Below are 58,541 nucleotides of genomic sequence, written 5' to 3' on the forward strand. Positions count from 1 at the left end.
TCAGTCTTCAACATTTCTAATGGACCAATCTGTGTCCTTACCAGCAAACTCCTAACTCAAAGTACTATGTGGGAAATATGGCTGAATAGCCTCCCTAAATCTCCTAGTTGAGGAGTTACTGAGATCTTTCCAAATATATAATACTTAGCATCTGCCCTGAAGATCTTAGGCAAGAACTAATCTCAGCACTGGCAATATGAAAGTGGTAACAAAATCTGCACTAATAACAATATCCATCAAGTAGTCAGAGAGAAATCAATTCAGTGCCAAAGGTCAGCATATAATCAGTCAAGTATATCCTCTTTAAGCTCCAATTTGTAAGATATTGTGTGACCTTCTGACCAGTACTATTTTATCCTTCTAACCTTTTCTCTTCAATTGATTCAATGCCTAGCATTCAACAACAGATTTATTTTTTCTTTTTCCTAAAACAAAAGCCGAGTTACAGAAGAAAACCAGTTGCTTTGGGAGTAGCTCTAACTTAAGCAATATTAGGTTTCTAGTGCTTCCTTCTATTTTCTTTCCTCTCTCTCTTTCATTGCCTCTTCTGTTCTGTTTCTGGAAACATCAGATTAAGGTAAAATTTGTAAGTGTGTTAAATAGTTAATATTTCCTGTAATGTAAAGTGGGAAATATGAGGAGATGGCCTACAGAATAGCTTTGTCTGGAAAGTTACAAAGATGCAAATCAAAAACTATCACAGGCCAGCTTAGCTTCTTCTTCCTGCCATGTGGACAATTTCATGTGTGGACCTGTAACACAAATAATTTTTAACACCTACTTTCTTAGAACTGAGGTAAAAAGGATAGCCTAAATTTCCTTTAGGATAATTCTTTTAATCTAGTCATGGCAATCTGGAGATATTTCCCAATAAATAGTGAACAGAATATTCAATTTACTAAGGTGTTCAGGGTGCATGTTGAGAGTCTACAGAAAGAGAGTGATGCCAGCACACCTGGCATGGCTTACCAGGATGATGGGTTTTATCTCCCTGCATTTGTGCAATCTGAAAGTTAAGTAAGATGAATCCTATTGAAGGAAGGACATCCAGGTGAGGACTGAACCCTATCTTCAGATGACAGGCATTACCTGGAGAACTCAGGCAGTAAAGCATTTGGGTTGTTCAGCAAGGTATGTTTCATTTGCCAGAAGATGCTGTTTCCCCACTTCTCAAGTGTTCGAGTAATGCTGTTCACGCCCTCGATGTTGACCTTGTCAGCTATTTCAGCAGAATTCCCATGGAAAAGAGGACAGGAGATTCGTCAGAACAAGAAAATATGAGCCTGTGGTCTGAATTTGATTCCACTCCCCTTCACCTCAACTGAGCTGCAATGAAGTACTAAATATCAAACATAAAGAGGATTTAAATTATAAAGCAAATAACTTCCCCTCACAGCTTAATTCTCTGTCTCCTGTAGCCAGACTCCAGCTGATTATTTGTTAAAATGCTCATGGATGGGCCCGTGGCTCTTACTCCAAGGACAAAATAATGCAGATGTTCAGCGCTGCGAGAGCAAGCCCCTCCCTCAGGCTGACCCACCACCACCACATCTTACCGCCTTCCCTGTAGTTCCATTTCTGATGTCGATCCACAAAGTCTTTTTGGCATTTACTGCTGGGCAAGAGGACAATGAGGAGGAAAAGCGGAAGAGTCACCATGATGGGGGAAAGTAGGGCTTTGCCCTTCCCTTACTCTGTGGAGAGACAGAAAACTTTGTTAATTGCTCTATTTCTCTCTTTCCTTTTTTTTTATCTGTCTACCACCTGTCTCCCAAACACTTTCATTCTCTCTGATGATGTATTTCTTTAAAATGTTGTTCAAGGAACTCAGTTTAGCTTTTACAGAAGTATAAGGACTTTTCTTTTTCACAAGTATGATCTTTCCTACTTTTTTCAGGCCATCGAGTGGTACAGAGATGCTTCATCAACAGGTGCAGCTAGGAAGGTAGCTTTGCTTCATATGTTGCCATGTTGGGATAGCACCTTTTAGCAATAAATGTTTCATGAATGTCATTGAGGAGGTACTAGGAACAACAGAAATAACTGCATCCCAACATTGCAATCAAGGAAATCAAGGTACAAAATAATGAAGGAATTTTTCAAGAATTTAATAGAATCAAGAACAGGAATTTGATCTCTTTTATCTGATTCAGTACCCATTGATGTACCTGAAATGTTGCCCAGTGATGAAGCCTCAAAAGAAAAAAAGAAACTTTCTGTCCACCTTGCCCTGGTGCTGGGAAGTCCCTCCTGAGCAAATCTGCAGAGTAGGGAGTTGGTACATGGGTGGTGGTCAAATAGGTAGATAAACTGACATAAGCTTTATCCTACACTCCTCGTCTTCTGTCAAACTTACCATCACTCCCAAGCCAAAGTCAACCCTAACCCAGGCCTTCCTGGACAAGTGCTATCTCTAAACACAAGGGAATAGATCAGTCTCTCTGTCTTACTCATACTAAGTTGTAGTTATGTCTTAATTAAGTAATCTCTCAGCTGGTATTTTTTTCTCTTGTCATGGACAGCTATTCTGGTAGTAATTGACTGGAAATAGCAATTATGCACATATTGCACATACAAAACAGAAATACTCCATTGCAAAGTTCATGGTTTTTAGTGATGATTTCAGTTGTCTGTAGTCTAATTCTTAAGCACAGTGATGGAGGGGCTCATGTGCGAAGTAGGTACACTCACAAAACCCGACTCGTTCCTTCATTCAAGTCATAAATCAGAAATCTAAGATTTTACTGAAAAGTATGAGGACATTAAGTTGCTTTTTCAATATCATATTACCTTCATCTCCTAACCATCTGGGAAGACTTTAGCCACATCAAAACCTACTAGCAGCTGTACCAGATAAGGGAGAACATAAATACATCTCCTTATTTTGTGCTTTTCTTTATATTTAATGATTGATGTGTTTTTAATTGAATTGTGCTCCTTTTTTATGTATTTCTAAAATAGCAGTATGAATACAGCCATACTGATGGAAAATGTCATGCTACTTTAAAAATATTACTTTCTACCTGTTGGGATGTATTTTGTACTCAATATTCTTCTAATTACAGTACTTTTTAAAGGAAAAAAATAAATTACTTTCCTCCTATCTCATACATACACATACTTCTTCGTCCCAACACACTAAAAGCTGCCAAAATTCACATCTAAAGAAAGTTCGATGATATCACTGAGGTACATAATGAAAATGTCTCCACAGACCATCTTGAAGCTATATGCATTGACAGCACAGCTCCTCTGTCTCTCCACATTTCCAGATAAAATACTCCAGCCTTTAGAGCTTTTTTTTTTCTTTTGATAACTGTGCACTGCACATGCTTTTTTAATCTTCCGTGATGAAAAAGGACTTATCAGATGCCAGCATCTCTAATTGCAAATGGTTTTAAAATGCTGCCAACATCAAGGAGGTAGTGCGGCTTTCCAGCTCATTTTAAAACATCCTGAAGAAATTGACCATTCCTTATCCTTTCCACATCCCACCTGCTTCAGTACTGCAGGGCTGGAATACTTTGATCTTTGTAAGAAGAATGGTGCTAAATTCCACCTACATCTGGTACTGAAAATCCACCCTACTTTATCTCAAATTTTTTAAAACCCGAAGTGTCCAGATGAATCACAAGACCAACATGCTCTATTTGCAGGGTCCCTGACAGACCAGTTTCTTTGTAGCTTTGCTCACTGAATTCTCCAGCACCCATCATTATTTCTTATCATGGTAAATATGCTGTTATAATCATCCTGAAAATAGGTGCCTGTAACTCAAACACTTGCAATAAATTAAGCAATCTTCTCCCTCTTAAGTGAAACCATAGAAGACAACTGGACCATTCACTAACAAGGTTTTTATTAGAGTGTGGGTTAGATGAGTGGACAGTGAGGTGGATTGAGAACTGGCTGAAAGGCAAAGCTCAGAGGGTCGTCATCAGTGGCATGGAGTCTAGTTGGAGGCCTGTGGCTAGTGGAGTTCTCAGGGCTCTGTACTAGATCTCATTCTGTTCAACTTGTTCATCAATGACCTGATGAGGGGACAGAGTGCCTCCTCAGCAGCTTTGCTGACGATACCAAACCTGGAGGGAGGAGTGGCTGACATGCCTGAGGGCTGTGCTGCCATTCAGAGAGACCTGGACAGGCTTGAGGTTCAACAAGGGCAAGTGCAGGGTGCTGCTCCTAGGGAGGAATAATCCCATGCACCAGTAGAGGCTGGGGGCTGACCTGCTGGAAAGAAGCTCTGCAGAGAAGGATCTGAGAGTGCTGGTAGATGACAAACTGACCACGAGCCAGAAATGTGCCCTTGTGTTCAAGAAGGCCAATGGTCTCCTGGGGTGCATTGGGAAGAGTGTTGCCAGCAGGTCGAGGGAGGTGATCTTGCCCCTTTGCTCAGCCCTGGTGAGGCCTCATCTCTAGTACTGTGTCCAGTTCTGGGCTCCCCAGGACAAGAGTGACATGGAGCTGCTGGAGAGAGTCCAGCATAGGGCTACAAAGACGATCAGAGGGCTGGAGCATCTGCCCTATGAGGAACGGCTGCGAGAGCTGGGCCCGTTTAGCCTGGAGAAGAGAAAGGGGGATCTTATTAATGTGTATAAGTACCTGAAGGGAGGGTGTCAAGGGGACGGAGACAAACTCTTTTCAGTTGTCTCATGTGACAGGACAAGAGGCAATGGGCACAAACTGAACCACAGGAAGTTCCGCCTGAATATGAGGAGGAATTTCTTTACTGTGAGAGTGATGGAGCACTGGCACAGGTTGCCCAGAGAGGTTGTGGAGTCTCCTTCTCTGGAGATATTCAAAGCCCGCCTAGATGCAATCCTGTCTAACATGCTCTAGGTGATCCTGCTTGAGCAGGGGAGATTGGGCTAGACGATCTCCAGAGGTCCCTTCCAACCTTACCGATTCTATGATTCTATGATTAGGAAGAGTCTGCAGGTTCATCTGTAATAGGAATCAGATCCCAAGCCCATTGCAAACATGTCTTTGCATCTGTCACAGTGTTGCACTGGAAAATACTGCTACAGTAGAATGCAGATTCATGAACAGAGGAAATGCTCTCAGATCTTCAGAGCAAAGCTCTTTTCAAAACACAGTAATAATATAGTTCCTTTATTATTACTGTTATTCATTACAATCTTACAGCATGTTCTCTCTCAGAAAATTATATCCTATTCTGCCCTTAGAGCAGGGTAGGCTCGGTGATTCATTGGTCAGTCTCTTCATCTGAAACAGACATTTTCATCTCATCATTACACAATTTTTTTCATCTTTTGGCCCCTGAATTTCTTGGTCTGACAGGAAAAAAAAGAGCTCTTTGAGCTCAATACCCCAAGTATAGCCCTGCCAAGACTGGCAGTTCTGCTATCCAATCCTGAATCCCTGCCCCAAAGTAAATGCATGCTGCCAAAATTTTAATTCTCATCTCTATGTCCCTCTCCAGTTCGCTCTTCTTGTTTCTCCTGCTGCAGTATACTCCATTTCCAATGTTTATCCCTCCATGTGCAGACCAGAGAAAAACCACACAGTACAGGGATTTCTTTGGTACCTTTCTGAGGGTCTGACATGCAGAAGAAAACTAGGTGATGACTGAGTTTGCTGCTGCACATAACTCGTGCTGTCTGCTAGTGGCTCTGGGAATTGCTTAGGTTATCCCATCCCCATGCCGAGCACAGCTTCATTCCACAGAGCCCGCTGCCAAGGAGTACATGCTGCTCCTGCTACAGACGTGTAAGGCACCCTGCATCGAGATTCAGAGCTCGCCTGCCCCTTGTATATCAAGAGGGCTTGAAACCTTTGCCTGTGCTTCTAACTGCTTTAACACATATATTCTCCTGAGACCATGTCTGACTATCCCAAGTGTGTTAGCTCATGCCCGGGTTTGCTCTGAGGTCAGATTTTGCTGATTAGAGGTAGCAATTGCTGTAGCGAAGCCGAAAACAAAGGACCTAATTTTTTGCTGCAGTATTGGACTGTAAGTGATTTAGCTTTGTGGTTTTCACTTAAAACTCATTCTCCTTTCATAATTTTTCCAAGTTCCTTTTGAGCTCAAATGGGCTCTACTTTCAATCTAAAATTGAAGAGTGGTATTGGGTTTTCAGTTATTTGCAGAGAAATAAAATATACTCTTAAATGAATCAGGAAATTTGATCGCAGGTAGATCATAAATACCTAAAATGTAGCTCTCACTCCAATGGTAATGGATGTTTAAACATCAAAGTAAGTTTAAGATTCTCAGTTTTGTAAGGGATCTCAATATATAATAAAGATATTTTTAAAGACTGCTGGTATTTTTCTATCTTTATTTTCACGTGCAATATTTAAAGAACATTTTAAGGTTATGTTACTTATATATACCCAACTAAAATGCTGTCTTTTATGCATAAAGTCTAAGAAGATTTAGATGCTACAAAGCAAATAACTTCACATTAAGGAATGTAGAGTAGCTGTATAGAATTTCCCAGTTAATGTCAGTTCTGCCAGAACTCCCCAGACTGAGATGCTGAAAAGTCTCTAAGCTTTGTAGGAGAGAAAATTGCCAAAACTCATAGTCCAGAGCAATCAAAGAATTTGCAAGCTCTACTTGCAAAGCAGATGGCATCTGTTAGCTCTCCAAGCAAACAAAACAAACCCCCCCCCAAAAAAAAAAAAAAAAAAAAAAAAAAAACAGGGAAAAATAAACATAAGCATATGGTTGCAGTATTATGTAATGGCAGAAAAATCAAGAAAATGCCAAAAGTAATTTTAAAAGATGGATCCTACTATATTAGCCCAGCCACGCTGGTATACCTGGAACATCATCTCCTTTGAAAATCTTTGTTAAAAATCCATTGTAATGTATTATCTTTTGTTTTATATGTATGTATAAATAACACTGTATGTTGACAGACACATGCACACACCTTCGAGTTCTGTAGGAATAACAGTATCTTGACATTTTCAAGTTTGACAACATATCTGATTTAACACTAGAGTCACAATAGTGTGTTTGCGTATAATTAAGAGTTACATCATTGTTCATTTTGTATCTGGATGCTCTGTGAAAGCAAAGAACAACTGGATCACTCAAATAGTCTGACCATCCTATTAAGCAAATGGATCTAATTGGCAGCCTTGATGACTGACAGCTAGGGTGATGCTGCTGTCAGCAGGCAGGCTGATGCAAAAAAAAAATAAAATAAATAAAATAAGAGAGAGAGAGAGAAAGAAAACTAGATAAAATAGAAGTTATCAAAAGCTATCCAGGCATAATGCACAGCTCTACTGCAAATTGTAACACTGCTAAATTATTGCTGGTCTGGAGGAGGTATGTACACCTTCCGCCTCTTCTCCAAGTGTACTTGCTCTTTCAGGGTATGTTTTATCTTTATCTGTCTCTCTTAGAGCTCAGTGCTCTAAGTGATACCCTTTCTAAGAAATACCCTTTCTCTGCTTGGATAGGTGCATACAGACTCTTTCAGATCTTACACTCATCATCTCTGCCTGTCTGTCTGTCTATAAGGATTTGTTTGCTCTTCCTTCTTGCCTCTTTCCCTCACTCTGCGTATTTCTGTTCTCTGGAAATTTAGGTAACATCCCTCCACCTTCAAGTCTATGCCAGTCTGCACATGAAACACATGCCTCCTCTTCTGGCTCTTCCCATTGGTGCCTTCAGAGTCCCTCAGCCTAACAAGTTTTTCTTTAGATGCACAGATGTGTCTCTTCCAGAGGAAGAAACAAAACACTCTTGGGAAAGAAGGCAGAGAATTGCACATGAATTTATTACCTGCACTCTTGAGGACAGTCCTTCTGTGACAAGGCTTCCAAATCTCGTCCTCCCTGTTCCTCTTCTCCTTATCACCCCCTCTGGATTTCAGTTGGTGATGAGTGACGTGTCCCTCTTCATTCCCCCGCTCTCTGCGTTTCCACAGTCTTTCCTCGGAGCCTCCTCCGGCTGTACCTCTCTTACCCCTCCCTCCCACTCAGGCAAGCTAAGCATCTCCCCACACACATGGGAGCCGTATGGGAAGGAAAGCATCAGTGATGGAGACCCTTCTGAAAGCAGGTCTGCCTGCAAGGACACTCGTATATCTTTGCCACTTGCTCCTTTTGGGCGGCACACAAATGTTGGCTCTCCTGCACTGCTGTACAACTTCTCTTAATAGTCACAGTTTCCACTATGCAGCACTCCTCTCTGGCTGCTTGAACCCTAGAACCATCCAGCCATGGATTTGCTCACCGAGTTGTTCCTGCCTTTTAACAAACATGCCAATTAATTCCCTGCTGATTAATTCATTCCTGATGTGCCCTGCCAAAGCTATTTCTGGTGGAATAAACAAGCAGAGATGAATGCAGCAGTGTTATTATTTTTTCTCCAATCCTCTTCCTGCTCCCTCCCTCCCCTCCCCAGGTCTGTGCTTGCCAAACCAAACAGGCTCAGGTTTGATCAGTACTTGATAAAGAGATTTCCAAAGAGACGCAAAGTATTAAAGGGATACCTTTTGTGAGAAAGGAGGTCGGGCCCTGGCCCCCTGTCCTGTGTCCCTGTCAAATTGACATTTTGATCTGAGGATGTGCAGCCACTACAACTGCTGCCCTAAGCTTGCTGGCCACCCGGGCTCATGACTAGATCCACGGCACCGTTTGCTAGCGCCTTGGCCAAAGCTGCATTCTTCCTGATATTATTTCTCCAGTATCAGCCGGCAACAACACCCTCTCTGCTTCCTGATTACCCTAGCCTTATTTAACTCAATTTTTCATAGCCAAAACGTCTGCACTCAGCTGTGAGAAGAAGGCGGCTCCTTTTCACACAGGGTGCAGGACTGCCCAGCCTCTCAGAGTAAAAGCCAGCATCTGGAAGGGAGGGAGCAAGAAGGCTTGTGCAAGTATGTACAGAGAGAGCCAGACCCCCAGCCTGAGCATACCCCGTATCTCTGCTGTAACGGAGTGATGCCAGTTCACTCGCTAAACTAGGGGAGCAGCTGAGCAGGAGGAAAGTTGAGTGGCATCCTTCTGAACATAGCCCTTAAACATCTACCTATATTAACATTTAGTCAGTCACTTAAACTCACTCAAAAGAGAGAGGTCCAGCCAGGACAACTATTAGGGATATCTGCTTCTCTGACAACAGAAACATATGGTTCTGGCTGCTCCTAGCCCCTCAGCACTGCTGGCTCTGTAGCAGGAAAATTTCTGAAGAGACTGGTTTGTTTATAAAGCATTGCCACTGAAACAGTGGGACACTCATTTACAAAGTTATAAAACACCAGTTTTATAAAGCAGCCCACAATATACAGGCTTAATACAGACCAGCAGTGCCTCTGAAGAAATTGGAAACATATTTTGTCAGGGCTCAAACAAGCAAACAAAATGTCTAGGCAACAGGCAAATAACCCAGACAATCGTCTGTCTCCAGCTGTTCCCCATTCAGTACAGGGCAAACACAGTCCAGTTATGTTGTCACTGAAACTATCTGAGAGGAGGAAATGAATTGCTGCTTACAAGCTTGGGATGGGAGCACAGGATGGAGCAATGTTTTTCTCAAGACTGCCTTTAGGGCATGGTACAGAGACACCAGGGCCCAGCTGAGCTCTGAGTGAACCTGATGGAAAATCTCACACAGGTACAGACACGTACTCGCTAAACTCTCTAAATCCAGCCTGCACTGATAAAGAGGCAGAGTCTGTGGTCTTTCACTGGCAGCATGTTATCTCAGTGAAGCTCTCAGCAAGCAGAAACCTGTATTTCAGAAATTCTCCATATCCTCTGTCTTCTCAGGAATTACAGGGAGGCAGGGAGGACGCCAAAGGGCCCTTCTTTGTTATCACAGTCTGCTACCAGTCACATTTCCAGGAACATAAAACAGTGGCACTGCACAACCCACCGCCATGATTGCACTCAGATGCAGACACCCAGCACCAACGTGCTGTACAGTACTAAGCTAAATAGAGACTAGGATCTTTGTTGAACAACCATCAATGAGAAACTCCTTTTGCTACATCTTTACGATGAAGCAACTACAGGATGTTTAATTTGCTCTCCTGTGTAATGGCTGCCACCTTCAATTGGTTTTCTAAATGTTAGTAGCCTCTGTATGGAGCTTGTCTGTGGTGCACAAATGGGCTGTTGTATGTGTCTGTCTATGGGGCTCTCAGGACTCAGAAGAGCTCTGAGACAATAAAATCCCCCCCCCCGGCAAGAACAACATCTACAAAAAGCTTTGTCCCCACTTCCCCCAGCCCCTCATACATATCCATAGCCACCTTGCTCATCCTGTAGCCTTTGGACAGGCACAGACTGAATAAGCTGAGGACAAAGAGGGTCGCAACTCCACACACACTCACAGTGCCAGCTCCAGTAATCCCCTCAACACTCTGATGAGCCTATCTGAAAGAGTTAATCTCTCCTCACCTTAGCCTACAGATTGACTACTTCCACTGCTCCAGTCTCCCTCCTCCCTCTGCTCAAACATTCCCAGGTCTAAGGTCTCACTCACTCAGTGAGTTCTTTCTTTCAGCAGAACAAGGCAAGTGCTGAGCATGTGTGAAATGTTGCTCTCATCCTCTGATACCATTTTACACCTGCTTTGGACTGCTGCAAACCAATGAGGGAAATGTCTCCTATGTGTGTGATGGCTCCTTTCTTGTCCAGTCAGGAGGAAAGCAATGGCTGCTTGCATTTTTACTGCTCCGGGGATGTGCACCAGCAGAAGGATTTGCACCTTCCACGGCATGACCACAGCCTTGTTGAGGGAGGCTGGGGTGTCAGAGGGTGCCACAAAGAACAAGGAGTGGCACTGGCATTGCACTGAGAGTCTGCAAAGCACTTTGCAGTATGCATAGACTAGACATCATCAGTCCATACTGTGTCAAGAGGTGGATTTGGTGCTGCTCGATAGAGCCTGGGCAGGTTGCAGGATTTTGAAGTAGACACTGTCTCATCTTGTACGTAACATTTCTCCTTAGTATCTACTCTCTCCTCTTCATTTATTGCATGTCCAGTTCAGGTATTACTAAGCGCTTCCCTCCAGGCTCACAGCCACACAAATCCCAGCACTGGCAGAACGGCACTGGGATTGGAAGAGTCTCTAGAGATGGACCTATCAAGAGTTTGGCTGGGGCAGGCTCCCAGAGTAGCTCACTCCTCTGACACGCACCATTCGTGCCCTTGTGACTGCACATGGACACACCACACAGCCTTGAGGCTGCAGAGCTGAAAGCTTTGCAGAGCTCTGACTATCTTTTGGCATTTTGTTAGTGCTGGGGTAGACTCAGGACTAGCACTGCTTTTACTGTCTGGGCGGGCTTTTTAGAAACTGGAGGATCATCTGCACTACTTGAACTTGCCTGTAATGTACTTGCTGTAAGTACCAGAAGGCTTTGACCATTTGGCACCTGCTAGAAGTGCTAGAGTTGCTTTTCCTGTTTTCACATGTTTTTATTATTTCTTTCCATTAGCTTTCACTGCTTGATTGTGTTTAATTGTTTGAAAAAGCATTTCCTGTTTATTGTGATATCTGCTCTCATGTGAATCCTCTTTTGCGGAGGGTCTCAGCCGGCCACGGGAGCAAAGAGGTTGTTTCAGCTGCACAGAGCCCTTGGCCAAGCATACGTAGCCAAAGCTAGCCCTTGCAAAGCGGAGAGATAGGAAAGCAGAAGAGCAGGTAAAAGCATTAGCTTACAGAAAATAAGTTTGCAAAAATATGGGTTATTACTCTCTTCCAGACAGCTGGAAGAAAGGACAGCTGAGAACAGCTTCTCCAGCAACAGCAGCTCCCAGCAGGTTCTCCATAAAACAGTCAGCCATGCCTCCTTCACAGGTTTCCTGGCTCTCACAGGCAACTGAAGCAGAGGTAAGTGTCCTTTCTAAAGCAGAATTACTCCTGCCACCATTTTCTACACACTTTCTCATAAGTTCTGAAAAAAAAATACCACAAGCAAGGAGGGTACTGTCATGAAGCAGAAGCCAGCCTTCAGTCTGACCCCAACGGCTCTTTCCTCTTCAAGTTAAACTTACATTTGTTTGCTGTGTGATGGCTGCACAGAGAACAGAGACTTCCCTAGTGACAGGCCATGCTGGCAGCAAGTGGCTCCATGCCTCAGGGCAGAGAGGGCTTGGCAGGCTCACTGAGTGAGAGCATGACAAGTCTATCAGTGTCAGACAGATGCAGTGCACACCAGTAGGCTGGAATTGTGAGACAGCTGGGCACCTTGTACCTCTCAGAGATTTTGACACAAAAGGCCAAAAAGTGACAAGTAGAGCTCGAAGCACAGCAAGGCAGAAGCTCTTCCCATGATGAAAGGCACTGCAGGGAGGGCAGCAGGTGGGACATGTGTACTGTCCATTACTTCTGTACAGTCAGAAAAGCCCACAGATGCAAAAACAGATAGGTTCTGCTATATCTCTATGAGATGGGGGTTCAGCACCGAGCTACCTTTATGGCTGCTGTAGTATTACAGGCAATGACCAAACCTACCACCCAAATGATTTGCTAAAGACCATTAAGTGCCTGTGGTTGCCTACAACCAAATTTCTTCACATTTGGGGACCTGTATACTTGTTCGGTGGAGGCATCAGATCAGGGGCGAGGTAAATACAGACCTCCTTGAATGTCATCTTCCCTGCTCTGAAGTTCAACACTCTCTCATGATCCTCCTGCAACTGCTGCACAACTCACTGCTGCTAGCCCCAGTTCCCTGTGGGAACTCTTCCTGTGGGAAGGGGACAAGCACAACAAAGCAGGCAGGAAGGTCACTGTTATTGCAAGGACTCTGTGAAGACTGCATACAGCTTTACTACTTTTTGGTGGGTATGATCAGAAAAGTCCACCATGAGCTGCAAAGGAGGAAGAAAAACTGTCACCAGTGAGTATCCCTGCTAAAGGCACCTGATCTTGGAAGCAGAAGGCAGGATCAGCAGGGAGTCACCAGGGCTGGCATCTGGCAGCACCCACAGGAGGCAGCTTGGCAGAGAGGAATGTTAACTGTCCCAGAGGCTATCTGACAAACCCAGGGCTGTGCTAGCAGAGTCACTGTGAATACAGTCTGATCATGTAAATGTGCCAGAACCTACATGAACTCCCAGAAGGACTTGGCACAGCAATTAACTCTAGCTTGAGCTCTTTTCATAACAGTTTTAGTGCAGGTTCTTTCTGAATCAAAGAGCAACCAGAGGTGTGCTTGTGCAAGCAAGCTAGAGAAGTCTGTAATTTCTGGCAGCAGGAAGCAAAGCAGTGGCATACAAAGCGATTACTCTGCCTCACTGCAGCCCAATCAGTACTCCTACCCAAGCCTCATTCTCCATTTGCATTAGCAGAGAACTGAACACTATGACTGCAAGGGAGGAGGGGGACTTTGTATGGCCAGTCCCAGCAAGAAGGAGAGGGTAAAGAAACAATAGCTGCAATCTGAAAGCTTGGCTAGAACACGTTTTCAGGGATTTCTGCACAAGGTAGTTACCTCCACACATGGTGTTCCTGCTGCCACTCAAGGGCACCACCCCTCTCCTTGCAGGTAGAGTGACAACAAAAGTTACTAAGAGGTTATACTGAAAAGATATCCTTATGCTGTGTCATGCCAGCCATTCTTGAGCCAAGTGCAATATATTGTGCACTGGCCCTATTAGCTGAACCCTAGATATCACTACAAATTGGGTAGGTCAGGTGATTATTACACGTCATCCAACACACAGGCATTTCAAAAGGCATGGGTCAGGTCAGGAACCAAGCATCCTGCAGGGAAGAACAGATTTATCTCAAGCAGGGTCTTTGTCCTAGACAGGACAAAAAGGAGCCAACCTGGGGAAAGAAGGCTTGCACAAGCTTAATACTAGTGAGGAGTCTGTGGCTATGCTTTTTGTCATGTAATTTTTTTCTAAACAACGACATTATCAACCAAAAGGGCTCAAATTTCCAAACTTAGCTCCAAGTATCTCATTTTTCACTATCTGGCTTTTCCAAATTGTTTTGAAAAAATAAATAAAATGAACAGCAACACTTCACTACATTCACGTAAATTAATGATTTATTTTCAACATCAATTTTATTTTCACAGCTTTTTGATCAGTATTAATACACTTGACAGGTCCAATTTATATGCAAATCAGCTTATATTCACAATACAAAATAGGAAAACTTAATTTTTCGTGCTTTTTTATCATTAAACTCTCACTAAAAACTTTGCTCATTCATCTGTCCCTCAAAAGCATCAATATTCACTACAGATCCCTTGCCCTCACTATCCATTAGCCTCATAGAGATGTCAGGAAGTGGGGAAAGAGACATTTTTGTGGAGATGCATGAACTCAAGTGTAGTTATACTGTCCCACAAACATATGAACATTATAAACACGGGATCTTGCAGTGTGTCTGTGTGCCAGATGTCAAGAGATCACAAATGAGGACACCAGATTTTCCAGTTCCTGCTTCTGGCTGTTTTTTCCTGTATCCTTGCTCCCAGCTGTAATTGGTGCCAGAAGTGTTTTCTTAGAAAGAGCTTCTCTGCTGGACAGCTCTTGTCACAGTATATCACATGATTTGCTAACTGAGACTTGCAAAGCAGCCAAGATTGCTCCCGTAAATATTGACATAGATACCGAATCATCACTGCTCTTAAATCAAAAAGTGAAGGAAGGGAATGGCATATAGAACAGGACTCCATATTCAGAAAGACTTAGAGAGAAAAGGAAAAAGAACAACTCCCTTGACCTCTCCAGATTTTGCCATCTGGGAAATGCCCCCTTGTTCCCTTGAAGGTCCTAATCTGAACCCTGATGAAAACACTGAAAAAAAAAACTCCCACTGGTACCAACAGGTTTTGGATCAGGAGCTAATTCTTCATCTCTTTTCATTTCATATCTGGAAAAAATCTCTCTCCACCATCTAGACCACTTGGTGTCTCTCTTCTGCTCCTTCCTTATTATTTAAAGAGTTTCAGATCCAAGCAGCAAAGGGTAAGCACTTCATTTGCAGGAACAGCGCCTGAACTGGAGGAAAGCAGCAGCAGCAGCAGATGCTAAAAAAACATGAAGTGTACTTTAGCCAGTCTGACTCTCTTTTGTTATATTTAGCCAACAAAAACAGTTTCTTCTGTGAGAAAGGAGTCATCGCTGAAGAGCTCTCACACAAATCATGTCTTGAAGAAGTGGTGTTGTCAGATGGCGGGTATAAGAAAACTGGGAATCGGGAAGTTGGGGCCTTGCAACTTTGTGAAAGCCACAAAACCTTCCTGGCTGAACTTACTCATTGTGAAAAAGGGAGAGTGAAACTTGTTCACTTACCGCAGAAGGCTGTGGCAAAGCTCAGGGAGGTCTTTGGCAGATTTCCAAAGACCTTTCATACTGTAACTAAGGAAAAAAAATCAACAAATATGATTTCTTCTGACCAAAAAATTTCCCACGAATAAAGGCATATATTTATAATCAAGAACAGTTCTAAAGACTGGCACTTTCTGTGCTAACCACCTAGCACAACAAGCGTATTTCTGTACTTGTGCGCACCTAGCACCTTGTGCAAGCTCTACAAAACCTGCGCTGCTTTGGCCCTGCCTCACTGCAGCAGGTTGGATCAGAGTGACTCCCCGGGGACCCCCGACAGCCCCGCAGGGCTCTGCCTCTCTGGAACAGCGCGGAGGAGACGACAGCCAGTGGATCCCGCGAAGGACCTTGCTTTGGGCGGGAATCCCGAATTCGGACAGGGCGCGCGGCCACCTTGGCGGGAGAGGGCACAACGGCTGGAAAGCAAGCGCCAGCCCTGCTCGCCCACACCATCTCAACCCCACGCCGGGGACGGGGAGCGGCCAGGGCTCGTCCCGCCACCCCTGCCTAAGCCGTTAGCGAGGCCCGGCGGTGAGGAGCGGCGCGGCCCCCGTCGCCCCGTGCGGCAGCCGCTCGCCCCTGCGGCGCCTCACGCCGCGGAACTACATTTCCCAGCAGGCCGCGGGAAAGCGCGAAGGGGAGGAGGGAAAGGAGGCAGTGCGCATGCGCAGTGCCCCTCTCCATCATGGCCACGGTGCTGTCCCGGGCGCTGAAGCTGCCAGGTACGAGGGTCTTCGTCCCCCGCGTGAGGGGAGGGGGCGCGGGAGCAGCCACATCCGGGTCTTCCCCGCTGCGGCGTCGCGGGGCCCCCATTTGGGGGGGGGGGGGCGTTGCCATGGCGATGCGGCCGTTGGGGGGCGGAGGCGGTGGGGCGGCCTGCGGGGGGCGGCCGGGCCGGGGCGCACCGGGCGCTGCTTTGCGGCGGGGGAGCGACTGCGAGGGCTCAAACCACCACCCTCAGCGCGGAAGACAAGTGGCTCCGTGTCTGATCCACCCCTGTGCGCTCTTTTCACTCTTTACCCTGCAAAAGCAGGCCAAATGTCGCTGCAGTTATCCAGGTTAATGTTTAAAGTCTGCCTAATACGTGGGGATAATTTCATCTTGAGCAAGATGAAAGGGTATTCAAGCATAAAGGGACTATTGTTTGGGAAAATCAAATCTTTCAAAGATAAGGCAGTCAGCACCAGAACAGCAGCCGTTCTCTTCAGCGAGCAGGGTGAAAGGGAACAGAAATACCCAGGGAAACCAGATCTTGTGAGTTTATTGTTGCCTGCGGGATGGACTGGCAGGATCCTGCTGGAGATGGTGCCAGTGCACATGGCTGCGCTGTGCCAGTCGGAGGAGGTGCTTCATCATCTCTCCTCACCAGTTCTTGCCTTGAGGACAGCCCTGGGACAAAAGCAGCACCCGGGTGCTGGGGTGCGGGCTCATCCCTGTCATCAGCACTGTCGTCTTTCTGCAGCTCCCATGGGGGCTTTGGAGCAGAAACCGCTGGGCAGGGGGTGCTTTCCTCCTCCATCGGTCCGTGAAGGTTGCAGTAATATCTGCAAGGTCCTGCCCAACAGCATTTAGCAATCCATATAGGTGGTCTTCGACTGTCATTATTTTTTAATTAATGTAGTGTTTTATGCTCTAAGAAGTTTTGCTTGCTATTCAGTTTCTTCCTGGTTATGAAAGACTTGTTTGGCTAATTGGAAAGGAATGTGTCCTGCAAGAAGTTTATTAGGAAAAGTGCAGACTAGTGGATAAAAGTGTACATGTTTGCATGTGAGCAATGAGGAACTCTACAATGACAAGTACAAATCTCCTCCTGGATCTCTAGAGCTGGGATGATCTATTTGGTATCTGTGTTTTGGGAGACACTAATTTGGGAACAAGCGCAGGCCTCATAGCTGCAGTTAAGAAGACAGTTCTTCTGTCAATCCTTTGGTTAAACTGTGTATCTGATATCTTACTTTTATGATTACCTTCTCTAAAAATACAGCTTTCAACAGCAATGAGAAGGCAGAAAGCCTATTCCTACAGCTGTTTTTTTCTTCTGCATCTCATTAAATTAATTACATCAGTATGTGTACATGGCAACTTATCTCCCCGTGGGCTTGGAAACATGTCTGCTGTACCCAGTGACTGCTGCCTGCCAACTCCTTACTAAAAAAAAAAAAAAAAAAAAAAAAAAAAACAGAAGCCTGAAACAAGTACAAGTACAAAGGATGCTAGAACTAGATAGCAGTAGGTCATCATTGGGATAATGCACTGAAAGTTGCAAAAGAAAAGCCTTTCCAGTAAGTAAAGGAACTGATGACAGTTTAATATCTTTCAAGTTGTCAGCACTAGAAAAGAACATTTCATTATGAGTTGGACCTGATTCCAACACAGATCACCTCACAGATGCCTCCTTTCCAGTTCATGATCACATGATTCATCTTTTCTTCTACAAAAGGTCACATTGTACTGCTACAATAGCCAAAGAGCTGCCTGTGCAAGAAGTATGGTTAGGCAAATGCATAGGGGATTTTCAAAGGCATAAAGCTTGATTTGGATTCAACTACCCTTAAAAGTCAACAAGTTTGGGTTATTTTCTCTCCTTTCTGGCCTTGAAAAATCTCCCTCTTCAGTATTTACTTTTTTTTCCAGTTGCTGACAAAAAAAAATCCAGGGCCATATAACCAGTAACTTGGCCACAGACCACAAGCAAGTGTTCCTCAGGTTGCTTGTAACCTACAGGCCTTTGGCTGGAAACCACTGTTTTATCACTGGAAAACTGAAAATTTCACAGGATTTTCTGAAAGCCGTTCACTTACAACAAAAGCAGTTTCAGCTATCTCTTGATGGACAAACAGTCTGAGTCATGGAGCTGACCTGAAAGGAACAGATTTTAATTCTAGAGTGTTTCTTAAATCATAATTCTCTGCATGAAGTGAGACTACAATTGTTTTCATACATCCTATACTGCTCTTTATGTCTCTCTGTTTAAAAATCATTTTAGGAGTGATTAGTGGAAGCCAGGTATTGTATCCCTCCTTCCCACACCCAGTGACCTAAAACTCTGATGGATTGCATTCCTTCTGATCTCTCTCTTCAGCCAGTCGAATCATGAGTTATTTATTCTCTGCACCACCAAACAGCCTCAAGAGGCTGGATTGAGCATGCCCTTGCCAGTCCTCCCAGTGCATTCCTGGAACAGCTACAGATCGCTTGTTAGGACACTCTCCAAACAGTGGGAGATTAATGTTTGCATCCACTGAGGTTGCAACTGGGTCTCCCACATCCTAGGTGAGTGCTCCAACAGCTATTATTGAAGGGCACTATCTTCCCTTTTTATGGCTTTAAAAAATGGCACTGCATTTCATGCGTGACTTAGTACTGAGTGAGTGTGCTTTGGAGTACCAACTATGCTTTGGGGAAAAGATAGGAGGAATCCCAGTTTCTAGTTCCCAGTTAGGCTTAGATGTTAAATAAGACTGAACAGCTTAGTGCATTATTGTTTTCCTATAAATCAGTGGTGCCTGTCCTGTGCAGATCACTAAAAGCCTTAAGTTATTGCTGTGTAGCCTATGTAGCCATTTTTAGCCTCCGACAAACGGATTGGGATTCTTAACTGGTTCTCAGCATGAAAGGTGTCCCTGCTACAGGACATTTGTGATGTTTGACACCATTGCAGATGTCCCCATATCTCAATCCCAGCTAGTTCAAGGACTGGATGAGCCTCAGTTTCAAGGTTTGTTTTGTCTCTTACAGATGCAAAATGAAAATGTTCAAAATATAACTCATTCCTATCAATGTTTTTAGTTGCCCCAAAGATGAAGAGCAGCTTTCAATCCTCTGAGTTGACTGTCTGGAATGAAAATAACTAAATAAATCACAGTTTCTCAGAAGTGTAATTTTGCTGTTGGGCTAACATGTTTCAAGCACTGCACTTTCTGAAACCAAGAGCAACGTGATTAACACGAGAACTGTTACCTTTGACTTCTCAGGACAAACGGCTGAAATACCCATTTACTCTTGGGCCAGCATTATTAGCTTTTCATACTACACTGACCTTGCTTGAACTGGCACATCTAGATCTGTAGAGAGATGATGTAAATACTCTGCCATAAGTTCTCAGTGGAACTTTTTGTTTTCACTGAATTGTCTTTCAGCAGCTTGTCAGCCCAGCCCCACTGTATGTGTAGAGATCTGGGAAAGCTGCACTTCTCTCTCATGACAATTTCTGTGAGCAGTGCGCTGTGAGCCACTGAGGTCAGCAAGCTTCTATGCTGCACATGGGATGGAGTCAAGATGGGTTGTTACCAAGACTGTTCCCGAAATGCACTCGCTCTGCATGCATGCTGTTACAAGACACATCTGTGTGACAGTGCAGTGCTGGGCAGGGATACACTAGACTGTCCCATAGAAATCAGTATCTTATTGGGCTCCTTACCTCTACCAGGCATAACATTTTGGAGTGTGTGTGTGCACTGGGTTATTTTGATGCAAGTCTTCTGTGGAAACACATAGTTAGGAAAAGAAGGGCCCAGTGTAGATATGTGATCTGACTGGCTCTCATTTCCCTCTATTAAGTGTGGGTGTGTTGCCCTACTTGCTTGAACTTACAACAGGGCATTGGCTTTTACTGGGATTGACAGTTTTTCTTACATCTAAATTTGACACTAAACATCATTTCCAAATGAGATGGGAAGCCCTTCCACCACGCACTCCCCATCATGAGATGGTAGGCAAAGTTCAGATGGGTCTGATGGTTTGTTGGTCTTTTGTTTTAAGACTGCCTTTAAGGCTGCTTGAACGTTTCTGGTAAAGAAATGATATCCAAATCCTGCAAAATAGATTCTAGTGTGTTGCACTGTCTGGATGTTGTAGTATATGTGTAACTACCTTCAATGGAAAAATAAAGTGTATGATCTAGTATAGTAAGAATAATGAGGAGAGCCCTTTAATTTCCATTTGGTAAAGCCTTCTCATCCTCTTAATGTCTGAGAATGGTTGAAACTGTGTATTTTTGCTTGTTATTTGTGCCTTTCATGCATTACTTTAAGCGTGTTCAGGCACAAGTTAGCTCCTGGATCAGGTCAGCTTCAGGCAAAGGAAAGTGAGACAGATGTTTGGGATAACAAAGGCCCACTTTGGAACAGGAGAGCAAGAGAAATAGACCAAATCGCTGCAAACCTCAGAGCAGTAGCCATGGCTTCATGCCCAGGTTGGTGGCTCAGGGCAGCTCCCTCAGACGTGATCCTCCACTCGTAGCTCAGGGCAGTGAGACAGCATGATCTTGCCTCCCCAGCCCCATAAGCAGATGGCACTGGCCTCATGCCAGTGTCTGCAGCCAGGCTCTGCACCTGCCCTCATCCCTGTCCCTCCCGCTGTCTGGAGCTTAGGGAAGAAGTTGTCTGTGTCAGGCATTGTGGCAGGAGGTTAAAAGCCCTCTAGAGCTAAGCTGCTTTCCTGTTCCACCACCTGAAGGCATCAGTGCCATATTATCTCAGCAGGCTGGGCACATGCTGTCCCTGATGATGGGAGCAGGAAGGAACAGGACAGGAGCACTGAGATATCCTACTGCTGGGGCTGGAGTGCTCCCTCTCCCAATGCTGAGCCATGCAGAGAAGGTGGTGTCTTAGGGGAGCAGCCTTGATCCTGTTGGAAACCAGAACATTGCTTACCCAAAATGCCAAAATAGCTTACTTTGCCCTCATCCTCAGGGAACTTATACCTATTTTTACCAATGCTGCTGAGAAATGATACTCAGTGCTTAAGCCCTACTGTCATCTTTCCCTCCTTTTTAAAGCAGGACAGAAAATGCAGTGGTGCTGCTTCTACCAGGCAGGAGGAACAAGGGAAAAGTGAATGGCAGAGGAAGGCTCCCACTGGAGGATGTAGCCTAAAAATGAAGAGGGGCTGTATCAGGATTAGAGTTTGGCAAATGCTAAAGGAGTTCAGAGTCTGAACGCAAGAGACTGTTGAGGTGTAGGTACTGAAAGGGTTAAGCATGACTTCACGTTAGTATGTCTCATTACCGAACAGGAAAATATTAAAAGGAATTAAATAAATCATGGATTACATATACATATATGCACATATATGTATATTTATGTATGTATATCTTTATTTTGGGGAAATAAACTATTAGCATTGCTTCTCCTGTAGCTGCTACTCTGAAATATAGATGGACTCTGTTTTTTTCTCTTGCATCTCTCCCTTGGATCCATTCAAAATTGAGACTACTCTGCATTGCTGTGCTCTGCAGCATTTTCTCCACTGAGACCCTGAAAAAGCAAGGAGCTAATATTTTATTATCTTTCTCCATTTCTTTCCTCAGGAAAAAAGAGCCCAGACCTTGGGGAGTACGATCCCCTCACTCAGGCTGATAGTGATGAAAGTGAAGATGACCTGGTGCTCAACATACAGAAGAACGGGGGGGTCAAGAATGGGAAGAGCCCCCCCGAGGAGATGCAGGACCCTGACTCTGATGTGGAGGTTGGGATGACAAAGCAACACACGTCAGAGAGTGCACCTGAGAGTTATCCTTCAGAGGCAGCCGGGAGTTTGGAGCAGAAGTCTGCTCCCTCCCTCATGCCTTACCTGCGCACAGCGGTCTTTTTGCTCACTGTGGTGATCTCAATGATTCTGGTGTTGGTGTGTGCATTTCTAATTCCCTGTCCCCCTAGAGACTTGCATAACACGTGGATCCGCAACCTAGGTCAGGGAGCAGGTGAGAAACCTCCAGGAGCAGCATCTGGCGTGGGGGAGGTGGCAGCTCCCAGGCTGGGCATCGGCGGGAGAGACCTATCTGAGAAAGCCAGCTCAGAGCAGAGACCTTTCCTCACCACCGCAGATGCTCTGAGGTAACACACAGGTGGCTGTGTCCTGCTTACTCTTCAAGCTGAAGCCTGTGACATCTGGCATCAGTAGATAATAGTGCAACCGAATCTCATTTCTGTCAACACCAAAAAGCATCCTCCCATCCTGCCTTTTTGTCCGGATGGTACTCTGTGTTCCAGATAGAGATGGCCCAGACCATTTTAAAACATTTTGCCTCCCTCTCTAGTTCCTGTGTTTCAGCAGCACCTCCACACTGAAGTGTGTGCACTAGGGAGGAGAGGGATAGAAGTCTTTGTGTCTGCTGACTGGCTCAACTAACCTTATTTCTTTTGTCTTCTTGCCTTGCTCGAATCCATAAATCAACATTTGTGATCTTTTTGTCATTCTATACCGACCATTGGTAACATTTCTAAAGTGTCTCCCATTCTGACCTCTGAAGCAGTGGTTTGTAAAATAATTTCTGCCGGGTCTAGATATGTCTCTCCCTCCCCTCTTTCTGCCCCCAGCTTCTAAATCTGGGTCTCTGATCAGGTGTGTGACTCCCATATCACCTCAAAGAGTGAGGTGGGAAGCAGACATCTTTATCAGCAACTCTGTTTTTTCCCTTTCCTTTCTCTGACCTAGATGCTGGGTCTTTGCTTTCTCATACAATGAAAGATCTAGTCATTGTGGGAGCTGCCTGGCATTGGTAGTTACCAAACAGACTCCATGAGACTTGTCTCTCCATGAGTCTCTTCCTTTGGGCCAGCCCTCAGCTCCTGGTGTGGCCGTTGGGCTCGGTGGCCATTTTGACATCAATGCGGTAATCCTCTCGGACTGTTGCAGGTGGTGTGTTATCCCCACTGGAGCTGTGCGATGTCAACGGTGATGGGCTCCCTGACATCCTCATTGTCTTCACAGCCTTGATGAATGCCAGTGTCATGGGTAAGCACCACAGCTCCTTTCTGTTCCTCTTTCCATCTCTGATACTTTTCAGTACAGACCTTTGTATATTCCTGTTTGTGCAACTTGCAAAGCCACCACATTATCCTTTTTAGATTTCCTTATAATGGCTGCTGTGCCGTGCCAGTGCTTTGTCACACTGCTCATAATTTTCATTTCAAGCTGTACTCCCAATTCCTTTCTGATCAGAGCCATCTATTTTCTATGAGCTCTGATCAGAGCTCATCGATCCAGGGCAGGTCCATCTCTTTGTCCTGTATTTGAGCAGCACTTCGTCTGGGAGCAGGGGTAAAGCCACCTGAAAAACATCACTCCAAGTAGCAATTAGGAGTAAATTTTATTTCGTTTGGTAATTCTCAAAGCCCCTCACAAAGGAGCTCAGTCTTGCTGTCTCCATTTTACAAGCAAGAAGATGGAGGTGGAGAGAGTGCCTTGACAGAGGTCACAGAGGAGATCCAGAGACAGTGAGTGAACTAGTCCCTCTTTTCTGATCTCTAGTCGAGTGTCTTGGGCATTACTAAAATAATTGGAGATAGGAGCAGTGATGGCAGAGTTGACAGCTGGAGTGCTGCGGTTCCTTTGAACTACTCAGTTGCTTGCCAGTCTGGAGGATGATGGATGTTTTTCCCTGTAGTTGCTCTGATTCCCTATCTTCCCTGGGACCTAAGAAGGCTTGACGAATTTCTCTTAATGTGGTGATTCTGTTGTTTTTTAGAGCAGCTGTAGATTGGTGCTTCAGGAGACATTCTTCCCCTCCTGCCTCTTGTATCCAGGGCACTTTGTACCCTTGCCAGGCTCCAGACAGGAGCTGTTAATTCATAGACAGAAGATTGCCTGATGGTATGGAAGCTAGTGTGCCTGCCTTTGTAGTAGGGATCACCCTTCTACTTCTTTTTTGCTACTTTTACTTTCTCTGATAACTCTCACACAACAAATAATGCATCAGCAAACTACTGATTGTGTTGCTGGCATTGTCATATAGGGGCTGCCGAGTCTGGTGTGCTATTGCTTATGGCTTCTGAAGTCCTGGAGCTTGCTACCTCCCCAGCCTGGCTTCACCTCAGATTATGCGAAATCTGTTCAGTCCTGGAGACATGTTCAGGAGCAAGAACACATTGCACAACCCAAAGCGAACTCTTGTGGGAGAAAAATGACAATACATTCAGTGCCTTGGTTCTGCAAGAAACGGGATAATAAAAAACATAGTTAGAGGAAAGGGAAAATACTGCTCCACCATGGCCCAAGAAGGCCCTGAGTATTTCACAGAAAATTCTACAGAAAGAAACCCACAGGCAAAGAGAAAACTGTACAGTAGATTTAAAAAGAAAGAATCAGAGCGAGATACTGTTGACATAAAGGCTGCATTCAGTTTGTAAAGGTTGTCCTTCTGCTCTGTATTTTGTAATTGCATTTTGTTTATCTTCCATCATAGACATACGTACAGTTCTCAGCATGCTCCAAGTGTTGGAACTAACCATACATAGCTGCATCCTGGGCTATAGCTAGCAGAGACAAAACAGATGTTGAAGCAGGTGTAAGCATATCACAATCCTACACTGACGTTATTGGACATCAGCCCTCCTGCAGCTTGTACTCAGAGCATTCATACAGTGCCTTGTAGAGACAAGCTTTGAATAGGTACCTGATGGACTAAGCTATGGCATCATTAGCAGCTTATCCAGCCCACGTGCACAAGAGCTAGGAGCTGCATTGAGGAGCAATGCATTGAGGGGATGTTCTTGGTCCCTACCTACCGAGTGATAAGAACTTGGGCTGAGGAATCCCCTCAGCATGAGCCAGATGATTTCCATTCTGAGGTGGATTATGGATTGCGCCAACTAGTGAATTAGAAAAAGACCCCAAGTTACACCAATTTATTGTAGACAAACTGTTTTTGAAACACAAAAAATCATTTGGAAAACAAAAGAAAAAGTACTCAGATTGTCAATCACCTTCTGCCCCAGAAATACAGATGACCTAGGCCCTTTTCAAGAGAAGGCTGCTGCCCTATGAATCACTTAAGGCTTCCCCTCAGTGCTAGCTGTTGTCTTGAGGGAGAAAGGATCATAAGGATCAGGAGCTTAGTGTGGTTTGACAGCAGTATGTTGCATACTAGAAAATCAGCACAACTGAGCAGACTAGTCCCAGGAGGATCTTGGTTCCTCTGCATTCACCTGACCACATCTCATGGTTGAGCTCAGCTCCAGCCTTCATGATTATCTGCCCTGTTGGCTCACACCCCGACTCTTATCTGGAAGTCACTGTCAGGCTCCACAGGCAGAGAGACTCAGCCATGATGTGGGATTTGACCTTTGTTTTCAAGCAGTGTTGATGTGGCTGGCTTGAGCTGCTTAGTTCCAGGAGCTAGAGCTGGAACTCAAACATAAAGACCAAAGGCAATATGGACCTAGTCTTTGATGCCAAGGGATTTCATTCTTTCCCTCCTGTCTCTTCCAGGTGTCTCTAGACCTTCAGTGACTGTGATGGCCCTCTCTGGTATGAATGGCAGCACCCTGTGGTCCATCCACCTTCCTGAGGAGACTCTGAGCGTGCAGTGCAAAGGGCTGTCACTAGGAGCACCTGCAGAGCCCGTCTGCCTTGTGACAGGAACATCTAAACTCCTCAGCCTTCTCAGTGCCTCCACAGGTAAAGTTAAATACCAGCATGTTAGAAAGATGCTGCTTTTTTCTTTTCTTTAAAGGACTAATAAGCAAGAATAATTCAGTGCTAACACTTCACGGTGTCTATTATGTAGTGACACACAGGAAAGGGTCTAAACATTGATACGTTTCTAGTTATGCAGGATGAGAGAAAATCCAAGCCATTGCTGCTCATCTTCCTCCTACAGTCTAAGACTGTTTCAAATTGTTAATATTATCCTGTAGCATCTTCATGGCCTAAAGGATCTATATGGGCTGTTTTCATCAACACTGAGCAGTAACTACATCCTCACCACCTAACTAACAACACTAAAAACAATGCCATTCTTGAAGAAATTATTAAGGACATGTGCTGCAGCCAGCTAAACCTTTTGGAGAAATTAGCCTCATAGAAGAATTAGTTAGATGTGAATCAATATTGCATTTTTAATCATACTGATCCTGTGCATATCCATTCTCTGTTGTTCGTCCTACCATGTTAATTAACCAGCAGAAGTAGTCATGGGTGAGTACAGGAGGATGTTTTCTGGAATCAGAACAGAGAACGGAAAATGTAAGACATACTGGACTGAAGTAACAGACCTAGTCAACTGAGCAGCACCACTTAATTTTCAAATGTTTTTAGGTATCAGATCACTCACACATCTCAGTGTTTGTATGGTCAGAACAATAGGCTATCTCCTTTAACAGTAGTAGTAGTGCTAGTAATGTGCATGAATGTTTGCAAGTCTGGCTTTTAGTTTCCTTTATTATAGAGGAGTGAGCTTTATCCCCACAGCAGAAGAAAAGGAAAGGCATTTTTAAACCCTGACTGAAAAAGCAGAAGTCTGGGCAAAGGAATTTGAAGAACTAAAAGCATCAAATTTCACTTTGCCTTCTTTGAGTGTTTAAGTTAATTTAACAATTTGTAAATCAGGTTTTATTGAGTGTACATCTGGGTCCCTGCTGGACTGCTGAACCATTTGACATCATGTCTGCTAACATGTTTTCACCCTGAGTGGAGTCAGCATGCCATGCTGGAGTGGCTATTTGCTGCTGGGAATTTAACTGAGACACAGATTTGCACTTTGAATATCAGAGCTGCCCATCTATTCCTTTCCCTGATACCCACCAATAGGCTTATCTGCTGGCTAAGGAAAACAATTGCTGTCCTGCACACTTAAATATGTTTTCCTCCCAAGAGTAAACCTCAAATATTTTCTGCTACTTCAGAAAGTGGTGTAGACTTAAGTAGGCTTAAGTCTGTCTAGAGGGATACCAGAAGGGAACCACAGAGGCACTAAGGCAAGACTCAAAGCCAATCTGAAGAAATGCTGGGGGAAAACTTTGTTTCCTACCATGAGACAGTGCAGCTTGCTATGGTATCTTTTCTGGTTTCAGGGAATTGAGGGACAAGCTCTCTTTTTCCCTCCTTCAAGGAGGTTTTGTAGAATGCTCTGAGGATGCTCACTGGTTCCCCAAATGCTGCATGTCTCTTTCATCATATTCCTCCTACAGGCAAAACCATCTGGACACTGAACTCCGTCCACCTTTCAAATGGGATCCTGGCTGCACCAGCTGCCACTCTTCCAGATGTAGATGGAGATGGGGTTGGGGATATTGTTGTTCTGGCCCTCAAAGAGACACAGGTACAGCATATCCCTGGGCAGGGTCTGAAAGGACTGTGACTATCTAGAGGAAGAACAGGGAGTCTTATGCAAAAGGCTGTAATAGGGGATGTAGGAGCCCTAGACAGGTAATTTTTCTTCCCTTAGATTTCCCTGAAAAGCACCCTCCTTCTTTCAGCACAGTGGGATCAAACAATAGTGGTACTATCCACATTTCTTTTCATCTAGAAATGGAGAGAAGGGTCATTATTTATGCCTGACTGAGATCTGAAAATTATTTGTTTTCTTTCAGTAGATACTTGGTTTGAAGTGAATGTTTAGCAGCAGTGTAGGAAGCCGTGTTGAGACCCTTGGAGAAAGGAGCACTTAGACTATCTGTTGGAAAGAAGCACTTGTGTGATTAATACTGATGTAGATTTCCTCCATGCTTATCCCTCCCCACAATTCTGGCACTCATATTGTTAGAAGAGTTTTGTTTTTGAAGTCCCTTCTGTCTTTGATGCTTTTGCAACCAAGAGAAAAGAATGAATTAAAGACTCCCAAGAAGCTAGTCTGAGCAAAGAGGAAGACACCACTTGCTAGACCTTGCTGTGGAGGGAGAGAGCAGTGGTGCTTCATGCTGTGGGGCCAAGGAATCTTCTGAGAGCTCAGATGCATGAAAGCACTGCCAGAAATCTCTTCCTCTCTCTGTCTTTGCAGCCTGATGTGTTTTTTATCTTGGTGTCGGGAAAGACTGGGACTGCTTTGGGTGGGCCTGTGAAGTACAGCACCAATGGAGAAGGGAAAGTGATTGGTCCCCAAGTCCATATCACCAGCCGAGGAGCCATCTACATCCTGTTTGGTTTTGGTAAGATTCACCATAGCTCCCCAGTGCTTCTCCTTACTCAGAAAACATTAATTCTACCTAAAATAGTCCAGAACATCCCTGGGATGTCTCTACCATGGCTTCCACTGTAAAAGCTAGGAGTAGATAGTCTGGGAGAGTCTCACCACCATGATACAGGAGAATTCAGGAGCACCAATATGGGCTAGCCTGGAATATCTTGGAGTTTCCTAAAGCCAGCTCTGCCTATGGCACATCATGCTAGGGAAGTTCCAGCTCTGGGTTTTTCTTTGCCTCTGGCCATACCCCAGTGATCCTGAAAGCTATCTGCTATTAAGGCATTCATCTTTGCAGGCAAGACTCTTCACCTTTACTCTTCCTGACAGGTAATGTTCAAGCAGTTGCCCTGAGGGATATCTTTACCCAAGCCAGAAATCGGGACAGTTTCCCTGCAATGCTGCAGCAGGAGGAGCCAGAGTGGGAAAAGCGCAGATCTGTCAACCTGTCAGAGCTCATTGACATTTACAGGTAGGAGATGAACTCGTCATGCTGCTTCTGCTAGGAGAGGAAGGAGAGAGAGGGCACCTCCTAGTACTCCTAGAGATAATCTCTCTTACTTTAATACTGCCCCTCTTCTTGTTCCCTAGTTGATATCAGTACTCCAGAGAGCCTGTTATTCCCTTCCTGTCCTGGTAATTGTCCTACTGAGAGAAGTGCATTGGATCATAAAAGGGAGTCTTTTGCTTCTCCAGCTCCTTGTTCCTTTTTTCTACCCCATATACATACCTGGAGGAAAAAAATAAAAAGTATTCCTACCTAATGGAGCCCCTTTGGGAAGTTTAGCCTATGTACAGCATTGTAGGACTGGATTTCCCAGCCACTTCTCCTTTACTGCCAAGTTGCTGTCAATGTCAGCCTGGATAAGAGCAAAGGGAGCAAATGTGAACCCCTAAACACCATGCTTTTTACAGTAACTCAGATGTTCAGAAGAACCCAGACCTAGATTTAGCCCTCTTAACTGAGGGACACACATTAGGAAGCTCAGCTCTATCACTAAGGAAAGACAGTTGTGTTTGAGAATGATTCAGATCTTAGGCAGGATGAATTGCCTTGTGGAAAGGCAGTTAGTGCTGAGATGTGCAAATACAAGCCTAGGAATACAAGTTTCCTCTCTCCTTTCCACTTCTACCAGCGGAGGTGTTGACTTCTTGCAGACGATGAAGGCATCTGACACAAACTGCAGCAACCTGCTTATCACCACCAAAGACAGCCTGATCCTACTGCGGGGACAGGACCTGGAGCCCGACTGGATTCTGGAAATGCAGAACATTAGCAGGTTACACACCAGGGACTTTCTTCTTTCCAATTTCTTTCTGTGTCTCCATTTTCTATCTTTCACTGTTAAGAATGTGCTCCTTAGAAAGCAATTGCAAAGAATTCTCCAGGACTGCAGAGAAATCTAAGAACTGGAGGTGTGCAGGTGCATTGCTGTGCTAGCCATAAGGGCAAGGGAGAGAGGGAGCAAGGGACAGGTAGCTGGAAACCTTCTGAGTTTCTGGCTTGTGAGTGATCACAAATAAGGGGTTCTGTTCAGACACCCAACATTAATGTCATGGCTACTGTAGCTCTAAGTTCAGGAGACTATTGGTGAATGATTCAGCCCACCTACTGTCCATGGCTGCCAATTACCAGCTCAGTGGGGAGAAGCAGCTGCATTAGCAGTGTTAAGTGTTTAGAGAAGGTGTCTGAGTATGGTGCACAAATCTTAATGTTTCTAGAAAGTTGAAAGTCAGCACTCTGATGGCAGTGTGCAATCTATATGCTAGATGCAAACCTTTAAGTAGTATTGCTAGGCCTTGTCCTTGGCCTCTGATTTTGCACATAGAAGTTAAGTAATTTGCTAGGTCTCATGGATTGATACAGCTTGCCCAGGATTTGGTATTTGTAAAAGGCATTTGGGCACAGTAGAGGGAAATTATGTGGAAAACACAGTGCTTGCTTTGGTATCTGTGGGAAAGAAAACAGCCCTCAGCTGAGAGTTACCTAACTGGCAAAAGCATCTAGAGGAGGAAGATATGGGATTTTCATTAAGCAAAACAAATCATTGTCAAATGAGATCTGATACTCAAATAGATGCCCACTTTATTAGAGTCCCCAGTTGAGGACTAATAAATGTCCCCAAAGAGTGTGTCCCACTCTTCAGAGGTAGGGAGTAGGGGGACATAAATAATGGCCTTAGGAATGACTTTTGGCTATGGGTCAAGGAGATGGACTAAGTGTTTTTGGCACAGAGTCTGCAGACTTCTGGAGTGTCAGGGATCTAGTTTAAAGGGTAAATGTGTGCTTACTGAGCAAAGCCAGTACAGACATACTGTAAAATCAGTGCATAAAATTTTTAAAGGAGCCCACTAATTAATTGTAAATTTTCTAGGAGTTCAAAGCAAGAAGGGTTGAAAACTGCTTTTCCTATTCCATTCATGGAATCACAGAATCACAGAACAGTTGAGGCTGGAAGGTACCTCTGGAGGCTGGCACGTACATCCTCATTCAAGGCAGGATCAGCTAGCGCAATTTGCCCAGGACTATGTCTAGTCAGATTTTGAATGTCTCCAAGGATGGAGACTCTATAACTTTTTTGGGCAACCTGTATTCCACGTTCCTGCATGCTGGCCCTTTTCTCTGATTCCATGACCTCCAAAAGGAGAGAGTACAACATGTGTACAGGGAGTGCCAGACAGGGGTTGAAAAGGAATTTAAAAAATCCTGTTCAAGGCCGCTGTTTTGAAGTCCTCTACGGTATGTTTTTTCTGACTTAGGAGGGGCAAAATCTGGTAGGCTGAGATCAGCGTAGAGAAGAAGAGAGGGCTGAGCCTTTATTTTAGGATTTTTGAAGTTCTCCTTAAGCAACACAGGCTGGGGGACAAATTCAGCTGAGGGTTTTCACCAGAGAGTCAGAGAACAACATGAAGACTTGAGGGTGTCTTACAGAATTCACCTCTGCAATTTCTCCAGAGGGACAAAAATGCCAGAGGCATTTCCAAGTCACCAGTGTGGCACTTAATGTGTGAAAGGAATTAAGCTGGACTGCAGACTGCTGTCTGAGCTGGCATTGCAGGTGGAGTTGGCAACCTTGAGCCCTTTTCTCACTGAGGCTGGCCCTACTTAGGCCAATCATGTAATCATGTCTGTACAGATTCAGGGGGAAAGGGCTAAGCTATAGTTTCTGGAAGGGCAGCTGGTTCCCCCAGATTTCCAAGCAGGGCTGTCCTTGTCATGCAATCAGTACAATTTAGTGCTCAGCCTGTTTACACCAGAGCGTATCTTTGGTTTCCAGTCATACCAGGGAGTGGAATCAGACCAAGACCCCGGCACTTCCAAGGGAGTTCAGGCACTGGCACAGCTTCTTCCTATTCAAGAGGCCCAAACCAAGGTCATCGTCAGACAGAGCTTACAGAGCCAGCTGAGAGCTTCCTCCTTCCCTGGGTAAACCTGTCCCAACTACATTGCTTCGGCCAGGCAGAGCCCTGGGAACAGTCTCCAATAAAAACAACCTGACTGTTGCAAGTGTGCTGCATTTCCAGATAGCTTTTGACAAGATCCCTGAAAGACCATAAAGGAGAGTCAGTAGTCACAAAACAAGGGCAAAGTTCAGAGACCATGAAATTGGGTAAGCAGTTGAAAATTGTGTTGTTAATGAATGTTTCAGATAAGAGAGGATTAATAACAGGTTGTTACTGTGGGGATTACAGTCGAGCAGGAGGTATTACTGGCTTTCTTGTTCATTTGAGAATGCGTGCAGGGGATCTGTCAGCTGATTGGTAACATCTAAAATATATATGCTTTTCTGCATTCAGCTTGTGGGATCTGCCACTGATTGTAATCCCTAGGGGACATGAGAAGTGATACTTTAAGAGAGGTGTTTAAGTTAGTGTCCATACTATAGAGCTATTCACTTTCTTTTACTAGTGGAACACTTTCAGACTATGGGAACATATCATGATATTGCCTTGAAAGCATTAATACTGGTTGCCAAAGGGGTCTGTAAAGCAAATGACATTGTTTGGTGCATTAAATATAAATAGTCAAGCCAATACTGTACTATAGCATTGCTGTTCTGGAACTGGTGTGTATATTTTAAGGTGGAAGCTGGAAAAGTTGGAAGAAAGGGCTGGAAAAAATGTTTTAGCGTGAGAGATTTAAGTCATTGGATTTAGATGATCAAAGAGAAGCCCAAGAGGTGAGTTCATAAGCATATAAAGTAATGGATGCTAACAGGCATTTTAGTCTTGCCATAGTAAGAACAAATGCCTTTAAGTGAAATCCTTTCATGTTCAAGAAAATAGAAAGGCAGCCATGTTTCTGTGGCTGAGATTAATCATTAAAATTGATTGTCAGGAGAAGTGATGAATTCATCTCATCTTTGTATTTACATAGCAAGATTCATTCCTTTCTGGCTGATAGATCTAGTCAAACAACCTACTGATACTTGGTTAAATAGGTGAAATACACCAGTCTGTCATAAACAAAATGATTTTGATTCTGTGAACTTTGAAGAATCATCTGCACTTATTTAGAACCTTATGTCTAGCAGTGGTGGACTTGAGGAAGACAGAGGTTAGATTCAGAAAGCCAAAGGTAAGCAAAATGGTTAGAAGACAGTTACAATGACCAGTTATAATGAGTTGATAGTATTGTGTCGCCCAAAAAGGAAAGAATGAGAAAAGACTCGAATAAAACTGCTTAAGGTTATGAAAAGGCTTGTACAGCCACCAACAGTAAGAAAACAAAGAATCATAGGCTGACATTAGTACTGGATATATTAAGAGCCATCTCACACAGTTAAGACAGCCTGGGAAATACACTTCCAGCAGGAGGTAAAATCTACTGATGAATTTTAAAAGTGTGAGTTGTTTTTTTTTTTTTTGTTTGTTTGTTTTTTTTTTAATGACCATAGCAAAACTGTACAGATTCTCTTGCTATGGAAAGAGTAAGAGCCATGTCACAAGACAATAAACAGATGTATAATCAATGGAGCAAGGGATGCCCCCTCCACAGAGAACTCTGAAGAATGGTTAACAAGCACCATGGGCTGCTTGAACATTTTTCATTTATCCAGTCCACCAACAAATGGCTCCTGCCAGTAAGAACAGTTCTTGATGAATGAAAGATCTTATTTAGTATGGCAAATCCTGACTTTGTGAGAGGCAGAATGGAGGATAAAAGCAAGTTTACTGTCTCAATCTGAAATCCTTGCTTTTCTGCCATGGGGCTGAATGTTTCTTTGTCCAAATTTGCAGCCAGCCTGTCCTGGGTTACTTCGGTACCGACCAAACCCTGGACTTCATGCTACAAGCACAGACTGGAGGTGGAAAGAAAAAGGTAAAACAAGAGGAGACAAGAAGGGCTGTCATGGCATAGGAGTGAGGGAGGTTGGGTTAAATGGGGCAATCATTCCTGTATTCCCATTTCTGTGGCTGATACTGGTCACCATGTGGCCACAGGCATGAGAGAGACTGGCACAGACAGTACCAGTGCAAGGGGACTCTCTGTTCACTCATGCCTAAATTCCAGTTAATTCTGTGTCTCAACTTTGAGGTGGTGGTGATAGACGGCAAATCAGGCCTACCTGTTTGGAATCAAGAATTCCCATGGCAGAAGCAAGATCTTGATGCGCTATCAGTGATGACTTTGGACAAGAAATCTGTTTTTCTCTTCTGGGCTGATGAAGCACAATCTGTGTTACAAAGTTTGGTGAGCAAATGTGCTTTCTTCACTTTGAGGTTTTTCTATGAGGCATGTGCTATCTCTGTCTTTTATTCTTAACATAACAACTTGAAACCTGCCATATAAGAGGATTGTCAGGGACATCTTACCCTCTTGCTTTGACACTCTTGACTTATCTAAATCTGCACGTGTGTTTGTATGTGAATTCTCCCCTAGAAAGCTGTATTGACAGAAAATTTGCTGCCACAAAACCAAAACTCTCTGCAGAAATTTCAGGGCTTTTTATGGATTGCTGAGATTTTCCTATTGTAAATTTGTTCTCAGCCCCAGAGTGTGTCGTCTTCTGTGGAAACCTAAACTTCTAGACTATAGCTTGGCCCATTAAGCTGGCTTTCACAGAGACATATCTCAGCCTCTGTCTCCAGGCTGGCCCTAGGAAACAAATTTTGTTTTAGAAAGAAAAGTTTGCAGGATTTCAGGTCTGTAAAGATCTTTTGATTGTCTGAACCATGTTAAGGTTAAATAGTCATAGTCAGACATAGTCAGAAAGGTACTTTATTTCTTTGGCAGAGCTGGAATCCTGTTTACTAGCCAACTCTAACATTTCTGTCTCCCCTTCATTCCAACAGCAACCTGGTCCCAGAACCGAGCGCCCAGGGTTGCACCACCTCTATTTCCTCCACCCTGTTTTTCCTACAGTCCTATTGGACCTCACCAATGCAACAGACAAAGTCATTGCATCAGCGGGTGAGTATAAATGGAGGAGATGCTAAATACGCTCAAAGAAATATAGAGGGAGGGAAAGGTAGCCATTAGAGACTGTAGGGTAGCTGTGCCTTCAAAGGTAGCACCCTGAGGTCCACCAGGTGTAGGCCAGCAATAGGAAATCAGATTCTTCTTCTTCCTGAATTGTCCAACCCAAGGTTGTAGTTCTGCAAATAGAAGACTTGCCAAGTTTCCTGCACATTTTAAACACAGAAAGATCTGAGCTTGATCAGGAGATCATGTTTTATACCAGAAGAATTCCCTTGCTTTCCGTGAAGCTATGATTTAATGCAGCACATGAAGAATCACTATTAAACTTTTCTCATTCACTTTACATACATGTCTGCCCTTGCTGGCCATCCTTTCCTGCTTTCTAGGACAGCAGTTGTGATGCTTCTTCCTCTCCGTTTTTGAAAGGGGAGTCCGAAATATTTTAAAACGTGTATTTTTAGGAAAAACTAGATCTGGCTTTAACTCCTGTATGAAATTGTGTAGTCCTGGTTGGATTCCTTCACTCTTTCTAAAGCAGTTCAGTGAACAGCTGGCCCATTTAGCATGACAGGATGTGAGATAAAAGATCAGTTAAAGATCAGTTCATCTAACACTTAGTCCAGTAAGCCAGGAGGAAGTGATGTGCTGGTAGATAGTGACACATCTAATCAAAATTTTATCAAAAACACAGTTCAGTCAAGAGCAAATAGAAGATCATTATTAGAGGGGTTTATTAGAAACTGATTTCTGAGGTCTGTACAGATCATTGGGCTGTGGCTAGGGTGAACTGACTTCCCCATGCTTTGCTAGGTTTCTCCTCTCTGTATGTATCTCCTATGTGAGACTCAAAAATGTCTCCTGAAACCACAAACTTCTATTTCTGATCTACATTTCAGTTTATTTCTATTGGAAAAAAAATTACCTTAAAACCATTTTCCCTGATGAATGAATGTACGTGCAACTGGAGAATCAGAATTATCCACCCTCAGTCCATTGGGTGTTTTGACTGAGTATACACTGAGATTTCTTTCGGAAGAAAGAAATCATTTACTCTTCACCAATATTTTCTCTCCCTTTTCTGATTGACCAGTTGGAATTAATGATCTCCAGAAGGATGCATTTTATGTAACAGTGACAACAACTGCAACCTCTGAAAAACAGCCAGGATTTTTCTCAGTCAGCAAGCTAGGCCTGAAGTGGGCCATGATGACTCAAGGCCGAATGGTGTGGTTAAAGGACAACACCACCCCCAAAATCAGTCGTGGAGAAGTGAGAAGATTTCTTGCCCGTCTGAAATTTGTTGACTTTCCTCACAAGGTGAGCTTGTGCAGGAATCCTTGACGAAATCCATGTGTTTAAAGAGATCAAATCTCTTCTCCCTAGACACAGTTAGGTGCTCTTTATGAGACAGGATAAACAGACTGTTTGCAAGATGTCCACCGCTTTGCGATAAGCGAGATGGAGGTCTGACTGTAATTTGGCAGTTGGACAAAGAGGGGACCTTAGAAAGAACCAGAGATGATGATCACAGGGGATTGAGAGACTCATAGAGGGAACAGAGAGGAGGGACATGGATTCCTTGTTTTGATCATGAGCAAAAAGGGGTCCCCCATGTGGTGACAAACAAGTTTGTTTGCTGACTTGTGAAGTACCACTCTTCTCTACCAGATAGGATGATACTGGATTTTGGCTTTGTTTTTCTATTTCCCTTTCCTTCTCCAGCTCTAGCCTGGTGGTTCCTCAGGTTTCATCCGGACAGATGGCCTGCAAGGTGAAATAGAGGAAGCTGCTCCATGGGTTCCATGGGTCTCCATGAAAACTGCTGTGTAGAAGGAATGGGGACTAAAAGCACTTCTGCTTTTTTCGGCTCTCTGTGGAATGCTGATGGAGGCAGGTTTGTTCTAGATAGACCTGTCCTTTACCAGAGAAACATTATTCAGTGTCTCCCCCTGTATATGCCCTTCTTGCATGCTTCCTTCCAGATAACATGGAAATGTGAATTCAGAATTTACATATATACACACATATATATATACACACACATATGGTGTGTGTGTGTATGTGTATGTATGTATGTATATAATAATTTATACAATATATGTATATTTTTTGTATGTTTAATTTATGAACACGTTTTAGGAAACCCTTTTTATGTCCAAGCAGTATTCCCTGGCAGTCAAACAAGCTCTAGGCCTGAGGTGGGCCCTGATGGCTCAAGGCAAATGGTGTGGCAAAAAGGACACCACCTGCTTTGATCTTTATATTATTCTAGAGAAGCCTCTGCCTGGCTCCTATAGGGCTAATCTTGTCCCCAACCTTTTCTGAGCTTCTATCTTTCTTTTCCATTCTGTTCCCAAATTCACAAAGTAATTATCTCTCTGGCTCTGAATTATCTGATCTAGAGAAAGAAGGTCCCCACACCATTTTCCAGCCCTTGCACTTGTGTATTTCTCTTTCCAGTCCCAAGTTCAAGATGGTTCATGTGAGTGATGTAGAAGCAAAAGATTCACATCTCATTTCTACCTCTTTTTCTTCCATCTCTAAGCACTGTAACATCACACTGCCCCTTTACCACTGCAGCCCAGTGGGCTGAGTCCCCCCTTTGCAATGTACCGTAGACCTTTTGTGCTAGATTCCCAGCAGATCCCAGCCAGTGGATGTGGCACTGAAAGATCACACCAGATACAAGCACAGAAAGGCTGTTTATTCTCACACCACTGCTTCAAGGTATGCAGACTCAAACAAAGAGGCAGAACTGGAAAACTTTCCTGTGCATTTTGATCACATAGTTACACCAGCCTGTGGGATTCCCTGCTGTAACAGTGTGGACCAACACTGCACAGACCAGCCCTGGAATAGGAACATACATTACAGGGGGCTTAAGTTTATTGTTCCCCTACCAGCTGCTTGCTGGCCCACTGTGCAGTTCCAGCAAGAACTGACTATGTCCAGCGCACATTTGCTCTTGATAGGTTTAGTGCTTTGAACAGTGCCTCTTAGTGTGCTGTTGATCTTCTGTGTTGTACTTGCAGAGCATCCAAATGAAGTTTGTTGTAATAGACATGGCCATACATAAACCTGCCACTGTTGTGCCCCAGTAGCTACCCCTACTGCAGGGCAGTAACATTAGAAAGTGCTTTCCCAATATGCCTTTCTGGGCCTGACCTTTGACATTAGGCAGAGCTAGGCTGAGGTGAGGATAGCAAATGGCTCTTCTGTCCTCCTGCTGACCTGTGTGCTTCCTGCCTCCATGCACTTCCCTGAGAGTAGTGGGGCAATGGCAGGGCTTTGAGCTTCCCTGGAGATGGGCAGATCTACCAAGGATTTGCTCTGTACACTTTTCCGTTCAGCATCACACTCTCACCTCCCCTTCCCTGTATCTCTGCACAGTGCTTCCAGGATAGCTCTTCAGGATTAACTGCAAGCCCCGAGGCTGGTCCTTGGGCCTTCTTAAAGCCAGAGCCTGTTAACAGTTTGTATATGTTAAATGGTATTTTTGTGTAAATAGCTTTGTATATATTAGCACAACTGTAGCAACAGCTCTTGGCCAGTGACTTTCCTCCAGACAGGGGTTAGTGTTCATAATATACAGTCAGTTAATACAACTGCTTAATGTAGACTGAAAGCATGAGGACCACTAGCATAGGAGGACTAAGCAGGAGAGCCTATTTCCTCCTGTCTTAGCCACCACCTTGCTGGAAAAGGTGAGGTGGCCGTTACCTGAAGTAGTTATTCTCCTGAAGTTCTTCCTGAGAGAACTTATACTCAAGTGCAGTGACTTTAGCTCCCCCATAATGTGAATTCTGCCCCCACATCCCCACTGTGAATAAAGAGTCTGTCTGTATATTGTTGAGAAAACTTATCTGAACTGTGAAATGCAGTGGAGCAAATAAATGCTGTGTATACTGTCAGTGTGTCATTTGAACCCATTTCACTGTTGAGAAATTCTAAGTTTGGTATTCTTTACAGTGGGGGGGGGGAGTGAAGAGAAGCAAACAATAAAGCAAAAAAACAGCCAAAGATTCTTAAAGGTTGTGGAGAAGCACAGTAGAAGAAGACAAGTAGGAAGGTACCTACGAAATGGGAGGAGGCAAGAAAGGAGCATGTGGGAGTCATTTCAGATAGGAGAGAGGAGGAGAGAGAGAGATGTGTGAAAGCAACCTCTCGTCCCTACTCCAGCAGCCCTTTTAAGCTGTGGGAGGAACAGGATGTTGGGTCTGGAAATGAATAAATAGGGTGCTCTTATAGGACTACAGCAAATCGATATGAGCACCCACACCCTACACTTCAAGGCAGATTCAAGGGGACTGTTGGAAGGTCAGTGTGACACCATCCAAAAAGATCAGGATTGCGATTTGCTAGCTGGCTAGCACTGAATATACCTATTCCTGCAATGCAGTACTGTTGGGATTGAGACATCTCCCTCAGTTTCTGTCTGCCATGCTTGGAGACAATTGGCACCAACAAAATATATCCAATCCCACAGTCCCTACCCCCAGTTTCATCCTTCACAGCTGAGGGCACCCTCAAACTGTGAGCAGAGTGGACTCACCCTGATACTGTTGGCACTGCTGTTGCCCTGGACCAGTGCCCACCTTCTCTTTGCCAGAAACATCAGAGGAGGAACGACCTCCCCAAGAACTTACTGGTGTTTGGTTCAGAGGTCAGCTGCCATTGTGTCTCCCAAACCTCTCTGCCCTGCCCCTGCACACCTAACAGTGGTCCTCCCCATCTGTCTGTCCCAAGACCTCGTCCAGCTCCAGTTCTGGCTCCTGCTGTAGCACTTTTTGCTGCAGCTCAGAGTAGAAGTCAACTCCCTCAGAGACTGAATGGAGGGGCTTGTGTCGTTGCTGGTAGTAGGTGGTTATCTGCTGCTGTATGTAGCACTGGTGGTGCTGGGGCTGATCCTTCAAACTGTCGTTGTAGCCCTTGATGTGGATCCGTTTGAACTCCAGCACTGTCTTGGTATAGGTGTTGAGGGTAGTGACAGCAGAGGCCATGCAGCAGGTGAAGGAGGCCCAGGCCATGCTACAGGAGAGACACAACAAAAGCACATACCATGAAAAGCCAGATAGAGTAAAGTACCAAACCACATGCATTCTGACATGCCCTGAGGTGCCAGGCAGAATCTGCTGATCTGAGGATGGACATACTGCTACAGCTCTCAGGCATTACCCCACCACCAGCTCTTTCTTAGACAATGGAGTAAGTATTAGCCATCCTTACCACAGGAAAAGCAGAGAACAGGTAAAAGAAAAAGAGTAGCTGGAAAGTCTAGAACTGCTCAGAGTAGGACATCACAGCTTGGAAGCAGTTCTGTAATGCAGGGCTGCTCAGTGTCTCCCTGGACAGCAGTTGTGTCTGCTTAAGTATATCCAGATGGCCATCCTGATGTTTGATGTCCACAGCTGGGACATTACACAGGAATGTTTAAGCCATGAGGATCAATGCAGTCATCGCCAGTACAACACTACAAATTTAGCCCACATCTTCCATAGGCACTTGCAAGCCTCATCCAACTGTTTTTCAAGTCAGTTATGACTTGTCAGCTGCAGGTTGGCTTATTTTGCCTTTAGAGAAGGAAATCCTGAGCAGTCTGCCTTTTGCAGCTGTTCTCCCTGCTACATTGTGCACCTTTTAAAGTCTATGTCTAGATTTGATGCTGCAGAAATAGCCCCTTTGGACCTTGCTCAGTGAAGATGTCAAACCAACATGTAATTTTAGTTAAACTGCAGAAACGCAAGGCATGTTTGAGAGCATCATTACTGGCTTCTGCACAGAGTGAAGAGCTGAGATTGAACAGGGCCAACCAGCACAGGGGCAAAATAGATTAGTCAGCAAGGAAGAAAGCGCTTGATTAGATGGTTTATTTTACCAGTCTTTGGTAGCTACTCACTTAAGTACTTGACTCAGTAACTCAGAGCAGGGAATGAGACAAACACAGGAGATCTAGCACAAGGAAAACCATGGTGCATCTGTCTACAGAAACAAAGATGGTCTAGAAGGGAAAAGGAGGGCTTTGGCAGGGGGTAGTGTGGTTGAAGCCCAAAAGCTTGGAGTGATGAAGAGGATTTCAGAGCACACATACTAGAAAGCCCAGCCGTAGTCCCATGAGTGTGGTCTCCAGTCCTCTGGTCCCAGACTGACAGTTGCTTGGAAGACTTGAGTGTACATCATGTGTGCCACCATTCCAAGAAGACCTGACACAAGAAGACAAGAAAGCAAGGAAGTCATGGCAGAAGCCAGTGTCACACGCTTCAGCCTTGTGTGAAGAGGAGTCTCTCCTGCTGCTATGCAAAGCCAGCAGAACACTACCACTCCCAGGTCCTTCTTACACCATCATGTCTCCTTTCAGTTCCCTGCCTCTCTGTTTCTCCCTGCTCATGCTCTCTTTAGCCATGTGCTTTTTACTGCCAGTTTTCCCTTCGATGCCAATCAACAGAGGCAGCTGAATTTGAGTCTTTTGGTGTTTCTTCCTGTCTGCATGGCCCCAACTTGCTGTCACACAGAGATGCCTTTGGGATGCCAGGCCTGCAACAATGCACTTACCTGACAGCACTGAGGAGACAGCAGCGAAGGCATTGAGCTTCAACCCACAGATAGGATTGCCAGTATGTAGCATTTCCACCACCAGGAGGATGAAGCTGATGAGCAGCAAGCTAATGTACAGCATCTCTGATCCTAGTGACAGCCACAGGATTCCTGCCAGCAACCAGAGAGCCCTCAAGTTAGTACAGGCTGCCTTGTCTCGGGGACAATACTCCCCCTTCCCAACCCAATCTTGAAAGGAAGCCCATTCTGTAGAAGGGAAAGAAGGAAACCAACCAACACCCAGCAGCAATCCCCCCCAGCCTGTGAGCAAGGGCTCAAAGGATGCTGAAAGGGGCAGAGAGTCTGTCACACAAGATGGCTTGGGTGATCTGGCAAAACAAAAACTGAAAGGGACGAAAAGAGCTATCTATAAATAGAATAGAATTGTTCATAAACAGCAAGGAGGAAACCATGGCAGAGGAAAAAGCTATGGAGTTTGAATACAAAAAACAAGTGGTCACAAGCCATGAACACATCTCAGCTAGACATTAGAAGAATCATTAGTGTAGTGACATCCAGACCAGGTTTCTAACCACAACAGAGGAAGCAAACAACTTTCAAACTACGAACTAGTTAAGGAAAGAATTAAAACTAGTTAAGAAAGGAACTATACGTTATGTCCCCTGTGATCGGTGGCACTTGGCCTCTGGAATTCAGAAGGTCCCTTATAGACATATATTTCTCATTGAAACCTCAATTAAATTGAAACTATATTCCTCAATGTGGATATCCATCCAGGGCAATAACATCTGTTACTCTCCTAGCTGCTTGAACAGAATGCAGGCACCTTCATGCTGAGATTGTAAGTGGTACTTAAGTGATATCACAGTTCTCAGCTCTGAGCTTATTGTGTAGTAGGACTTGTAGGAAATGAGGAAAGGTACTCTAATTTTGCACTGTGGAAGAGCACAGAATTCACTGAGGAAGAATATTAATCTGATAAATGAAGCAGCACTGTGAACACTACAGTTAGCAACAGCATGGCCCTAGAGGAGAAAATCAAATGGGGAAAGGAGTGTGAAGAAAACCCTCATTAGCATGGCACTGACTTGATTCCTAGACACCGTTATTGCCATACAGTCACTCAGCTCTTCAGCAGGAATTGATGAGATGCATTTCCCACTTACATGAGCTGGTTTGCTTGCTGCAGCAACATCAGGGAGACAATTTCATTAGTGGCTAGGCTGCCATAAGAGTTTCATAGGCTGCAGGCACCACACGTGCAGAAGCCTCTCCACTGCTTACTCTGTGAGTCTAGGCTCACCACATGGGCTAGTCTTGCTGTCTTTGTAATGGAAAGCTACTCTGCATACCCTCAGCTCAGCCATCACCCCCTCACAATCACCATCACACTACCTTCTCCAGTGCGAGCCAGCTACACCCTGGCTGCTGGTTGTGGAGGCCTAGCTCATGTAAAAATGATGCTATGTGCAGATGAAAGGGGCGAAAGCAGGTGATAGAGCTGCTAAGCTCACAGTGTCGCTGTTAAACTCACAGTCATCTTCTGATTAATCTGTAGGAACTCAGTGTCTTACAGAATGTGGCCTTTCTGTCAAATCTGTGTTGAAAATAGGCATAGGACAGTAGAAGGAATGGGGCAGGGGGGAGCAAACAGAAAGATTTACAAAGACACATAGTCTGGTTACACAAATCTCTTAGGAAAGCAAGCCTTAAGGAAGATAATGGAAGCAATAAGGACAGAGGCCTGGGCAGGGAGTGGAGAACAAGAGGATAAGAAAGAAAATGATTTAGTATCCTTTGTGAACTGAACACTTTGTGGTACTTGCAAGAGTGGCTCACTTTGCTATGAAGTCATTCATTTCTGATCATGTGGAGATCTGCATGACTTCAAAATGATTAGGTAACATCATTTAATTTGTATAAATACTGTTTACAAAAAGAATAAACAGGAGAGGTTATTCTACTCTGCTGATCTCTCCAGAGTGACACAGCTAATCTGCATGGTGATTCCACAACATATTACTCACATTGGACTCCTCACCTGTGAATACAAATGGCTTTATAAAAACAGATCAGTAGACTTAGCCATTGTTTTTGAAATAGAGGAAACATGACTGAGAAAGATCTGCAGAGAAAGAAGATTGCCTTCTCAAAAGGACTCATCTCCCTTCTGACTGTTGTGATTCCCAGGTTTGTGTTCAAGCCCTTGCTCTAGTGACTTAAACACTGATACAGGTTTTGCACCCCCAGCCTTTCCCTTCACATATAAATGTCTTCTCAGCTGACATGCTTCCAGGCCCCAGCTCAGGAAGCAGTTAACAAGCTGACACCAATTATAATGATTTCAAAAGGTGAGATTAACAGCAATCTTCATCACATGTGCTCACATACATATAAATATATTGAAGTAATTCCCAGGATAATTTTCAGGATATCATCAGTGGAATCCCCTCCAAGCAGAGGAGGCGTCTAACCGTGGGCAAACAATCCAAGCCTCAGCTCACAGAAATGGTAGAGTAGCTGCGTTCAAAATAGATTGCTGTTTTCTAGCACCTTGTTTTCTGGATTACTATTCAAAGACAACAAGGGTGAGCTCTCTAGTCTAAAGGAAGCTTTGTGTGTAACGTTTAACTTTTAGATGTCCTGATCACTTATTGCAAAATAAGAGATGATTCAGTACGCAGAGGCAATACATTAAACACCCAAACTAAAGCATTGAGTCAACACCCAGCATGTGTGGGAAGAACTGTCTTTGAGTGTTTTCTGTCCCCTTCCCACTGATTACAGCAAGGTGACAAGCTTACACTGGGGACCTATTAGACGGGACAAATCTCACTTCATGAGAGAGGACTTGAGGTTTCTAGCCGGGACCTCATGGATGACAGGGGTTTAGGCAAACATCTGGGAGGAATTCTTTGTTCTTTTAGCATCTGTGAGACCAGGATTTCACCTCTGACTCCTGGGGGACTCACTCTGCTGCCCCTACACAGGCAAAATGTTGCAGGTCCCTCATTCCAGGAGTGGTGAGCTATGCTGAGATAAAGAGACTTGCTCTTACCTCTCTCTGCTGGTGGAGAAAGCTCAATAAAGCTACGGCACTTCTCCTCTGAAACAGAAACAGATGGTTATTAGTTTGTAAAACAAGGCAGAGAATAGAAGGGAAAAGAAAAATCTCTCTCTCCCTCTCTCTCTCTTGATTGTGTTTCTCTAGTCAAATGAGCATACCCATCAGATCTTCTCACCTCTGCTCTCTTTCACCTTTCTGGACCTCCAGTGCGGCAAAGTAAGCGAAGGCAATGCCAGCCTGGAAAAGTAGAGGTAGCATTTCCAGAAAAACTTCTGCAATTAGTAAAATGCTAGGAGCCTCTGCTGAAGATGTAAATCCACTGCTATTCACACATTACTACAAGTGGCTGATGACTGCTGCTCAGGCCTATTACAGACTCACAACAGACTAACGACTCACCACTTCTGCTGAGGACATGAATTCTCACTCACCCCCATCCTAGTCAAAATAGTTCTCTGCACTGCTTTCCAAAGAAAGCAAAGGACCTTGTCCCAAATGAAATGCTGCATGAGAGAGAAGCAAGTCCCTTTCTGTGACAAAGAATCACACAGAAAGGTCTTCTGTCCTCACATATTTGACATGCTATTTAGACAAATGTAGCTCATATTTGTTTTGGATTTTTATGGTGGCCAGATGATGATGAAAACTATTATCTCAGTTAAGTATCTGAAATTATGTGCAAGTGTTTCTGAGAATTACTGCATTTGAAGGTTCTCTTTACGGCATCTCTACTTGGCAGATTATTTTTTCCCAGAAGAATCAGCCTGTAGGTTTTCTTTTAAGAATCTCATTTTGTTAATTTCTATCTCTGGTTCTAATCTCTCCCAATCCCCTGTATTACTTCTGTCATCCAAGGCATTTAGGATTCTACCCAGTTTACTACCGTCTGCAATCTTCATTAACTTGCTGCTTTCTACTTCACCTAGAACTTTAATGATGTTATTCAGTAATGGCTCATCTGAAGCTGATCTTGAGATCAGCTTGAATTAAATTAACTTCCTTCTCCATCTCTTCAGCTCAGTCTTCTTTTGCTGATCACAGCATTTTTGTTGTTGTTTTTTTTTTGTTTTGTTTTGTTTTGTTTTGTTTCCTCTGCACTTGCTTCAGAGACCCACAGCAGTGGCTACGTTCTACTTAATTTATATGAAGTAGGCGTAAGATTGAACGTGAGTATGTGTTCTACCTCACGCTCTACTGAAGTCCAGATGTAACAATCTCCCTGCACTCCCTTCAGGCACCAGGACTGCCCAGTGGCCAAACAACTCTTTCAGAGAAAGTTGTTAAATGATGTAGTCCCATTCCCAGGAGTTCCATGGAAACACACCCTAACCCAAGTCAGTCTCAAATAAACACATCTCTTTCTGCAGCAGATCTGGAAACACTCACAACAAACTCACCCTCTCATTAGGACTTGAGTGTTTCAAGCACATTCCCTCCTGCTCCCGCCTCCCTACTATCTGGTTGTATTCACCAACTCTTTATTTTCAAACTTGATTCCAGTAAATAAGAAAATGAGAAAATAGTTAGTTAAAGCCAGTAATATGCTTGTGCTTGAGGAGAGCTACAGAGAGGACAGCGGGCTCAGAGAAATGGGCTTGGTGAAAGAACCTTTTGTCACTCTATCTTTAGTTACAGATCTCACTGTTGGCCATTTTCTGGGTCAGTTCTGATCTGTGATGTGTCTGCCAGGCCATAAAGACCTGCAGAACATCCATCAAAGCTGATGTGCCACAAGTTCAAGCAGAAGGACTTGAGCTTCTCTGGTCAGGAGCAAATCAAGGGTAAAAGCAGACTCATCAAAAGGGTCTAGTACAGCCTGCAGACCAGGCCCTGGCACTGCAATATGCCCTGTGGGCTTACAGTACAGTCCCACAGAATCAAAAATCACAAGTTAGCATTTCAAAATATCACAAAAACACCTTAAAAATTACAACAATCCAGCTCTAACCCTTCAGTCAATTTCCTTACTAACTTTGGTTCCTCCAGGAACAGATCCTCAAGGTTTTCTCTGCATCGATAAGGAAATATATTTTCTCGATTTATTTTATTCATTTATTTATTTATTAAAAAAAAGAAAAGCCCAGCTCCTGTTCAATTCACACAGCATCTTAGTTTGGTGATTTAGGGACAATAATAACTACTGCAGTTCTCACAATGATAACTATGAGCTGGTAGCATTGAATAAAAGCACCTCGCTTGATTTCTCAGGGGGCATACACAGATGCGCCCTTCTGAACACAAACTGAGCTCTGTGTGTGGATAGGGGAAAAGGGAAAGCAGGCTCACTCCAGGTCATATTAGAATGAACAGAGCTATCACAAAGTTACTGCCACCACCATCATCACCTGCACTCCACAGCCCCTATTCCAGGTAGAATGGGACACCAGGGACAACCATCCTCCCTTGCCTCCTCTATAAAGATCCTTCCTAATGAAGGACATTCACAGCAGCATATTGGGCTGCCACCTAGAAATATGAAGAACGATTTTCTCCTAAGTGTTATCAGCTTCCTGCCTTTCGTTTCCAAATTCTTGTGAAGTAAAAACAAGCGAAGCTGCGGCTGGTTGGGCAAGATACTACCTGGCCCTTCCATGCTCTCTTCACAGGAAAGCCACATGCCCGTGTGGAAGTATCTGAAGGCAAAGCGGTCATCCCCTGTTTCCCAGCTGTAGTGCACCACGTCCTGGGATGAAGAATTGCTAGCACCTGTGTCAGGTGGCATGGGGACACCGATGCACTTGGTAGCTTTACTCTTCCCACACAAAGGCTTGGGCACTTTCTGGGTCCCGGTACACCAGTAGCTGCCAAGTAAGGCAGTGGTGGAAAGGCTGAGAGCCAGTAGGTTCAGGACGACTGCCAGGAAAGCACGGCGCCACGGCAATCCCTTCAGCAGCTCCATCTACAACAAACAAACAGGAGGGACTTTCATACCAGCCATTTGTCCGATCTTATGTTATGAATCCCAGCGCTTTCCAGTGGGCATCTGTGGGTAGGGGATATGTGAAGGAGAATTTTTTCCCTTCACAACATCCTAGCATCTTACTCAGCAAGGAAAAAACATTTCCTGAAAATGTGAAACAGTAGCTCAGCTTCAACCATTTCAAAATACACTGCACATCTGTATTAGGGAAAAGGCTCAGTAGTAGCCCTGTGGACCTATGGGACTGAGTGCAATGGTGTGTGGGAGCACATGAGCAGAAGAGACAACCATATTCACTCTGTCTCAGAGATGGCATGGAAAAGCCATTAATCGATCTCCCTAAAATACCATGCATTGTCATTAGATGGGACATGAATACCTCACCTAACTAAATGAGATTTCTTACCATGAGATATCCCAAAACATTTTTCCAGCACAGGTAGGAAGGCTGGTAATGCATTGATTTCATAGCAGGAAAAACAAGACAGGAAATATTCCAGGACTGCTGAAGTTCACACATCAAACTCTTGACCTGGTCAAGAGGGGCATCCCCCATCTCAGCAAGCACTGCTCTGCATATTAGAAATTTGGTAGGGTGGTGGGATGACAGTGTCTCTGCTCTCACACAAAGCGTCAAGGAGATTTTTTTAAGTGCAAACATTCTCACAGAGACTCTTCCCAGGTTCATCTCATCTAAACAAGTAACTCTAAAAGCAATTTATGTACCAAGCTCTTATGGTCTGTCTCACTCAGAGGGAAGCTTAAGATTTTAAGATTCCTGCAATTCCTGCGCTGACTTCTAAGAACCCTCTTACCACTTCATAGATTGATTAGATGTCATCTACCCACACATCAACTTTCATGTAATCAACGCAAGCCTCTTCCCACATGGCACTCCCTATGTTTGGCACAACTTCATCCAGATACGCCCACCCTTTCCTATTTATGATTCTCAAAATCTATTTGTCCATGAACAGATTCAGTTTGCACATACATTGCCTGCTGCTGGTCCTCTTCGCATAACTGTTGTTGACTCATTCAATGTTGAAAGTGTGAGAAAGGCCCAGCATATTGTGGACACTACTATGAATAAATGATACTAGACTGAACGTGGCATTGTATGCAACAAGCTAACAGGATACAGTGAGAAGTGGTGTGGTTAAGAAGCATTTGTTCTGTTAAGCAGCAAGCTCAGAAATGTGGTCAACAAAGATGGTGCAGAAGCTCCTCTTGGGGGACAGGATGTGACTAGCATCCCATTGCACTGAGAAAACAGTGCCTAATCTGGAACATTCTGAGCAGAAGCAAGAAAATACTCAGCTTCTGAAAATGCCCTACATTGTCTAATGCTCTGGCTTCTTTTGTCTCTTCTTCAGAGCATTTCTTTTTCTCAGCAATGTCCCCATAGGAGGACACTGGGGATGCTATTGTCTTAATGTTACCATAACTAATGAGTTCCATGATTTGAAGGTGTGCTTGATACTACTATCTTCATAGAGTAAATATTTTTTAGGAATACACTATTATGTAAAGGTTTCTGGCAAAGTTTGGTGGCTAATTTTTCATTAAAACTTTGTCCAGGGGAAAATTGGGCTTACAGTTAAAAAGGAAATTACAGATAAAATTATTTTCCTCCAAAAAGTTAATTTTTCATCTCAAAATAGAAACCCTCAGCACACAAATTTGTTCAGTTTTTCATCAATTCTGGCTTATAAGATTTTCTGCCATCAGGTTTTAGGTTGCCTATATTTTTATTAAAACAAAATGCTTCTAGTCATAATATTGACAGAATTCATTTTTCTGATGTAAATTTTCAGTAATGGGAAAAAATATTCTCCCTAGTTGATTTGTGATACTGGTTCAAAAGGCATACCATTTCAGAGTAAACAGTAAGGAAAAAAGAAAAAAAGAAAACAAAACAAAAGAGTCAGAAAAAGGAATTGGATCAGGAATGCAGAGAAAATAGGGAACGAAAAGTAAATATGAACTACATCCTCAATAGAACATTTTCAGAAAAGTTTACCTGCATAAAAGAGAGATACTTACTAACAATAACTGACTAGAAGTCTCCTGGTGTCTAGATAGACCGCAAAGGAAAAAATAAAAGAATTTACCTTGCCAGCAGGTCCTTGAAGTCCTGTTAATTTAGGGAAGTAATACAGAAACTGGACTCAGACTTTGCCTTCTCTATTTCATTCATCTCTTGATCTTCCAGGAAACCAAAATGCTTCAAAACCCCTTTCTCCTTTTTCTCCTCCCCTCCTCCCTTGCCCACCCTCAACCCAGTGATTATTAAATGCTATCCTTCTGCCAGCAGCTGTTTTGTGGAAAATGGTCATGTTATAATCCACAATGCAATCACAGAGCAGCTGTTCTGGGAGATTATATAGGAAGTGATTGGTGCTGCGGGCTGGGATTAAGTGCAAAAGGGTGACCTGTATTCAGAAAGTAAAAAGTTTCAATAAAGCACAGAAAGATCCCAGCCATCTCCATGCAATGGCTATTTGGGAACTTCGTATGGCATGAGTTGGTGGCTGTCTGACCAGTGCTTGAAGGGAAAAGTGACCTTAGCTCAGAAGCTACCAATGCCTTTGGCATCAATTAACCCCCAGCCCTGGGATATCTTCTTGGCCAGACCTGCCAATCACAGAAAGGGAAGAGGAAAATGGAATGAGGAAACTGAATCTGCTCCGAGACTGAGGATTTGAGACTCTAAGGAGATGTCAGTCCAACTCTTCCCATCAGCACTAGAGATGTTAATGAAAAAAAGGAAGCCCTGCTGATTGACAGACTGTCACCATGGCATCGCCGCAATAGCAGAGATATGTGAAACAGTATTGAGTTAGAGAAGTCCAGTACTCAAAGAATGAGAGTAAAGGGAAGACTTTTAGCGTCCATTGTAGTGGCAGCTTTCACCAAGGCATGAAGTTCACCAGGAATCCCAGCTCCAACAGGATCACATCAGAAGAATTTGGGAAGCTAGTAAGGAGAGACAGAAAAATTCACACTCACCCCAAGTCCCTTCTCATCTCTTGTCCTAAAGGTTCAAAGGCCCCAAAATACTTACACCTTGTTTGGCATCGGAACAGGGTAAAGTAAGGACAGTATCACCTCTCACAAGGAAGAACTTAGTGGACAGCCACTAAAGGGCATGGAGCAACTCTTCCAAGCCCATTAAATCAAACTGCAAGGGAGAGAAGCAGCCCAAAGATATGCACGCCATCTTGCCCGCAGAGGATCCCTTAGCTTTGCTCAATGCCAGGTGAATGAGGCTCCTACACTGCTTGGAGGAAGCATGGCATTTATACCCTGCCATTCTGGCAGGACAAAAGGAAACAACGGTCCGTATACCTTGATCTCCTCACTCCAATATGAGATTGAGAGTCAGAAATACAAATAGCTCTGGTGACAGCGTAACCTGCAACAGGGCCACAGAGCTGACTGATTTACAGGCCTGTACATGGACATTGCTATCATAGACTCTTGACCCCTTTTGCCCTGATGCAGAACGGTTGATAGCCGTGCAGTTATTTTAATCCCAGTCACTACATAAGCTCCTGTAATGTAGATAATCATTTCTAAGACAGGCTAACTGGAAGCAATGCTGAATGTGCCCATGCTTTATAGACTGACTGCAGGGTTTTTTTTGATCAATAAAAGGTTCTGTTTGACAGCGATATACTTTCCAGCTGACATTATTTAAAAAGGAGAGTTGCAATTTTTTTTTCGTCAGTCAGGATTTCCACGCTTGAGCACCTTAAGTTTGGTTTCTAAATTCTCATAAAAATAGCCTCACTTTTGATAGCCTTGATGTAAGACTATACTTTAACATTTTCTAATTTTAAGCGTGTTGAGAGTTTCATTAAGATCCAAAATGCTATGTGGGTTTCTAAAGCTAGGATCACATGCATATTTATTGATGAAATGAGATCTAATTTAGATATCTACAGGAAAACATGTTTAAAAAGAAATTTATCGGAAATATGTTACGGTTTCAAAAATAAATATATATCAGAGGCAGTATTCTGAAAAATAGCAGATATTTATCCTTCCAGAAGATGGCAATCTTTCTCTAGTCTTCTCTTTGGGACTCTATTGCTCACATGTGTGTTGGGAGGAAGAAACACCCAAGTTTAGATTTCTGTTCCTTCCCATTTGTTTGCTCTGTCTTCCTCTTTTTTTTTTCTATTACTATGAACACTCTCTTTCCCTCACCTGAGAGAGTCCTTCTCTTTGAGTTATCTGAGCCTCAGAGACTTCTGAAATGATCGAGGAAGAAAAAAAGAGGAAAGAATGGAAAAACTTAGTAGGTCATTTGTTCTACCTTCTGCTCTGTTCAGAACTGATCTTTCTAATATATTTTCCTGTATTTTGTCAAGAACCATATTAACTTTCTCAAGCAACTGAGTTACATCCACAGATTATTATGCACAGCTCAAAGAACATCAACACGTCAGAGCACATTTCCGGACATTCAACATAAACTTCCCTTAGCAAAATTCTATCCTATTTCTTTCAAAATCTTCTTTCCAACCTTGCCTTAATCTGACCAATTTGGACAGGAAAGCAAAACTCTATATATCTTTCACCCCACTGTTCCTTTCAGTTTTCTCTGCTCTGCATCTGCCATTTCCCACCGTAGCTCATAGCTTGGCTTCACTAGAGGTTTTAGATGCCTCTCTCTCTTTGAACTCTACAGCAGCTGGTCCCTGGTGACTCGTTTAAAGATCACCCATTGAAGTAAATGCCCATAGCATGTTGATTTCCTGTGCAATCAGCCAAGTGCTTAGCTTGTATAAACAAAACACGGAAATGAAATGCAAAACAATCTTAGCACTACACCTCTAAGAAGATTGTCCTCTCTACAAAAGCCAGGGCATTTAGCAGTGATGCATTTTTATCCTGGCCGTATCGCATCAATACTTAGGGTGTGTCCTGCCCAAAAGTTACTCTATCAGCTCTCAAGAACACCAAAGGAAAGAAGGGTGAGAAGCCCTTCCCAGAATGGGGCCCAAGAACAGCAATACTTAACTGGCAGACCTCAGGAGGCACACAATTCTTCATAACTCTGCACACATCTCTCCTCTCGAGGGAAATCAGGTATCACACACTGTTCTGACATTGGCTCATCTGCTGTCCTGAAGAGGAATAGAGGAGGAAAAACGGTAATTTACAACTATAAAATCATTCTGTGAAACTTGGACAAAAAATACACTCATACGCTCCCCTCATAATGCAGATTTTTCACATATGACACTTCTGTGTTCCCTTCCACCCACAACTTTTGTTTTTGCTGTTTCTGCAGGAAGACAGTCCAGATCTATAGGGGGCAGATATAGCTCAGTTGGTTAGAGTGTGGTGCTGCTAATGCTAAGGTTGTGGGCTCAATCCCCATAGGTGCTATGCTCTGGGTTAGACTAGATGACCTCCAGAGGTCCCTTCCAACCTTACCATTCTATGATTCTATAGTATTTTGACCCTGCTGAGCAGGGGAGTTGGACTAGATGATCTCCGGAGGTCCCTTCCAACCTTACCGATTCTATGATTCTATCTGCAGATCCCTCTTTTATTGTCACACAGAAATCAGCCTATGTCTGGATGGCAGCGACACTAAGAGTCAGACTTCTCAAAACCAGTGACAGACTGCAAATGCCAGATTTCTCCCTGAGCTCTGAATAATTCCACTCAGATTGTAACCTTTATTTAGCTGTTTGCATGATGCATTAATTCTTACTCTGCAAATGACCTCACCAGGCATATTTTTTCAGTCAAAGCATATTTAAAGGTGAATTTTGGTTTTAAACATGAACAGCTTACATTGCTAGAGGTAGCCTGTGGCAAAGCAGACATGTAAATTTAAGGAAAACAAGAAATGCCTCAATTCTTACATATGCAACATAAGACTAAAGGAGGTTGCTTTTCACAGAGTATGTAAACTCCGGTACTTATAACGTGTTCAGTTGAAATAGAAAAAATGTTATTTATGAAATTCAGCCAACCATAAACTGTAAGCAGAAAAAAAGGACATTTTTAATGTAGATCTATAAGGATATTAATAATATCCAATCCAGAAAAGGGGGCATGCAAATTCTCAATGCTTATCTTATTCACTGTTCTGCATCTCCATCAGCTCTTCTGAGGCAGCCAATGAAATAACACAAGACAGGAATAGACTCACCTCATTATTTCTTTCTCTCTAACTGTATATGTATTCATTAAGAAACTCCATGAGATCTGATCAGATACTTTGAAATGTACCAGGTTTGTCATTTTATTGATGGGTTCATACTTTTTGAGCATGCTGATTTATTACAGTATAGTATGTCTACTGCAAAATCAGCAGAGCTTCCACTTCTGCAGAATATGTCTTTATAATTTGGTAGTCCTCTTTATGAAAATTCTTGCTAGTTTTAAATCTACCAACTATAGGATCTCACTCTAATACTTCACAGAATCACAAACACGCAGAGTCAATAGCTGTCAGAGGCTCATATTTTTTTAACCGTCAAGAGGGACCATTAAGACAATGCAGTTTGATCTCCTGTGTAACAGAAATCAAAGAACTTCAGACAACCATTTCTAATGAAATACAGAGCTTCTGCTGGAACTATAGCATATATTTTATACAACTAAGTAGTATTGAATATGCAACCAGATATGATGGAAAATCTATTTCAACATTAGAAAAGTTGTTCCAATGGTTAATTAACCTCATTCTTAAAATTTTATTCTTGATCTGTAATCAGTGTGTCAACTTTAGCTTTCCTACCTCATCAAGCTGTTCCAGCACACAAGTAAATAGCCAGTGAAGTGATTTCCTAAAAATGTTATTGTAAAAGTCACAAATCAATGCATTTCATTAGAGGCCTACAGTGTGATCTAACAAGCTGGCTGACAGCCCAAATTCCTGGTTCTGTTCTTGGCTCTGACACGTTATTTTCCCCTCCTATTGGCCAAGTCATTAGTGGTGCATTTACACTATAGTCAAAGCAGTGGCAGCAATGGGGAGTAAACATTAAATGTTTGTTTTAATCGGGTGTTGCTAGCAATTTCGTTTCAGCAATATGGAGCACAACACAGGATGAAAACCTCACTCCAGAAACATGGTAAATTAGTCTGTGCTGAACTCCACATTGCCATGGCTAGACTGACAGATCAAAAATAGCTCTTGGTTCTCTACACTATGAAGTTGTGTCTCCATAATTATTCCCACAGACACAAGTATCTACAGCACAGCTAATCCTTGTTGATGTTGGAATCGCCACAGAGCCAGTGGGAAAGAGACATTGTGTTTTGCTAGAAACAGACCTTGAGGCTATAAAATTAGTACATGCATAGAATACATCACATATGCAGATGATCTTAGAGTCAAAATAGCACTTAGTATCATTTTTAAAGCAAAAAAAATGAAACAACAGAGGTTAAAACACATTCTTATTTCACATATGAAATTGAGTAAATCAAAGGAATTTTTGATTTGTCTTTTCCTCCAATCTGGTGTAGTGGATCAGATTAAACAGAGACAGAAGAGACTTTCAAAGATTATCTAGTCAGTCTGCATGCATCAACATAACTTAGGTACCTTCTAGCCTCCTGCTAAAATTCTCTGAGACAAAAACTACTAGATCCTGAACTAAAGTCAGTATATTCCCTTGTAACATCTTAATTTCAACCAGGTCACATTATCCAACCGAAAATTGTCCTCTCTCTGCTAAATTCCTCAGGTCTCCATCCCACATCTGAATAATTTACTCACTTGGTCATCCCCTTGAGGTCACTGGAACTACATAGTATACCGAAGTTATACTCACATGCTAATATTGTAGGAATGAACCAATGCTTCAAAGGAAGTCTCTAAGCTAGCAGGAGAGGTTTGGAAATCAAAAAGAGTGAGTAAGAGCTTTTTTGAGGCGAGGCGTGGGAGGTGTTTTCGTTCTTTAGCTATTAAAAACTCCTTGCTTTGGCATTCTAGAAGAAAAAAAATAAAGGGAAGCGAGAACGGAGAGGGGAAGGATTCATGCATAAGGAGACAACATGATAGAGGTACAGCCAACAAGGTGGCCAAAAGACACAAGAGAGTTTCTCAGGCTGGCTTCACTGACAAAACTGAGATGGTAGTGAGTACAGGTCAGAGAAGCCAGGGTCTAATATGCTGGTCCAAAGGGGAAAATAAAACCAGCTTTCTTTTCAGTGCTGAGTAGAGGTTATATGACAGTGGGTGCTCCAAAAACAACAGTGCTAAATATTATAATTGCACATTTTATCTTTCCGGATATCCAGGTAACTATCCAGGATTAGGGCCTGCGGGCATCTCTTTTTTGCCCAATTCGATGAGGATTTCAGTTTCCTGTTCCCTCCTTTGGCGGCACTTTGAAGTCATCCCCTCAGGGCCGGGTCCTGCTCAAGAGCTGGTGCACCCTATCCCCTGTGCTCGCCGTGCCACGGCCTGCCTCCGGCCGCCTGCGACCTTAAACGTCGCCCTGGAGAGCATGTTGGGCCCCAGAGGGCGGACTTTGGACACCTGCCTCGTGCGTGCGCTGGGAAGGGGCTCCTGCGGGCCACACCGACACAAGCGGGGGCCCCGCGCCCCGGCAGGCCGCCAAGGCGCGGGAGGCCTCCCTCGCCTCCTGAAGCACCCCGCTCCGGGCGGAGGGCTCGCTGCCCCGTTGTCCGGGGCTCGTTTTCCCTCTGTTTCCCAAACAGCTGGAGTGAATCTGAGCCCGCGTCTGCGCCGGTTGCGCGAGCGGGCGCCGGCGGCGCAGCGTGGTGGCGCACCAAGGCTTTTCCAGATGCCCCGGGGGGAAGGGAGCGGCTGGTGGAAACGGAAACTAGAACTATTTTGGACGTGGCCAACGAAGAAGCTGGGCGTCTCCCTCTTTTTTTCTTTCCTCCCGGAGCATTTCTCTCCTCTTCTCTCTCTCTCTGTTTACTGCGCTGTTCCCAGATTTCCGGTTGCCTGGGCAACCCTGGTACCGCACACACCGCACGTGTTTCCTGTCCTCGGCGGCGCAGCGGCCGGGGCTGAGAGTGCGGCCAGGCCGCGGGCAGGACGGGTCTGGAAAAGGGAGGGTGAAGCGGTGCACCAAGGCGTTCGCCGAGCCGCTTCCTCCCTGCCCGGCCTCTGCTTCCTGCCATCGGGTGGGAACAGCCTCCCTCCGGCGCCGGAGGGATGGAGGACGGGGCAGAAGCCTCCCGGAGGAGCAGGCCGCTGCTAGGAACGGACGCGAGCGCAGGGGAGGGACGGCACAGGGGGAGCCCCGACGAGCCAAATCCGGCGTTTGGCCCCATCCAATCCGGCGTTTGGCTGTGACGGCCGGGCTGCTCCGGCCTTTGCTCCCCGCCAGGACGCACGGGGCCTGGAAATGGATCCCCCCGCCCCGTCCAGGACACACATGCTTCCCGTCCTGCGCTTGTCAGGGATTTTTCCAAATCGCACCTCACCGAAACCCCGCGGCCTTTAAACCCCCACCCCGTCCCCCCCCAGTGTCATGCTGAGCCAGGGCGAGCACCCAAGTGGGAGAGGCCAGGACGAAGGCGGCCGCCCAGCCGTAACCCGGCCCGTTTTGCGTGGGCTCATTACAGCCCGCTCCTGCATTATGAAAGCACAGGGTATTATTTCCATCAGGATCACAGTTAAAAAGAAAAAAAAAATTAACAGATGACCTTCCCTCTCAGCCCCATATTCCTTCTGAAGAGGCGTGATCATGCAAAGGCTCATTATTTAGCCAAATTTGGGGGGGGGAGGGGAATTTTGTCATAGATGGCAAAAGGCATCCTCCTCAAACAAAAAATCCACCTTTCAGAAAAAAAAAGATATAATTTATTTCAAAGCAATACAGAGCTAAGAGGATTCTTTCTTAAAAAAAAAAAAAAGGGGGGAGAAAAGAGAGGATTTTTTAAAAGAAAAATATCATTAAGATTTTTTTTTAATGTGGATATAACAAAATATTCCCTTGTCAGCCTCGTTCTGAGAAGCAGCTAAGTAGTTTGGACTGAAATTAAAAAAAAAAAAAACAAAAAAGAACCTATTAAAACAGCTGAAGCAGACATGAGCTAGAAGATGTTGGCTCTAACTCTGGTAAATTCCAAAGTAAGCAAAGCCAAACCTTGTGATGGGATATGTCAAGAGACTTATAATAAAGAGGCAATGCTACTAGTAATGTCTTACATGTTCTTCACAGCCATTAACATGTTAATCTCAATATTAGTCTTTCCCAGGTAGCCAAGGATTATAATTGCCAAACTTTACAGCTAAGAATTAAAAAGCTTGGCTAAGCAACAATTATTTGCCGTCACCTGAACAGGGTGAGCATGAAAAAAGGAGAACGTTTGGCTAATATGCTACCAAGTGCAGTGTTTAGAGAAATTAAGTTAGGCAGAGTGGAAAGAAAACTTTAGGAACCTCTTCCAAACAGTGAGATGTAATCATCTGTGCAACAGTCTCTCATGGGAAGTAATGGATACCCCGTTGCTTAAAGCATATAAAACCATATTGTACAAAGCACTGCAAAATGTACTGTAGACAAGAATCTCACAAGAGCTGGGCTGGGCTAGAATGTGAGAAAGTGGACTGCAATGAGCTAGCAAGATTTTCCCATCTTTAATTACTACGATTTTTTTTTAATTGACTGTAGTTGGCATTGCTTGAAATTCCTTCATATGCATTACAGAATCTTTGAGAAAGGCAGAAAACGGGGCTGGAAAGAGAGAGGTGAGTGTGTTTATTTGATTATATAAAAACCAGAAGCCTGCAGCCTTGCAAAGGTCATGGAATTAGAAAGACTGGCTGAAGAAAACAGGAGGGAGAACAGCTTGAAGGGGTTGCTCCCATTTGGCTGATGCTTGTGGAGTTGAGCTATGCTGAAGACATATTGGATAAGGATTAGGTGTTAGGGAAATGGTGAAGAAGGCAATGTTGAGAGAGCTATGACCTAGTTAAGCATAAGTGAGGTCACTCATGATCAGTCTCCAGCACTGGGCAAGAAATAGGAAGGCTTAGATCCAGCTTTTTGCATGACTGTCCTCTGTTAGTTTTCACTACAGGATTTTGAGTTAGCATTTGATTATGGGCTTCTCTCCTGTCCTCCTTCCCTTTAAAGCAATAAGGTTTACTGTTTTGCTTTGTTTCTAAATCAGCTTTCAAAAGGTTGGATTAAAACTGAGATTTCAGAACCGGTCTTTCCCTCCTTCATTAATACAGTCATAGATACAACAAATATCATCTGCAATTACTCTCATCAGTCCAGAGGCCTTACATACAGCTCTGCCAGTGCACTACAACCCTGGCTTTCAAAATCCCTAACATTTCAATCCATGACTGGATGCAGTCATAGCTCACTTGTTTCCCGTTGCATGAGACTCCAAGGAAGTCATTGGCTCTGCTAAA

The 58,541-nt window shown here is 44.0% G+C and overlaps 2 protein-coding genes and 1 long non-coding RNA gene across 6 annotated transcripts; 1 reads left to right on the plus strand and 2 right to left on the minus strand.

Moving 5' to 3' along the window:
- The first annotated feature begins 11,135 nt into the window (after nt 1-11,135).
- FAM234B (family with sequence similarity 234 member B) lies at nt 11,136-38,527 on the plus strand. 4 transcript variants are annotated; one of them, XM_062586690.1, is made up of 14 exons: nt 11,136-11,340; nt 11,703-11,830; nt 21,602-21,994; nt 22,930-23,028; nt 25,504-25,692; nt 27,204-27,334; nt 28,013-28,160; nt 28,523-28,664; nt 29,329-29,472; nt 33,434-33,515; nt 33,732-33,887; nt 34,490-34,607; nt 35,707-35,933; nt 36,339-38,527. In XM_062586690.1, exons 3-14 carry the CDS (start codon nt 21,733-21,735, stop codon nt 36,342-36,344), a joined length of 1,704 nt encoding a protein of 567 aa, XP_062442674.1. In that variant the 5' UTR covers nt 11,136-11,340; nt 11,703-11,830; nt 21,602-21,732; the 3' UTR covers nt 36,345-38,527. The 4 variants fall into 4 exon arrangements, with proteins under 4 accessions (XP_062442674.1, XP_062442683.1, XP_062442666.1 ...); XM_062586699.1 differs by having other exon boundaries at nt 11,707-11,830; XM_062586682.1 differs by lacking the exons at nt 11,136-11,340; nt 11,703-11,830 and adding an exon at nt 15,974-16,013.
- On the minus strand, nt 37,270-47,171 carry GSG1 (germ cell associated 1). The gene is made up of 5 exons (XM_062586719.1): nt 46,816-47,171; nt 44,227-44,274; nt 41,166-41,318; nt 40,705-40,816; nt 37,270-39,644 (listed from the first exon to the last, which is right to left on the minus strand). Exons 1-5 carry the CDS (start codon nt 47,132-47,134, stop codon nt 39,329-39,331), a joined length of 948 nt encoding a protein of 315 aa, XP_062442703.1. The 5' UTR covers nt 47,135-47,171; the 3' UTR covers nt 37,270-39,328.
- A 2,906-nt stretch (nt 47,172-50,077) lies between these two features.
- LOC134146351 (uncharacterized) lies at nt 50,078-54,994 on the minus strand. Its single transcript, XR_009959818.1, has 3 exons — nt 54,967-54,994; nt 52,196-52,293; nt 50,078-50,134 (listed from the first exon to the last, which is right to left on the minus strand). It is a non-coding gene; the product is annotated as an uncharacterized LOC134146351 (long non-coding RNA).
- Nucleotides 54,995-58,541: the final 3,547 nt, after the last annotated feature.

Source organism: Rhea pennata, chromosome 1, assembly GCF_028389875.1.
Source record: "Rhea pennata isolate bPtePen1 chromosome 1, bPtePen1.pri, whole genome shotgun sequence".
In the NCBI taxonomy this organism is placed as follows: domain Eukaryota; kingdom Metazoa; phylum Chordata; class Aves; order Rheiformes; family Rheidae; genus Rhea; species Rhea pennata.

Bases quoted from the DNA above. Each gene is read 5' to 3' on its own strand.
- FAM234B (XM_062586682.1), top strand. From the start codon at position 15,977: ATGGCCACGGTGCTGTCCCGGGCGCTGAAGCTGCCAG. The intron at 25,693-27,203 runs GTAAAGTTAAAT...TTCCTCCTACAG, and splicing joins CCTTCTCAGTGCCTCCACAG to GCAAAACCATCTGGACACTG. The intron at 29,473-33,433 runs GTTACACACCAG...CCAAATTTGCAG, and splicing joins GAAATGCAGAACATTAGCAG to CCAGCCTGTCCTGGGTTACT.
- GSG1 (XM_062586719.1), bottom strand. From the start codon at position 47,134: ATGGAGCTGCTGAAGGGATTGCCGTGGCGCCGTGCTTTCCTGGCAGTC. The intron at 40,817-41,165 runs GTAAGTGCATTG...TTCTTGTGTCAG, and splicing joins TGTCTCCTCAGTGCTGTCAG to GTCTTCTTGGAATGGTGGCA. The intron at 39,645-40,704 runs GTATGTGTGCTC...TCTCTCCTGTAG, and splicing joins GACTACGGCTGGGCTTTCTA to CATGGCCTGGGCCTCCTTCA.